At 45.7% G+C, this 72,089-nt stretch overlaps 1 protein-coding gene across 1 annotated transcript; it reads left to right on the top strand.

Moving 5' to 3' along the window:
- Positions 1-26,253: 26,253 nt before the first annotated feature.
- LOC144824593 (gamma-crystallin-1-like) lies at positions 26,254-40,850 on the top strand. Its single transcript, XM_078683646.1, has 3 exons — positions 26,254-26,274; positions 27,945-28,187; positions 40,517-40,850. Exons 1-3 carry the CDS (start codon positions 26,266-26,268, stop codon positions 40,787-40,789), a joined length of 525 nt encoding a protein of 174 aa, XP_078539772.1. The 5' UTR covers positions 26,254-26,265; the 3' UTR covers positions 40,790-40,850.
- The last annotated feature ends 31,239 nt before the right edge of the window (positions 40,851-72,089 follow it).

The raw sequence follows: 72,089 nt of genomic DNA, 5'->3' as shown, positions 1-72,089 counted from the left end.
AGAAAATAGTTTACATTTGCACATGTACCTTATTTTTAGTATTTTATTGGTCATAGGTGCTTGTTGGTTGGGCACTATTCTAGGTTAATTGTGTGCTGTAAATGTCACAGGCGGCCAGGCAGGCTCCAGCAGTCTGTTGGTAGTCTTGTACAACATATTGTGTTCAAGTCTACACACAAAAGAACAAAACATGTCAATTGTGTAAATCCAAAGGTGCTAGCCTATGAGGGTGTTTACATTGATATGGTGTTGAGAAGCACTTTGGTGGTTGTTTAATCAAAGAAATTACCTCTCAGTTTTGTGGATAATTTCACACTATTGCCAAACAATTGTTCTATCACAACTGAACAGCCATAGTGGACTATGACTCCAACTCCTATGATGGAACATCAGGATGCACCTCACTTCCAATACCAACTGTTCAGCAGAGCTCTTGCAAATGCAGTATTTTGATAATATATGTTTCCTAGCGATTTAACAGATGGCTAGTCAAATATCCCTTGGCGAACACTTTGTAGTGCTTACCATAGGTTTGAGCATGAACAGGCCTGTGGATCCCTCAACCAAAGCTCAGCTGCAGGAGTAATCTATCTGAGAGCCTGTCTCTGTTTCAGCATGCGCACTCCTTTTTCAGCCCTTCCATGGTTTGAGCTGTGTTCAGAATACTGTCTGCATGTTTGGAAAATATTTCATTGACACTTGCTAGTGGGTGGTGGAGATCCACGAACAAGAGAAATCACGATTTCGCGACTATTCACTTTAACATAATTTCATGGGTTTTTTCAATTAAAGAATCACTCAGTGTAAGTCCCTGTAAAAAAAGAACTTGTCAGATTCCATCATCACTTGTTATGGCTTGGTTAGAGCCCCAGGCACACTCCTGAGGTGTTTCCTGCCTTATGAGCGTCTCACCCTGCAAAACGCCTTTGCCTACATATTTCACATCTATTTGAGAGATGCCAGCCTGTATGCCTACAGAAACGAGAGTGAATGCTAAAGTGTGGCAAAAGATGACCATTTTAATATCATCATGTGAATTGTCAACTCCCTCCTGGTATTCCTGTCAGGAGTAGGTGTCACCTCCTCCAATCAACATGCCCTTTCTTTGGCTTTCTGACAGAAACTAACACCTCCTCACAGAAGGATGAGTGTGAATTATAAGTAAACAATGCTAGTATATCAGTAGGTTTAGCCAAGAACGTGTTTTCTATCTAATATGCTGTTTTACTTAACCCCTTAAATGCTGAGGCCCTTCCGCCCAGTGTTGAGCCCTTTTTTTGGATATTTACGGTAGCTCACTCTAAGGGCTCCATAAATGTTTTTCCACATAAAGTATCCCGGCCAAATATGAGTTCTATTTTTCTAACATACTTAGTATTCTAAAGATACCCAGGGTTTATATATTAATCTGGAGGTGACCGAGAATAGAGGCAACCTATATCTGCATTTTAAGTATTTTGAGAAAAACAGGAAAAAAGTGCTTCACAGAAAAGTGCCAGTTTTTTTACCCTACAAATTGCACCAGGGTTGCTGTGCTAAAGTCACCTTCTTCCAAAATCTCAAAAACATGCAGAGCTGAATCAAAAAAAATCAATGTATACCACAGTTTTGGCATTTTTCAAAGAGGTAGGCCATTTTCCTACCTACTTCCACTTTGTGGTAAAAACCAGTGTGAAACGCATTGGTAATCCAGGAAATCTATAGATTTCTGAAATGTAGGTAAAATTCTAAGTTCAGGAAGGAGTCATATGGATGTTCAACTAAGGGGTCCTAACGGAGTTCGGGACCGGGACCGCCCGCCATGAGGGCGGGGGTCCCGTTGGGGGTATTAGGATGTGCCCGCCACAGTGGCGGGCACATCCTATATGTTTTACATTGTGGCGGGCGGTGCTCTCTGCACCGCCTGCCACAATGCAAAACATAAGTTGATGCATTTACATATGCAAAGCGGCAGGCACCGCGCGGTGCCTGCCGCTTTGCATATGTAAATGTGGGGGGTACCATAGGTACCCCCCATGAGCCCCCACGACAGTGGCAGCAACCTGGGGGCCCTGCAGGGGGGCCCAGCAGCAATATCCGCCTGCCTTTCCGTGGCGGCATTGCCGCCGCGGAAAGGCCCCTACATTGTGCCATCGTAAAATGGCTGGCGGTGTCCTTTGGACACCGCCACCATATTAATCTATTACCGCCGCGGTCGCAAGGCGACCGCGGCGGTAAAGCGGAGGACGGTCTCTCCGTCCGCCGCTGTCCCCTCCGCCATCCTAATCTGGCGGAGGGGAAAACGAGAGTGGCTGTCGGGCGGATTGCCTTCGCCAGGGTGGCGGTGGCCACCACCACCCTGGCGGAGGCAATCCGCCCGACATCCTAATGGACCCCCATCAGTTGATTTAAAGAAATATTGAAAATGAGTGGGAAAATTTATGACAGTTTTTTATTTGTAACTTTTTGTCACAATGGCCAATACACAAAATCAATATACCATTACATCCTCTAGACCCTTCTGTTTGTGGGACTATATAGGGTTTGTAGTGTGTTCCAGAACTCGTGGTAACAAGAGCCAACAACTAAACTGCAGCTTACAATAGTTTTTCATTGTGTACTGAGTGCAGACTAATTCATATGGTGAAATATGTAGAGTGAAAAATGAATATCAAGGAAACCCATGTATTTTTCTGAAATGGGCACCAGATACGGAGTTTAGGAGCAGTGGTTATTTGCTTATCTCTGAATTTGTAGGCACCCATACTTGCATGTGATTTAGAGGCTATTTTTCAAATTGTTGTCTTTCTTAAACACTGGCTTACATTTGGAAGGCACAAATGTAGTAAAATTAAATTGGTGGTAACAAATGTTCTACTATTCTATATTTCCCCATGTCTTCTCATAAAAAGTGTACCACACGTGTGTTGGTAGTCCTCGTGCAGACAGAAAATGCAACATGGACACATGACATTTTCCACTGAAAATGTTTTTGTCTTGTTGGTAGCTGTGGATTATGCGCACTAGTCCTGCTGGCATCTAGTTTAACCTAGTAACCCTTTACATTCCTGAAACTAGACACCAAGCAGAATCTAGAGTGTCTTGACTTGCATTGCTCTCACCAGGTTTATTTATCCATAAACCTTTGCAAACCTTAAACGTTGGCTAAAAACACACATTTTCCTCAAATTTCTGTGACGCAAGCTTCTGGAATCTGAAGTGAGTTACAAATTTCCTACCACCCAGCATTCCGCCAAGTCTCACCATAAAAACAGCACCTCACTTGTGTGGGTAGGCCCTGTGTCTGCAACAGGAAAGGGCCCAAATTCGACACAGAGACATGACAAATGTTGCTCTGAAAATCTACCCTGTTTTGCAATGTGGGCAGATGTGCATTTTGGGCCCTAGACGAGTGGATAACTAGGCAAACCTGTACATTTTTGAAAAACAGACAACTAGGGGTGTCTATGGTAGGTCACACACCCCTGGACTCCCTAGCTAGCCACCTCACAAAAAAAGTGTCAGTTTTGTATGGAAACATTTGAGGTGTCAATGTTCTGTTTTTTGTCCTTTCAATGATGGGCTCCAGGGACACCCACAAAAAATGTAATAAATCAGTGATCAAGACATTTGTGCACTTTCTAGGTTTGCGTGACTTTATTGAAAAGTGAGCCGAATCAATGCATATTACCCACTCTGGTCACATCTGGGTGTTTAGTTTGCAGAGAAAAGATGTGTTCTTATCGATAGACACATTTAAGTTCAGCGGACAGTGAATTCTTCATCAGCCTGACAGAAGACTTAGGGGCCCATTAGGATGTCAGGCGGATCGCCACCGCCATGCGGGTGGCGGCAATCCGCCCAACATCCTTGTCCGCCCACCACCCGCCCGCCACCCATTTCCCCCTGCCATATTACTATGGCGGGGGGGACAGCGGCAGACGGAAAGACCGTCTGCCGCTTTCCCGCCCCAGTTGCCTTGCGACCGGGGCGGAAAAGGTTTACTATGGTGGCGGTGTCTATCAGACACCGCCAGCCATATTAGTATGGGCTTTGGGGAATGCCTTTGGGGAAAGGCAGGTGGTCTTCACTTCGGGGGCCCCCTGCGGCCCCCCATGGTGAAGGTGAGGTGGGTGGTGCACATGGTGGGTACCTGTGCAGACACAATGCGGCAGACACCGCGCGGTGCCTAACGCTTTGTGTATGCAAATGCATCACATGCATTTTTAGCATTGTTACACTCCGTTCATGCACTACATACAAGACTTTCATTCCGCCAGCCATGGGCCCATTCTAACACATCAGTGCAGTCATATTATCATACTACCACCATTTAAGGGCCCATCACATTCATACACCATAGGACATACTTCCCAATCAAATAAACCGCTCACCCAGTCAGCAGCCAACATGCATTCAAATACACCACAAGCAATCCTCTATAAACATATATGTCCAGACATGTTGATCAACTAACAGGAGGTTCGGCCCTTAAACAGTAAGGCTGGGCCCATTAATCGTAAACACCACCAAAATGACAAAACTGTTCTCTTTTTACTCCATTATTTGTGGAAGGGACACATAAACCAACTTAATGTGACACCAACATTAACTTAATTTTCTTTCATTTTTGATTTTTTGAATTTAATTACTTTCAATTTTCAATTCATATTCTTTATTCCGCATTTCAAAACACCATAAAAGTACAGTATAGAAAAGAATACAAACATTTTAAAAAGAAACATCCACTAAAATACAATGCCACCAATTTGTTAAGTCATATGTAAAAACACTATTTTCCTCTCCGCCCTACAATCTAAATAATTATGATGTCGCTCCACATTTCCTATGATAGCCCAAAATTTAACTGAGGTTCTTAAAAAGTTTATCACACAGAGTATAGTCAGGGGATCTCGTGCCATTTGTAAAAATACGAGTGCTTCTTTTATAAGTCTAAGGTTGGCCGTTTTAAACAAATCTATTAAAAACGACGCCTAGGCATTTGATAAAATGGGCATATTAATACAAAATGAAGGGTATCCTGCGGAGATCGATGATCGCAGCCGCAGGGACCCTTTGACTCAACTGACGTAGTGAAACCCGCAGGCTCAGCTAATAAATGATGAAAAAGGTTGAGCCTAAAACGTGTTAATAAAAATCTATCCTGAGGATTATGTACAAGGGCGAGGTAGGGCTCCAAACCTCTACAGGACCTCACCACAGCATGTGCCTGAACTGTCTGTTTATTTCTCACTTCCACGTCACGTGCTGTGGCGTTATATTTAGAGAGCATCTCCTTTACTCTAGCTTGGTCCTGTTTGGTAATGCATAATGGTGTTAAAAAAAGATCCACACACCCAATACTCTCCAGGCCATCCTTCACATATTTGAGCCAGGGGATGGACATTCCTTTCTCCCTCCCCATGCAGTCTATAATTATCTGTTGAGTCAGGCTGGCTTCTTGGTTGACCCAGATCTTTAACCAAGCACCAAGGGGCCTAATCCTCACCCTGTCCTTTAGGTACTCGCTGCCCAATTCCTCATGTACAATATGGGATGATACACATTGGGGGACTTTAAGGAGCCTTCTCATATATTTATTTTCCTCTATTTGTAGTTTGGGTACCTCTGCCATCCCCCATAGTTCTGACCCATATGGTACTTTCGCGCAGGTGATCGAGTTATACAAAGTCAGCATCTGCTCCGGCGACTATCGTCCCAGTCTACGACCAAAGTTCATTATAGCCCCTTAGCTTGATACTAACTTGTAACAGCGCTCCTCGATCAATGGTTTAAAACTTAAACCCCTATCAAATAAAATGCCCAAATATAAAAAGGTCTGTACCTTCGCCAGGCTTGTGGAACCTATTTTATAGTTAACATTTTTCCCTAAATGTTTGGGGCCCACCTCCATGACATATGATTTAGTCAGGTTAGCAGATAAATCTAAACTGTTCATAAACTCTACAAACCCATCTATCAGACGTTGCAGTCCCAATGGGGTGCGTGCCAGCAGGACCGCATCGTCTGCGTAGAGCAAGACAGGGACTGATATGCTTCCTATTCTTTGTGAGTCCACTTTTAAATTAGATAAAATGTTTTCTAGGCCGTTAATGTAAATGGAGAATAGGAAGTGTGCCAGAATGCATCCTTGCCTGACCCCACTGGTACACTTAAAAGACTCTGTGTGCCCTCCTTCCAGATTGTACCTCAATTTTGAAGTTGTATTCTGATGAAGGGCTCTTAAGATATTAATGAGACCAACATCAACCCCTAAATTGGACATTATGGCCCACAGCTTTTCCCTATTCACGCAATCATAGGCTGCTGCCAGATCCATGAAAGATAAGTATACCTTTTCCTTGTTAGCTACTGTGTATAGATTTAAACATTGGTCAGTCGTGGATATGCCAGCTCGGAAACCATACTGGACGTCAGTGAGGATATGGTGTTCTTCCCAGCTCATAAGACGATTCAGGATAACCCTGCCCATTACTTTTGCTGTTACATCTATCAGAGAAATAGGCCTGTAACACTGGGTGCTATCCCTACTACCCTTTTTAAAAATAGGCACTATTGTGGCTATTGACCATGAGCGGGGTAGGCCAGAAGCTATGGCCGCATTAATCATTCTAGTTAACACTATTCCCCACAATTCCACATTGCTTAAAAAGAGGTCCGATGGAATCCCATCCGGGCCTGGGGCTTTATTTTGAGTGAGGCCCTTAATGCCCCCCACAATCTCTTTTAATGTGAATACTGTCAACTCTGACCCACTCTCATTAATTTCCTCTTACTCCCCAGTTTCCGGGGTCCCTCTGTTGTAAAGACCACTGAAGTGTTCCACCCACTGCTCAGGTAGCACGTTGGACGCTAACTGAGGACTCTTTCCATCTTGGAAACAAGGTCTATTAATTATTGACCAAAAGGTGGAAAGGTCTCTTCTTTCTGCTGCCCCTCTTAAGTCTTCCCACGTTTGAGTTTAGAGCATGTTCTTCCGACGCCTTACTGCCTGTTTATAGAGTTGTCTACAGTGTATGACCCTTAAACCATCTCTAGGCTTATGTTTGAGGGCTGCTCTTAAATTCTTTTGTGCTAGGGAACACCTTCTATCAAACCATTTGAACTTAGTTGTTATTTTTCCTCTCCCTGTTTTACGCATTAGGCTATCTACTAGCCGTCCTATTTCTTTAAATGCCTCTACCAAAGGGGGCCCATTAATCTCTAGGTTTAAGCACACCTCTAGGTGCTGTTTCCCCTCTTTCAAAAGTGTTTTATAAAAATTATCTCCATCCAGTTTGGCCCATTTTAGGCGGCGCCCCTGGTCCGTGAACGTCTCCCTAACATCTCCTATTCTCCTCCTTGTTTCTCTACTAACCCGTGACACTGCCACTGTCACTGTTACAGCATTATGGTCGCTAAAACCACTACAATCCATGTTAAATCCCGCAATTCGTTGTTTTAACAAGTGGGATACAATCCCATAATCAATGTAGGAACAGTGTCCTCTTCCTTTAAAAGTAGGGTTCATCCTGCCTGTTAGGTTTAATAGATAACAGATCCATTGAATGTTCCATTCCATGGTTTTTCATCATCCTACTTAGTTCCCTTCCTGCTACCGTATGGTCGAAGTGGGCTCCCTCTTCTATGTTACAAGATTTCCAATTTTCCATAAAAGGTATCAAATTTGGGCACATGTGGCAATTAAAATCCCCTGCTATTAAAATCAATGGGGCCATGGCGTCTTTTACCCTCTCTCTCTGTGTCCATAGTCTTTCTTCCAGCTCTCCCACTCTACGTCCTCCCGCATTATAAAAATTGACTATAATTAAGTTAAGATCCTTGGTTTTGTACTGCACCGCTGGCATACAGTCTGATTTCCAATTTAGGTCCCTCCAGGTCCGTCCAGACTCAGATGGACCCATAAAAGGAGACCCCACTTAGCTCTGCCTGCCGTTGATCTATCAGCTTTATATCCGACAATATTGAAATTAGTCGGTTCAACTTCCCAGGTTTCTTGGGCACAAATTACATTGAATTTATTTACGTATTCCAGCCACTCAGTGTTTTGAAATTTGGCTGAAAGCCCCGCGTACATTCCAGGACAGTAATTCTAGAGTGCTCCAATGGCTCTTGGGGAAGGATCCATGGGTCAAAGAGGACCCATTAGATATATTAGTATTAGTGTCTGTGGCTCTAGATCGAAATACTTTACATGGTGCCACATATTTCTTATTTGGGTGTACTTGCCTTATGATCCCCCCTCCTTGTGTGCTTAGTTGTGGGTCGCTTTCCTTGACTGTCGTATCCTTGTGTAGTCAGTCTACTTCGCTGAGATGTCTACCCCAGCTCAAGGGTGCATATTTGTTGGAAAACGGAAGAGCACCTCCTCCCCTTATTTGGGCTGTCAAACTCTCTGTGCCACCTGAGTGCAGTTGACCGGGTTCTCATTCCTAGCTCTGTATGTCCATCCCCTTCCCCTATTTGGCTGCTGTGTCCACCCCCCACAGTCTTCCCGGTGCCCTCCTTTGGTCCCATTGTGTTCAGGCTTATTGAAGTAACTCAAATCTTGCGCCTCGATGTTTGATCGCATGCCTTTATGTTGGGCACTGGTAACATGCTGTACTGCCCTAGGGTCATTGAAATTCACCACAATACAGTCCCCTGCTATATTTTTCCGCTTGTGTCCCACCCAGCTCACTCTCCTTACAAACAAAACCTGACATTGAGCTTCTCGGGGCAGAGGCCTATTACAATTTAACCAGTGTATTGTTTTGTTTTCCAATTGATCATAGGATTCCGCAACTTCTATTTTAAGCTCTGGAACCCCCGTCAAGACCGCGACAAATGGTGCAGAGTCTGGTGGTTGATTTAAGTTGGACTGCAATTTCTTTGCATCGTTTCCTTCTGTCCCTTCATTACCACACCCCTCCTGTGATCTTACATCTTCAACGTTCAATCCCTTATCTTCCAGTCCCCCCCCCCTGCTTTTTCTTTCATCGGAAGTTTTGCCGCAGTGAGTAACCCAGGTGTTTCAGTAAGAATTACGTCCATTTGGCCCTCTCTTTCATCCCCCCTTCCTATACTTTTCCGATGGTCACCCCTCTTTATTTTATCATCTATACTTCCCAGGGTATCCAATAACACCTCTTCAGCCTTCCCAAGTCTGTGTTCGATCGCTTTAAGTTTGTCCTCTAGAGACTCCAAGTGAGCTATTAAAACGGCCTCCAGCTTCCTCCAAAATGGATCATTAGTTCACGCCGAGGCCACTGCCAGATCAGGGGCATTCCTCCTTCCTGTCTCCCTAGCAAATTGTCAACATTTACACTTTCCTCGGTGACAACTTCCTTCTGCGTGCCTTGTGGACAGTTTTTCGCCTTCTTCCCTTTCTGTTGGGGACCCACTCGAGTAGCTCCTCGCTTTCTTTTCACGGCAGCCCCCCTCAGACTCTCAGCTAATGGGCAGGGCTCTTCAGATGTTCCCCCCTGTGGAGATGAATTTACTTCCAAGTTCCGTGAAATTTGGGAAACTTGGACGGTCTGTGTACCTATGATCTCCTCCTGCGGGATAGTTATGATGTCACTCTGGCCTTGTTTGTCCGGCGTTCGTGCATTATCAATGGCCCCCAGGGAGGATCTTTTTGAAAATACCGGGTCCATTGAGAGGCGACGTTCTGTCAGCTCTATCTCATGTGCCAAGACTGAAGAGGCTCTTCTAATGAATTGGTCCAGAGTCCCTGCGACATACCACACTCCCGCACCTTTCCTTCCACTACCATTACGTAATGGCATGTTTACACAAGAGTTATTTCAGGTAGCAGGGCTTCAATAAAAACCAAACGAAACACAGGGGAACTGTTACAATGTCCAGGGGCTTAGAGGGAGGGCCCAGCCCAGCCTCGATCTGGCTCCAACGGGCTAAAACGGGCCCGCCCTTGGACTGGGCTTCGACCGGCGCGCATCCGCGCGTCCGCTCAGCAGAATCGGCTGCTTCCCTATGTGCTGCCAGTGCAGATTGAAGGGGCGAGGCGGTCTCCAGGCGACCCCCGCGGCTCTCTGGGCTTTGGCGTCCTCAGGCAGTGGCAGCGGTCAGTGGCAGGTACAGCGCACAATTATTTAAAAAAAAAAGTCCTGTCCGCACCGTTGGTTAACCATTGGATGAACAATAATCATGAAGATAAAGATTTAGGTTGGACAGTTATATCAAAGATGGAACATGATCCTCGAGGAGTATACCAGGAAAGAAGATTGGTCCAAAGATAAGCACTGCTAATTGTAAAATTTGATACATCAGTCGATGGCCTCAATGAATTATCTGAAATCTATAATTTATGAAACAAATTGGTGGATGCCTACTACATTACAATTTTATCGTAATTCCCTGGTCAAGCTGGAGTATGAATATAACGTGAAAGAATATTTTTCTGACACGTGGAAATAATATACAAAAGAAAGAAAAGGCTAATAGAACTATATCTCCCATAAACCTTAGCGCGCATGATTTCATCAGGAAGTTGTAAAATGGAGAGCAGTGGAGGACGGGAAAAACCAAACACGGCCGGTTGTGAAAGTGTTTCAGGAAGACCGCTGCCTCCCGCCGGAAATATAACAAAGAAATGGTAAGCACTTAGCTCTAATCAAAATGCACGCAAGTTTGTCCTATTTGTTAATACAGCAGAAATGCACTGATCACATTGAAATGCATAGAATAGTAAAGTGCTGGAAAAAAAGACTGTCTTTCTAAGCTAAGACAAGAGTTAATTGAACGCGTGAAACAGACACCATTGCGTTGACATCCAAGAAGCGCACTTAGTGAAAAGCCTTTCTTCTTCTTAATTTAGTTTCCGTCGACACAAACAATGATTTAGAGTAGCTATGATTCAAGCAACTTGGCATCATTATGTTTTTTTCTTTTAAATAGATTTCATGAGTAGAGACGGCACTACGAGCAAAAAAAGAAATACGGAAAGGTATGTCATTGTAGAGCATCCTTTTCCCAAATGTTAACATTCTTTCGTTGACAATGTGTAGAGTCGCGCTCTAGTGTTTGCGCGCTACGTCATTACGTAGCGCGCGAGGCGGCCATCTTCCGATCGCGCTGAGTAGCGCAGGTCGGCAGAAACCCCCGAGGGCACCGGACGTCCCGGCGCTCTCCTGCAGGAATTTACATAATAAATAGAGTTCCCCTTTACACCTTGGCATCCTGTCTTTTGTGGTGAGTGAAGCAGGTGGCGTTATAGTGGCGACGAGGCCGGGAGGCAGAAAAAAAAATATATATAAAGGAAGGAAGAGAGGAGAAGAACCTTGCACCTCCAGACGCTAACCACCCAGGAGGCACAGGAAGAGCCACGAGGGGCCTGCACACACAGCAGGAGGGCGTGGCAGTGGCGCAAGAGAAAATACATGAGCAGCAGAAGCTCAAAACCATAAACCAGGTACGAGGAACAGAGAGAGAAACACTGGAGAGGGGAGACAGGTACAGGCCCCACCGTGACCCCTGCAACATCGAAGGGGGAAGGATAGCAGGTAGAAACACCAGGGGAGAAGCCGGACCAGAGGAACACCAACCAAGATAGAGGCCTTGGCGGAGTCAGAGAGAGATAGAGCAAGGGGCGCAGAGGGTACCAAATTGCAGCCGGTGCCAGGAGAGGAGGCAAGCGTGCCAGACAGCCCAAGAGCCCAGGAGGCAGAACCTGTAAGACGCGCCGAAATGAGCGCACAGGCATCATAACTAACTACGCCGATTCCATTCTTACCCAAACCGGGAGAACCCCTGATGAAGTGGGAGGATTGGAGAGAGTACATAATGAACTACATTGAAGCCCTAGAAGATGAGAACGCAGAAGCTTTTCCGAGTAAAAGAAAGAAGAGAATACTCTTGCACAACTTGGGCCCGGAAGGGATTAGGGTGTTTCAGAACCTAGTACCCATGCCCAGGCAAGCAGCGGATGATGATGTGTTCGGACACGCCATAGAGGAGCTGAACAACCACTATCGACCCGCGGTGTTCATTTCTATAGGCCGATACCACTTCCAGCAGAGGAAGCAAGAAAATGGAAAATCAATCGACGAATATGTAGCTGCGTTGAAGAAACTAGCGACGACGTGCAAATTCGGTGCATTGCACGATGAGTTTATAAAGGACCAGATAGTAATGCACAGCACCAACGAAAATGTGCGAGACAAATTGTAAGCGAGTGGAGAAGCCACGCTAAAAGAGGTGATCGCCATGGTGAAAAAAGCCAAACCGACCAAAAGGTGTGCCGATGCAGCAAAGGGTAACCGATTCCGAGGCCCATGGTGAACAAGGTAGACGATGAAGAACCAGCCGGAAGGAACAAGGCCGCGTCAGCAGGAAATAGAGGGCCCAACAGATGGTCTGGGAGACAGGTGCAGCAAGGGAAACAGAACAGAGGAGGCAAGAACACGTGCTATCGGTGTGGTAGCCAGGCCCACGAGGCCTACGACAAAAGGTGCCCGGCGTTCCGGGCGAAGTGCATGTTTCTGCGGCATAGTGGGACACTATGAGAAAGTATGTCGCCGAAAGGCGAGTCGTACCACGGTGAAATATGTAGAGCAAGACCCGGAAGAGGCAGAGGATAAAGAACAAGACGAAGAGGACACCGTACTGTGTGTGGAAGACCATGTACTGGGCATAGATGGCCAGCGCTCCCGCAAGCCACAATGCGACATGGTGATCGGAGGTGTGCTGGTCAATATAGTAATAGACTCTGGCTCCCCGTATACAATCGTTCAAAGACCAGTGTGGAATGAGAAGTTTAGACCAAGCCTAGGCCCAAGGTTTAATATTGATTCCTGGCACCTTCTTTGAAGAGGGAGAAACCTCTAGAGGATTTCCTTTGAAGTACTCAGGTTTTCTGCCTCCTTGTGTGGCAGTCTGGGAGGAATACAAGAAGACCAACTGGCAACTACAACTAGTCATGTGACCCAAATACATGCTGCAGGTACTAAGTGGCTAAGGCAGGAAAATGGCCACTTTCCAAAATTTGAAATCTGACTTTACCATAAAAGAGAACTTTTCAATGTAATCCCAAAGACAGCAAATGTGAACTGTTTACCTATTCCCCATTTGGGATTTATTAGTATTAAATATAATAAGGTAACCCCAATGTTATCCTATGGGAGAGGTAGAGCTTGAAATAGTGAAAAATAATTTAAGATCTATTCACTATCAGGACATGTAAAGCTTTCACATACATGGCCACATTTCAAAATACACTACTCCCTGCCCACTGGGCCATTCAGGCCTACCCTAGGGGTGACTTATATGTATTAAAAAGGAAGACTTGGGCCTGGAAAAAGGTTTATTTAGCCACGTCGAAATGGCAGTTTAAAACTGCACACACAGGCTGCAATGGCAGGGCGGAGATCTTTCTAAAGAGCTGTTTAGGTGGGTGACACAATCAGTGCTGCTGGTCCCTCTAGTAGCATTTAATTTACAGTCCCTGGGCCCAGATAGTACCAGTTCTCTAGGGACTTATATGTAAATTAAATAGGCCAATTGGCGATAAGCCAATGTTACCATGTTTTAAGGAGTGAGCACATGCACTTTAGATCTTGCTAGCACAAGTCCTAAGGCAATACAAATTAAATGAGAATAATATGGAGGAGTAAGGCAAAGAAATTGGGGTGAAGACCACTCCAAGGCAGCCAGGTCTAACAGACATGCATGGCAGGTTGGGTCAGACTGTTCTTATGGCATCAGGACTAAGACTGCTTTACATGTGGCCTTTCACAGTCTAGTGTGGAAATTATAGGGAAACATTACGAAGTGGAATACAGTCAGTAGACAAGGAATGTGTTCTTTCACTTTCTTGATTATTGCAGTAGATGCCTGAACTGCAACGCATCTGCCCAGATGTGGCTCCTGTTCTCCCTGTGCCATAAGACTTAAGTTATACCTCATTGACGCGGCATCTGCACTACAAAACTGTCTGTAGTTGCTTGCGTTCCTGTCTAGAGGGAACCTGGCCTACCAGTTCACATTAGGCAGGTTATTTTGGAAGCAGAATCAAGACTGATATTCATGAGTCCTGTTTCTGCTTAGAGTGACTCAGAGGCCAAAAACATATGCAATGGGCTAGAACACAGCCCCATGATTGTCAGAGGGTGTGAATAATGTAAGTATTCATTCCATTTTTTTGTTATTTCTTGCAGAAGTCGTTTCAGATCATAAACATTTGAAGATATTATTTAGGCTTGTTCAAGCTCCCGACTTGGAACAATTGTGATTTGTTTGGAATGCCACGCAAAGCTTGACCTCACAAATTAGGCAAGTGCTTATCATGTTCTCCAAAAGTTATGAACTAAGGCCATCACTATTGTGGCCATATTAATCAATGTCAAGCTTAATACTCCAAAGTTTAATTGGCATGGGGAAAATTTGAGCAGACATTTTCTCAGGCTAGCTGGAAAGCCCTGCATTAAAAATGAGTTAGCATGCTCTGGTGCTCTTTGGCAGCGATTTTCAGGATACCCATTTGGATAGGAGTATTTGAAAGCCACATATTCGCAATTCCTCCACATTATGGTTAACTAAGTCGACGAAATGTGTCAAATAAAATGTAATTCTATTCATTTTAAATTTGCACCTAGAGCTTACGCAAGATAGCATCATTGGTAGTTTATTGGCAGACCTTGTCGCTTTTCAATTAATCCAACTGGTCCCTAGTCTCACACATGTGGGTGGGCATTTGCTAGATCCTATTTTTTCTAATATCGACTCTGCTAAAGTGGCGATTCCCACTTCTGTGGGTTGGTCCGACCATTTTTTGGTAGAAATGTCTTTTGTTATATCAGAGCAATTTGACAAGGCTGCTCCTTGATCTGTTTTTAAAAGCCCGTGGCGGAAATTGAGACTTGAGGACTTTCATGCTCTCCTTATTGCTGACCCTCTTAGTCTTTTTAATAATGTTGAATAAGGCTATGACATGTTCTGTGACTGGATCACCCGGGCATTGGACTCTCCAATTCCGGCGCGCTGGTGTAAGGGTCGCACCCATGATTCTAGTCCATGGGTACTCACAAACTTTCTCTCGGGGGCCAAATTTACATTGTGGTTTGGGTCCGAGGGTCGCACCGGTGGGGATGGGGTCAATGGGGGAGGGGGCGGGGCTAGAGCAACAACAAAAAACTGTGACCACGAGGTTGAACACAGGTCCCTGCAGCGGACGCCTTCGTCCACTGAGCCACCAGGGTCGGCATACACACATCTCTCTTTATCTCTCTCTCTCTCTCTCTCTCTCTCTGTCTCCCTCCCTCCATCCCTCTCTCTCCCTTTCTCCTTGTCTCCCTCTGTCTCACCCACTCTGACTCTCTCTCCCTCACTCTGACTGTCTCACTCCCTCTCTCTCCTTTCCTCTCTCCTCCCCTCTCCCTCACTCCCCTTCCTCCTCTCCCTCCCTCACTCCCCTTCTCTCTCTCCCCTTCCCTCTCCCTCCCCCCTTCCCTCTCTCACTCCCCTTTCCTCACTCCCTCCATCACTCCCCTTCCCTTACTCCCTCCCTCAATCCCCTTCCCCGCTGCCCCTTCCCTCACTCCCCTTCCCTCACTCCCCTTCCCTCACTCCCCTTCCCTCACTCCCCTACCCCGCTCCCCTTCCCTCTGTCCCTCCCCACTCCCCTTCCCTCTCTCCCCCACCCTCTCTCCCTCCCCTACCCCGCTCCCCTTCCCTCTGTCCCTCCCCACTCTCTTTCCCTCTCGCCCCGACTCCCCTTCCCTCTCTCCCTCCCCTTCCCTCTTTCCCTCTCCTCATTCCCCTTCCCTCTTTCCCTCCCCTCACTCCCCTTCCCTCACTCCCCTTCCCTCACTCCCCTTCCCTCACTCCCCTGCTCCCCTTCCCTCTGTCCCTCCCCACTCCCTTTCCCTCTCGCCCCCACTCCCCTTCCCTCTCTCTCTCCCCTTCCCCACTCCCCTTCCCTTCCCCACTCACCTTCCTCTTTCCCTCCCCTCACTCCGCTCCCCTTACTCCCCTCCCCTTACTCCCCTCACTCCCCTCCCCTCACTCACCTCCCCTCGCTCTCTCACTTCCGCCTCCCTCCCTCACTCCCTCACTTCTGCTTCCCTCCTCCGCCTCCCTCCCTCTGTCTCCATTTCTCTGTCTCCATTTCCTGGTCTCCCTCCCTCTCCCTCTGTTTCCCTCCCTCCCTCCCTCTCACTCTGTCTCCCTCTACCTCCCTCGACGTAAAGAGTTTCACTACCTTCAGAATGCTCTTGCCCCATGAACTCCTATTCAATAGGACTAATTCTTAGCAGTGGCTAATCTTGATTCACTTTACTTTCTGGAAGTAGCATCTCTTACGTGCCCTCACTCCAGACAGAGTGCCACCAACCTTGTGAACCCTGAGGTGTTCCGAGACCCTTGCCACACTATGATGCATTATATTCTAATGCTAAAATCATTGCATGTTTCTCCAAAAGCAGCATAGATAAATGCTCTTCTTCGGCACTCCCAAGCAGGATGAAGACATGCATGACCCCCACCACCATATCAGAAACTTATTTATTTATTTTATTTATTTATTCAAATTCAAACTCCAATATTCAAATTTAAACTGCCTTTGACTCGATACTGAAGGAACTAGATGTATTACATTTAGAGCAGTGCATCTCTGTGGTAAAATGTCACCTTGAGTAGACTGCTAACATGACTGTGTCTGCCAGACCGCTTCCAGCCGCACCCAAGCACTTCACACGTCTTTAGAAAGACTATTTGCATGTTAGTGGAGCTTTGTTGATTTCACCTCTTCTTAGGCCCCTGCAGCTCCGCTCTGTGGGGGCCGGGTGATTAATTCCAGTGATAGGCAGAGCGGAGCTGCAGGGGCCTAAGAAGAGGTGAAATCAACAAAGCTCCACTAACATGCAAATGGTCTTTTTTAAAGACCTGTCAAAGTGCTCGGGTGCGGCTGTGTGTGTGAGAGAGACTCTGCTGCTCTGCCTATCACTGGAATGAATCACCCGGCCCCCACAGAGCAGCAGAGTCTCTCCGAGTGTCGCTGCTGTTTGCAGACATTCTTTAAAAATGTGTTCTTTTAAAACACGGGTATGATGTCTGCGAGGTCCGCGGGCCGCCAGGGCAGGCTTGCCGGGCCGCCACTGGCCCGCGGGCCGTACTATGAGTACCCCTGTTCTAGTCCATGGTATAATGATTCTTTGTCCATGCTAAGGAAGGCATGTAAAAAACCAGAACGTCCTTGGAGGAAAGAGTATGACCCTAGATTTAAAAAAACAGTATCTGGCTGAGCTTAAATCATATCACAGAGCTGTCTGTAAAGCTTGGGCAGCCTACTACACTAATGATATTAACCTCAGCTCTAACCCTGTTAAATGTATTTTTACGATTTTAAAAGACCTTAGAGTCAGGAAAAATTCGCTGCCTGCAATTATCTCAGAATTGCAGTGTGAAGAATTGGCCTCCTTTTACGTTGAAAAGGTGCAGGCTATATATAAGTCCTTTCCTCCTACGACCTCTTCCTTTGGTCCGATTCCTTTAAGGTTAGGCCTGAGCTCTAGTCTCATGGTTATTCCTGAGATCTCTCATGAGGAACTAACTAGGTTAAGCACGAAAATCAAATCAGGCTCCCCAGCTGACCCTTTAAAGCCTGCTCTTTTTAAAGAGTCTCTTTCATTGTTTTCAGCCCCACTCTGCCAGATTATCAACTCTTCCTTTTCCTCTGCCTTGGTGCCCACTCTGTGGAAACAGGCTTGGGTGTCCCCCATCCTTAAGAAACATGCTTTGGATCAGGCTAAGCCTGAGAATTTCAGGCCCATATCTCTTCTTTCTTGGGTGGCGAAAGTGGCGGAGTCACATGTTAACACCATATTAACCAACTTTTTGCATTCCAATAACATTCTGGATGTGTTACAAAACGGTTTCCGTTCCGGACATAGTACCAAAACTGCCCTCCTGGCCATGACTGAGCATCTGCGGACCATTCTTGATGCAGGTCAGACGGCGGCACTGATCCTGCTGGATCTCAGTGCCACCTTTGACACGGTCTCACATGGCATTTTGATACAACGTCTGGAGGAGGCAGGTATTACGGGTATGGCTCTGGAATGGTTCCGATCTTTTCTGTCCGGGAGATCCTTTCGGGTCACTGCTCCACCATTTCAATCTCAGGCTCACTCTATTGAACAGGAGGTACCTCAGGGCTCTGTCCTGAGCCCCACTCTGTTCAACCTATATGTTCAGCCATTAGCTGCGGTCGCCAAGCAGTGGGATCCTGCCATCGTCTCATATGCGGATGACACGCAGCTGGTGGTGGCTCTGACAGAAGGGTCCACTATGCATGCCTCTAGATTTAGAAATGGCTTGACGGCAGTGTCCGAATGGATGACTTCTAACTACTTACAGCTAAATGCAAGCAAAACTGAGGTTCTGATAGTTGGTAAGAATGCTAGCCTGTGGGGTGAACATTGGTGGCCGAGGGCGTTAGGTAAGACCCCTGAACCTAAGGTGGAGGTTAAGAACTTGGGGGTGTGGATGGACTCTTCCCTCAGCTTTCAGTCTCACACAAAAAAAGTTTCCAATACAATATTTTGGTTTATTACGGGGGCTCAAACTTCTCTTAAAGTTCTTTGAGCCCGCAACTCGTCAGCTGATTGTCCAGTCAAAGATTTTATCTCGACTGGACTACGTTAGCTCCCTGTTTTTGGGGGCCAATCAAGCCGAGATTTCTCGATTGCAACGTACTCAAAACATGGCGGCCCGAATTCTGTTAGGGCTCCTCGGTGCTGCTCTTCCTCCGAGACTATTCGGAAACTCCATTGGCTGCCTATGGCGGAGCGTATTATGTTTTAAACCTTGTGTCTTTCATTTAAGATACTAAAACTTGCTTCTCCTAGCCTGCTTTGCAGCATGTTACTTATGTTCCATCCCGAGCGCTGCGCTTCTCTGGGCAGCATTTAGTTATAGTTCCCCGCGTAAAGCGTTGTAGAGCAGGGGGGCGCTCCTTCCGCTATCTAGCGGCCAAATTATGGAACTCTCTGCTACTTGAGATCCGTGGCGTGAAGGGCCTGCTGGACTTCAGGAGTGCGATTAAAACCTATCTTTTTCCATCACAATAGTTCTGTCGTTGGCTCGTATCTGAATCCCTTGCTGTGGTTTCAGGATAGGTCTGTGTGAGTAAAAGCACCGGGACACCACACCCCTTTGCTGGGGCAGCTGAGCGCTATACAAGCTCATATAACATAACATAACATTTTGAACATAGATTTGTTTTAAAAAGCTGACTAATGCTAATTTGCCCAATGTAATGACTCCTTATTGTAGAAATTGGGGAACGAGTTGTAACAGTCTGCTAATGTTTGGTCTTTTTAGGTGGGGGGAAATAGAAGTTACAATTTGATTATGATTTAAATTAGGTGCTGCTTCTATTAATGTAGGCGGATGACGCCATTCTGTATTTGTCTCCTGACAAATTTAATCTGCAACAAACTATGGCAGAATTCAGGAAATTCGAACAAATAGGGGAATATAAAATTATTCCAAGTAAAACCGAAATTATAATTTTAAATACCGGGTCTGAGTTTCTGCCAGAAAATTTGAAACAGGCTTTAAATATCGATCCCATACTGTATTTAGGGATTTTTGTTACAGAACAATACAGGCAGCTAGTTAAGTTAAACTACGAAGCCACTGGTATGAAGATCCAGAAATTACTTGAAAAATGGACCAATCTTCCTTTAACTTTAATAGATCGCGTGGCACTTATTAAGATGTTTATTCTACCTCTGTTGATATTTCTTTTTTCTAATATTACGATTAAGGTGAATGTCAGCTTTTTTAAAGGGATCGACTCAATGATTAGATCATTCATTTGGAATAAAAAGGCAGCTAGAGTTAAGTTTTCGATTTTGCAATTAGAAACTCAGTTAGATGGCTTAACACTTCCAAATATATATTATAAATCATCATTTCTGGACTCTATAGCGTGTTTACTATCTAAACCGAAACAGGTCGATCTTTTTTTATTAATAAAATGCTTCAAGAAGCCGGAACTCAAGTTCCCACATTCTTAAAAACATCAAAACTCTCAAAGAAAACAAGATATAAAACGTTATTGGATTTTTTCAAATAGACTTCATACTGTTTTTAAACAAAATGTTTTTTCAGTTTTTTTTTCCTTAAAAGTAATCGAGTGTAGAGATTTGGGTTTCCATATTCATTCTACTCAGCTGAAAATGTGGAACGATTCTGGTTTGGGGGCAGTCAACCAGTTTGTTATACAGGGGAGGATGATTACTTGGGAAGAAGTGCAGGCCAGATGTCATGACCGCAACAAACCTTCTTTTTTTAAATGTATTCAAATTATTCATTCAAAAATATATATAATCTCATATTCAATAGGTCTCCTGTAAAAATAGCCACTGCCCTGTATATTTCTAAGTTGAGTCGAGTGGGTAATTGGTATCGCTTAATGAGCACTCAAGACAAATCCCCTCTGGTTTTAAAATTTTGGAAAAAGTTTCATTTCAACCTCAATGTGTTTTTTCTTTTCATGAATGGCAAAAAATATAAACTACAGGAAATAAGATATTGAGAGCTGAAAACTATAAAAGAATGGCATTTCTTGACAACTGGATGGCATATTATATCCCCGAAGGCACTAAATAAAATCCATGCAGTGGTGGAAAATAGCTTCTTTCGTTGTGGAAGGGGGATGGAAGCGTTTTTTTTTCTTGCCCTAAGTTGATAGTATTTTGGGAGAAAATATTTGAATATTTTAGGAGGGCGATTAAAAAATGTATAAACCTACAGAAGAAGCTGTTTTGTTTGGGCTAACTAATAGGGAGATTACACTTTCGAAAACTGAGGGGAAATAGGGGTGAGGGCGATGAAAATGTTTGCGCGGATATGGGTACATTTTGTAGATTGTTAATTTCATGATCGATTTTGCTTTATAAGTCCTGTCCATTGAAGAACATTATTTTGTATTTTTGACCTGTTTCTTATTATTTGTAATGTGCAAATACCGTTTGTTTCTTGGTAGCTCTGCTCAATAAAAAAAAAAAAAGACTTGCTAGTGTTTCCCTGTTCGTGAAGAAACATTTCACGTTACATACAGCCTGATTCATGAAGCGAAATAGCGCCCGCAATGGCAGCGAAAACGCAATTGCGGGTGCAAAACACGGAATCGGCATTCATGTACGAAATAGCGAAATCGCTAAAAAATAATAGCGAGCGGAATAGCGATTACGCTGTAAAAGTCGCAGACTCCGGGAAGTCGAGCATTAGCGAAAATGAAATAGCGACCAACCACGGAATCTGCGAATTGAATAGCGAAACGCAATACTGTCTCAATCGGCATTCATGAAAGAAATACATTAGCGAAAAATCGCTAAATCGCACATTAGCGCGGCGCAATTTAAGGACAACTCAAAGCAGGTGGTAACCATAAAAGCCATGATTAACCAAATTTTGAAAAACTGTTAGCCAATCACCAACAGGTCCAGGCCTGACCAATCACACATAAGGACATTCAGCAGCAGCAATAGGCGTTCCACAATGCCTGGGATGTACATGGTGGTGAGGCGGCGAAGGCTACAGCGAGCAGCACGGAGGAGACGCATGAGGCAGGCACGGATTTACCGGCAGCGGGTCACCTTGCTGGGGCAAACCAGAGAACAGATTTATGCCAAATACAGGCTGAATGGGGAAATGATCACCTGGCTGATACAAGAACTCGACCCCATCATGCAGCACCCAACAAGGCGAAACAATTCTGTGCCCACACATGTGCAGGTATTGTGCAGCCTGCACCTCCTGGCATCCGGCAGTTTCCAGGGCATAGTAGCCGCTGCTGGGGGGATTTCCCAGCCCACCATGTCACGCTGCCTCCACACTTTTGTTGACGCCATGCTCACCCAGCTCCACCAGCACATCACATTTCCCACCAGCCAACAGGATTTGGACCTCACAAAACTACAATTTTATAATGTTGCCCATTTTCCCCATGTCCTTGGCTGCATAGACTGTACCCACGTCGCCATCTGCCCACCAGCTGGCACGGAGTATATGTACCGCAACAGGAAGTCGTACCACTCCCTCAACATACAGATGGTCTGCAATGCCAAGACCATCATCACTGACATTGTGGCCCAGTACCCAGGGAGTACCCATGACTCCTTTATCTTCAGGCACAGCGGACTCCACACACGACTGATCAGGGGAGAGTTTGGGGAAGGACACCTACTTGGTAAGTACACTTTGTCGACAATGTCACATTGCTATGAAGTAACTGCGCTGCACAGGCAATCAACATCTGCTCCTCTCATTCAGGTGACAGTGGCTACGCCCTACGGGAATACCTCCTGACCCCTTACCTCAACCCTGCCACACCTCAGCAACGCCGCTACAATGTTGCGCACATCCGGACAAGGAACTGTATTGAAAGGACATTTGGCCTGCTCAAGAGCAGGTTCCGTATACTGCACAAGACAGGTGGGGCCATGTATTACAGTCCTGCAGCGTGCTGCCGCATTGTGGCTGTCTGTGCAATGCTTCATAACATTGCAACCAAGCGCCGGATACCAGTTGACATCTCAGGCAGTGAATCTGAGGGGGACGACCGGCCACCAGCACATGCGCAACATGCACGCGGGGAGAACCCAGCTGAAGGCCACAGACGTCGCAACCACATCACAGCTAACAATTTCTAGCCCACCCCCTTCCCCCACCCCACATATCACAATTGCATGCAAACTGTAATGATTACACAAGGCGTATGTGTGCACCAAAATAAATGTATTTGTTTGAATCACAAAAAAATAAATGGGTGTTCGTAATAACTATATACAAAAAGCAGTATTCATGCATACTGCATGGGACGCTCCATTGCAGGCTTAAGTTCAGCCTGCGCCTGTGTCCCTGTCACAATGTCATTGCCGTCTCCGGCGCACAAGTTCCTGGCGCCTGGGAGCCTCTTCCTCTTCCTGGGCAGCTGGAGGTGGGGCAGCCCTTGTGCTGCGCCTAGGTGGGGGGGCCTGCGTGGCAGAGTGGCTGCTGACACTAGAGGCACCCTCACTAGCATCATCACCCCCCACAATTGCCGGAATCACAGGTGCGTGCAGTGCGGTGACCGCGGTTGTCAAGTGCTCCAGCACCCGGGTGATATCTTCGCAGCACTGGACGAGTTGGTGCTGCTGGGTTAAGGAGCGGCGCGCAAGCAGGGTGGTGGCATTTGCCGAGGCATAATTTGAGCGGCTGTAGGTGGACAGCCGGCTCAGCAACTGGTGGTGGCGCCTGCTAGCAACACTTCGGTGCTTCACCAGCGCAGCAGTGTTGTGTTCCATAGCCGTCGTCATGCGGTCAATGGCCGCCGTCATGCGGTCCACCCTGTCGCCCACTCCCGCAACATTGCGGCCGATCTTCTGCAGCTGGAGCTGGATGGCTCCCTGCTGCTGCGACTGGCGATGGTGTAAACGCAGCATGCGCCGCTCCACACTCATGCATGCGTGGAAGTGGCCATTGCCCCTCCTGGTGGTCGGCCGCTGTGTAGCCGATGTGGCTGGCCCAGATGGTGGTGGACGAGCTGCAGGTCTTGCAGCAGCTGGTGTTGCAGGTGCGGCAGGTGTGGTGGGTGGCCTGGCCTTGGCAGCCGGTGGGCGTGAGGCGGATGCAGCAGGCAAGGTGGGTGGCCTGGCCTTGGCAGCCGGTGGGCCTGATGCGGATGCTGCAGGCAAGGTGGGTGGCCTGGCCTTGGCAGCCGGTGGGCCTGATGCGGATGCTGCAGGCAAGGTGGGTGGCCTGGCCTTGGCAGCCGGTGGGCCTGATGCGGATGCAGCAGGCAAGGTGGGTGGCCTGGCTGCTGGTGTTGGCGCTGGCGCAGGGGCTGGTGGCTGGGTGGCAGGTAGGGATTCCTCCTCCTGGGCCTCCTCGTCGATCAGCAGCCTCTCACTGTCGCTGCTATCTCCTGCACCTGTGAGGGTAAGTGGATACTCATTAGGTGCATGTGACTGACAGACGTGCAGATGTTACATGCATGCTGGGTGTCATTCCCTGGGTGGCTGTGTATTTGCGCACTTTGGAACTTTTCGGGCCGCATTGTGGTAGTACTACATTGTGGACATACTACGTCTCCCACAATGCTTCAGGGCATTTCCTGATGCACGGCATGACTAAGGGCCAATGAGTGAGCCTATTTGGTCATGGGCGGTCATAGGGACAGGGTCGCAGTCGCATGCCACTTACCTTGGGTGTCTTGGGTGGGGCGGGAGGAGTCCAGAGGGGTGACGCCAACACACGCCTCCCTCTCCAACGTGTCCTCTACCCGGTCCTCCAGGGGGGTGTTGGGTGGGACAGTCGGGCCACCTCCTCCGGTGCCTGATGCCTCACCAAGGCGCTCCGCAACCCTCTCCTTGGCACGCCCTCGGAGGTCGTACCACCGCTTTTTTAATTCCTCAAGGGACCTGTCCGCAACTCCCACAGAGTTCACACTTGCGGCAATCCCCACCCAGATCCTCCTCTTCTCCTGCTCCGGGACCCTCCGGGAGTTTGCACCAAACAGCTGGTCGTGGTTGGCCACCACACCCTCTATGAGGTTCTCCAGCTCCTGTTCCGAAAATTTCAATTTGCGCTTTCGGCCAGCGCTGTTGCTGGGTCCGGCCTGCGGGTCCTCTGCCATAGCGGTCGCTATTTCGGCGGGGTCGGGATGCGCAAACGGCGGGTTGGTGGCAGCTTTTCCGTCGTGGACAGTCGACTGTTAGCGTCACTGTGGTGTTTGGGGGTGGGATTTGGCTGCTTCCTGGTTGTGATGTCATCACGGTGCTCGGAATGCGTCTTCCCGTTTTCCTGATCCCGCGAGAATGCGACTCGCAATCCCGTGCAATCGGGATTGCGAGCGCAATCTCGTGCGATCGGGATTGCGAGTCGCAATCCCGATCGCAGGTAGCCGGAAATAGCGATTATTCTGCGTTTTTGGTGGGTCGCTAACGGCTTTAGCGCCCGCATGCGAGTCGCTGTTTTTTCTCAGAAAAGTACATGAATGCCGTTTTGCGTTTCCTCAATAGCGAGTCGCTATTGATCGCTATTAGGGACACGCAAAACGGCCCGTACATGAATCAGGCTGATAGTTCCTTCAGTACTTGCATGAGGGCCGCAATGTTCTTTTCCTTTTTGTTTGACCAGTTTGGGGTGCAGTTGTGACAGTTAACACTTTTAAATCATTTTTGCATATTTTATTTTAACCGTCCATTTTTTTTATCTGTTATGAATTTCATTTAGTGTAGTTTTCTCCTATTTTTCCTTTCTGGTCTTCCTTTTTTAAAAGTATGTAATTTGACAGTAAACAAATATGTAGATTTATATTAAAAATAAGATGCATTCCATATATACAAAGACTGCCACGGTCAGTCTCATCTTCCCTTAGGGTGTACCCACAGAACTAAGAAATAGAAATGCCAGACGTAGGGTAACCCTTGATAATACAAGCGTTCTATACCGGTTTACATCAGTACTCCTTGATAATGTAGTATGAGCCAAGAAAGACAGCCATTCAGTACCTTTCCATCTTCAGTACTCGAAAATGGAAGAAGCGGCTAACGGCAGCTGGCGCTATTGATCTGAAGCGGGATCCAGATGACATTGTACCAGGAATGCAATAATAATGATATTAATAATAATTAAAGATGTGCTGATGACGATAAAAACAGTACATTTATATATATTGCAAATGTAAAATAATTTGACAAATTCTGATAAAAATACACTATTTAGCTATAAACATATTGTTGTTTAAAGTCTTTAAAAGTTTCCTAAACATCGCTTTCCTCGCAATCAAGTGCATAGTATGAGCATCTTCCAAAAATCACAAAAACAGGGATGTGAGAAGTGCCAGAATTCGCAGGATCCCAAATTCAGGGACCGACAGAAACCCCAGATCAGTGACCAGCCCCGTTTTCTCTGGACCGCTCACTAAGCTCTCGTGTTTGATTCGGGATTTCTGCTCTGGTGTCATGTAGAGGCCTGGCGCTCGTCATGTGTTGGCAAAGAGCCCATTCTTTGCCACAAAAAAGCATTATGTGCTCATATCCTGTGCAGCGTGCTTTGCTAAGTCCTGACACTGCAGTGACCTTTGACCCACAGAAAGCAGAGCCCTGCAAAAGAGTGGATATTCCCTGCCACAATAGCGCGTGCGAGAGCTGTGCATTCATTTTCCTGGGCAGAGAAGCCCTCTGTTGAGCTTGCACTTCTAGCAGCAGACAATGTATATAAGGGCTGTGTGGAAAGCATCCAGGCACCACGACCACTCTGAGCTCAGCCAACATGGGAAAGGTAAGGTTTGCGCACTTTTACAACCCTAGCTCCATCTACAAATGCAGAAAACGGCATTTTACACAAATTCGGATTCAGCAGAACTTGAAATACAAAACTCAAAACTGAGAAATTAAGTTCGGATTTATTGAAGTCTTCACTGCCTCTGCTGCATCGACGTCACAGAAAATGTATAGAGTATGCAAAACAGACGTTTTTGCACGTAGTTGTGTCATCGTGACAGATATACCACATATTCTGCAATCACGTTATTGGTCGCTCGTACGCTGAACGATGCACGTGATGCTGATGATAAGTATTTAACTGCAATGCGATTGGGCTCTTTATTGGGATTCTTTGCAGGAACAGGTTGAATTTTTCAAAAACATTACTCTTTTTAAAAAGTTTTTTCAAGAGTTGGTAGAGGTCTCCTTGAAACTGACCACTCCCAAACATTTGTTTTAATGTTGAAAAGGGTGACGGGGTCCCAATGGAATCCTTAGCCCTATGCGATTGGGTGATCACCTCCTTTGGGGTGTCGATAACCTATCAATAGATCGTAACAGACATTGCAGCCGCATACCATTGATACATTGCTTTCTAGATTACAATTAGAAAGAAAGTCCTCAGACACACAACTTCCAATTGAAGTTCGATATGTATTCCTAAATCCATTTTGCGATTTTGTAGGCACTTACTGAACCTCTATATGGGCTTAGGACAAAATGCAAATCTATTTTACTATGGAAAACCCTCTGAGCACAGAGTGTGCAGCCACTAAATGGCTTTGTACATCTGGGTCCAAGTTCCTTTATTGTGTCCCAGCAATTGAACTAAGTCAAAAGCTCCAGCATTCTCTATAGTGAGAAATGCATCCATTGCACATCGAGCTGCAAAGCTGCGGCCAGCTACAAGATGAATTAAATCAAGAACTGGCGAGTATTTCCTTATGGCTATTCTGACTTTATAGTTGCTGTCACATATATTACTCCGACCACTACTGCAACTACTACTACTAATAATAATAATAATCATAATAACAGAAAATAATAATGATAACAATAATGCTTAACACAGGTACAAGGCAGCAGCTGCTGAGATCAATACGTTTGTGAATAGCTGTGATGGCTGAAGCCATTCATTCTACAGCTCTAGGTCTCCAGCCATCAGACAGGGTCTTAGCTCCAGTCTTTACTTTACTGTGTCCCCGGCCACCCTGGCTTGAGGGAATGTTTTAATACATCACTGTGTCACGCCAGAGACCTGGTAGCTTCATGGAAGGTCAGAATCTAATCAACAAAACAGGAATAAAATGAAAGCAGTGACCTTGCGTTTGAGCCCGATGTACGTTGCATCGAGTCAGGGTCATTGTTGAGTCTTCACAATAATTCCTGGACTTAAAAACGTGCTTTATAAAGGAGATTGTGATTTCTATATTTTACGTTGTGTCTCTATTGAGAGAGTTAGCCCATCAAAAAGGCAGCAAGACTCTGCTTTTTTGGATGGCCACAATAGGGAATGACGACTGAACCAAAGCTAGTAACCTTGACCGTCCCTAAGTGAAATGCCTACAATTAAAAAGAGTGTACGTAGACTCAAAATATACACTGAGTGTTCTGGTGAATGTGTATTTGTGTGTGTGATTGTTTTATGCGTCTAGTATTTCAATTGTCTCTAATTTTACTTAATAGATCACCTTCTACGAGAATCGGAACTTCCAGGGCCGCTCTCATGAGTGCAGCGCCGACTGTCCCGACCTCTACTCTCACTTCAACCGCTGCAACTCCATCCGGGTGCACAACGGGCCCTGGATGCTGTACGAGCGGCCCAACTACATGGGGAACCAGTACTTCCTAAAGAAGGGAGAATATCCGGACTACCACAACTGGATGGGCTACAGCGACGCCATCCGATCCTGCCGCAAGATCCCAGAGGTAGGACTTGCTTTATTGATTTTGCTCAAGAGATCTTCTGATTCTAGCAACGCCCCCACTCCCCACACACACATTCATGTCATTGGTTAGCCAACTCTACCTAAGAGGGGGGTGTGCATAAGCAGTTGTCATGATCCACTAGCCCTGTGCAAATGTACTTTTTCCTACACGGAAGGGGAACAGCTATGGCCCCACCCAACCCATGGCATCAGAGTATTTTTAATTTTTTTATATTCTTTCCTTTTCTTTCAATACAGGGGAAAGGACACCCTTTCGGAAACAGCCCTCTACATTTTTGCAACAAGGGGTGGTGATGGACAGAGTCTCTGAATTAAGCAGAGTACTCTCACCCAGTCAAGAGATCAGGGCTAGATCCAACACCGTTTTTTAGCTCATTGCACCATCCCAGTTTCAGAACCTGGCTGTATGCAAATTAGTCTGTCCCTGGCCCAGTGCATCATGGGAACAGGGCAGACCAGACTACAAAAGCCAATTCTTACACTGGGAAGGAAACAAGCTTCCGGGGACCGGTTTCTGGCATTACAGCCGTCTTCGGCCCGGCTTGCTTGAATCCTGATGGTGCAATGAGCAAGGGACTCACATCTGAGTATACCCTTCCACGCTTAGGGTGGACAAAATTATTTACAACAAGGGGTGGTGATGGACAGAGTCTCTGAATTAAGCAGAGTACTCTCACCCAGTCAAGAGATCAGGGCTAGATCCAACACCGTTTTTTAGCTCATTGCACCATCCCAGTTTCAGAACCTGGCTGTATGCAAATTAGTCTGTCCCTGGCCCAGTGCATCATGGGAACAGGGCAGACCAGACTACAAAAGCCAATTCTTACACTGGGAAGGAAACAAGCTTCCGGGGACCGGTTTCTGGCATTACAGCCGTCTTCGGCCCGGCTTGCTTGAATCCTGATGGTGCAATGAGCAAGGGACTCACATCTGAGTATACCCTTCCACGCTTAGGGTGGACAAAATTATTTACAACAAGGGGTGGTGATGGACAGAGTCTCTGAATTAAGCAGAGTACTCTCACCCAGTCAAGAGATCAGGGCTAGATCCAACACCGTTTTTTAGCTCATTGCACCATCCCAGTTTCAGAACCTGGCTGTATGCAAATTAGTCTGTCCCTGGCCCAGTGCATCATGGGAACAGGGCAGACCAGACTACAAAAGCCAATTCTTACACTGGGAAGGAAACAAGCTTCCGGGGACCGGTTTCTGGCATTACAGCCGTCTTCGGCCCGGCTTGCTTGAATCCTGATGGTGCAATGAGCAAGGGACTCACATCTGAGTATACCCTTCCACGCTTAGGGTGGACAAAATTATTTACAACAAGGGGTGGTGATGGACAGAGTCTCTGAATTAAGCAGAGTACTCTCACCCAGTCAAGAGATCAGGGCTAGATCCAACACCGTTTTTTAGCTCATTGCACCATCCCAGTTTCAGAACCTGGCTGTATGCAAATTAGTCTGTCCCTGGCCCAGTGCATCATGGGAACAGGGCAGACCAGACTACAAAAGCCAATTCTTACACTGGGAAGGAAACAAGCTTCCGGGGACCGGTTTCTGGCATTACAGCCGTCTTCGGCCCGGCTTGCTTGAATCCTGATGGTGCAATGAGCAAGGGACTCACATCTGAGTATACCCTTCCACGCTTAGGGTGGACAAAATTATTTACAACAAGGGGTGGTGATGGACAGAGTCTCTGAATTAAGCAGAGTACTCTCACCCAGTCAAGAGATCAGGGCTAGATCCAACACCGTTTTTTAGCTCATTGCACCATCCCAGTTTCAGAACCTGGCTGTATGCAAATTAGTCTGTCCCTGGCCCAGTGCATCATGGGAACAGGGCAGACCAGACTACAAAAGCCAATTCTTACACTGGGAAGGAAACAAGCTTCCGGGGACCGGTTTCTGGCATTACAGCCGTCTTCGGCCCGGCTTGCTTGAATCCTGATGGTGCAATGAGCAAGGGACTCACATCTGAGTATACCCTTCCACGCTTAGGGTGGACAAAATTATTTACAACAAGGGGTGGTGATGGACAGAGTCTCTGAATTAAGCAGAGTACTCTCACCCAGTCAAGAGATCAGGGCTAGATCCAACACCGTTTTTTAGCTCATTGCACCATCCCAGTTTCAGAACCTGGCTGTATGCAAATTAGTCTGTCCCTGGCCCAGTGCATCATGGGAACAGGGCAGACCAGACTACAAAAGCCAATTCTTACACTGGGAAGGAAACAAGCTTCCGGGGACCGGTTTCTGGCATTACAGCCGTCTTCGGCCCGGCTTGCTTGAATCCTGATGGTGCAATGAGCAAGGGACTCACATCTGAGTATACCCTTCCACGCTTAGGGTGGACAAAATTATTTACAACAAGGGGTGGTGATGGACAGAGTCTCTGAATTAAGCAGAGTACTCTCACCCAGTCAAGAGATCAGGGCTAGATCCAACACCGTTTTTTAGCTCATTGCACCATCCCAGTTTCAGAACCTGGCTGTATGCAAATTAGTCTGTCCCTGGCCCAGTGCATCATGGGAACAGGGCAGACCAGACTACAAAAGCCAATTCTTACACTGGGAAGGAAACAAGCTTCCGGGGACCGGTTTCTGGCATTACAGCCGTCTTCGGCCCGGCTTGCTTGAATCCTGATGGTGCAATGAGCAAGGGACTCACATCTGAGTATACCCTTCCACGCTTAGGGTGGACAAAATTATTTACAACAAGGGGTGGTGATGGACAGAGTCTCTGAATTAAGCAGAGTACTCTCACCCAGTCAAGAGATCAGGGCTAGATCCAACACCGTTTTTTAGCTCATTGCACCATCCCAGTTTCAGAACCTGGCTGTATGCAAATTAGTCTGTCCCTGGCCCAGTGCATCATGGGAACAGGGCAGACCAGACTACAAAAGCCAATTCTTACACTGGGAAGGAAACAAGCTTCCGGGGACCGGTTTCTGGCATTACAGCCGTCTTCGGCCCGGCTTGCTTGAATCCTGATGGTGCAATGAGCAAGGGACTCACATCTGAGTATACCCTTCCACGCTTAGGGTGGACAAAATTATTTACAACAAGGGGTGGTGATGGACAGAGTCTCTGAATTAAGCAGAGTACTCTCACCCAGTCAAGAGATCAGGGCTAGATCCAACACCGTTTTTTAGCTCATTGCACCATCCCAGTTTCAGAACCTGGCTGTATGCAAATTAGTCTGTCCCTGGCCCAGTGCATCATGGGAACAGGGCAGACCAGACTACAAAAGCCAATTCTTACACTGGGAAGGAAACAAGCTTCCGGGGACCGGTTTCTGGCATTACAGCCGTCTTCGGCCCGGCTTGCTTGAATCCTGATGGTGCAATGAGCAAGGGACTCACATCTGAGTATACCCTTCCACGCTTAGGGTGGACAAAATTATTTACAACAAGGGGTGGTGATGGACAGAGTCTCTGAATTAAGCAGAGTACTCTCACCCAGTCAAGAGATCAGGGCTAGATCCAACACCGTTTTTTAGCTCATTGCACCATCCCAGTTTCAGAACCTGGCTGTATGCAAATTAGTCTGTCCCTGGCCCAGTGCATCATGGGAACAGGGCAGACCAGACTACAAAAGCCAATTCTTACACTGGGAAGGAAACAAGCTTCCGGGGACCGGTTTCTGGCATTACAGCCGTCTTCGGCCCGGCTTGCTTGAATCCTGATGGTGCAATGAGCAAGGGACTCACATCTGAGTATACCCTTCCACGCTTAGGGTGGACAAAATTATTTACAACAAGGGGTGGTGATGGACAGAGTCTCTGAATTAAGCAGAGTACTCTCACCCAGTCAAGAGATCAGGGCTAGATCCAACACCGTTTTTTAGCTCATTGCACCATCCCAGTTTCAGAACCTGGCTGTATGCAAATTAGTCTGTCCCTGGCCCAGTGCATCATGGGAACAGGGCAGACCAGACTACAAAAGCCAATTCTTACACTGGGAAGGAAACAAGCTTCCGGGGACCGGTTTCTGGCATTACAGCCGTCTTCGGCCCGGCTTGCTTGAATCCTGATGGTGCAATGAGCAAGGGACATTTTTGCATCTTTTAAATGAGTACTAGCTGCTACTCTGGAACGCCATAACAAACTAGGAAAAATTGTCTTACTACTGGGGGTACAATGTGAGAACTATCACTGTATTGTGTGCATTTTCCTTGACAATAGTAAGAAAGTATGGGCCTAATTTATAGGAATAAGTGTGCTGTTTGTCTCAATGTGCTATTGCTAGTCCTGTATGAATTCATTTAGCAGTTTCTGGAGCTTGGAAGTGGCTACCTGGAGTTCGGGGTGTTTACAAACTAAAGTGTTCAAAAACATCTTAAATGTTCCTGGCTACAACTAAAACTGGTGAATCACTCTAAGTCCCTGAATCTCTGATAGAGGAAGAGAATACTAATGGCTTCCACATGTGACACGAAAGAGAGGGCAGGCAAGAGAAAGGTGAAAGGGGAGTACTGCCTCCTCTCCAGCTTACCAGCCTCTACGAGGTATTAGTATTTCAGTCAGTGTTGATATATCTGGCAGGATGATGCATTTGAAATGCCTGGCAGAGCTAAGTCAAAGTGAGTCATCTGTCAGATATGCATAAACCGTGAGTGGTTTTTCCACAGCATTGTGTATTTTTTAACCTTTTTGAGTCATTGGTCCATAGGAGAATAGGGAAACCTTTTCAAGTTGGTGTCTCTATCTGGCCTGTGATTTGCTCTGACCCAGCGCTACTGTTCTGTCTGAAACAGTAACCTGTTTGAAGGTTATATAGTTCTTCCAAGGACCATGAGTTGTGAGATCATTTTTGTCATGCTTATTTCACAAGTAACTGACTGCTTAACCAAACCTGAAAAAAAATTAGGCAAACTGTCCATTCATCTAAAGTAGGGGATACAAATTCCTTCTCTTTCTTGCAACAAAAATCCTTAACCACCACAATTGCTGAGGGCAACCACAGATATGGTTCCATAAATATTATCAGGCAATTCAGAACCACAAGGAAAAAGAACACCATTCATGATCATTGCACTTTTCATGAAATTACCTTATCTACTTTATTCAATGCATATGACCAGAAGGGTATGAGTATTTGACAATCCTAGATAATATGACTCAACGACTACTCAATAGTTTTACAAGTCAAGCTTAAATTACTATTCGATAAAACAGAACCCATCGTCAGGGTGAAGCCAGTTAAGAAATCAGACCATTTCCTGGTAGGTAAGTTCTGGTAGGACTGATGCAGACAGCCACAGCCTGACATGTGACTCACTTTCACCCATCTGTCTTTAAAGCCAGCAACATCTTAAAAGATATCCTACAAGCTCTTGCCCCTAAAAGGTTGGTGCTATTAATTGCTACGTTTATGTCCTCTTCACTATCTTTATGGGGCCGAGAACATGACAGTCCTCCACACGCTAAGGGTTGGCAAACCTTCTGGTGTATACACAAGAGGGTTTCACATTACAGCCCCCCCTCCTCCACCACCACCTTGGGCTGCTGGGGAAAAACTACCCCAGTATCCTGAGACTGTTCTTTGTGAATTTATCACTCTTGAAAGTAAAAGTAGAAGGAGCCCTTTGGCTTCTTCTCCCTCCAATGGGTTCAGTTTTCCAGGCCCAGCTCAACCCCCTTAGCATGGATAACAAAGGTAGCAGTAACATTAGAGAGGAGAGAATAACCCCTTTTAGATGGTATCCCTCCATAGTGGATCTGTGCTTGAGGATAATCACAGGCAGGTGGTCCCCGAGTACAGATTTGTGTGCACAACTTCAATACGTTGAAAGGGGGAAGCAGCACCTGGGGTATAGAGAATTGCTACACCCAACTCGACATGGTCCCAAATAATCTTTGTCTATATGTGCATATTGGAGATGTACCCACAGCATCCCAGATCCAGAGAATTACTGAATTTCAATGAAAAAATCTTAGATGTTTCCATGTTGTAATTTGGGGCCTTTCCTGTTCAAGGCGCTACGCTCACCCACACAAGTGGTTTACTCTTTTTATTGTGAGAAGTTTGTAAACTTCAATAGAAGTACATTTGTTATTTTCTATTGATTTCTGTACATTGTTTGCTTTTAAATGTGTTAGTGTGCACAAAAGAACACAATTTGTAAAACTCACTTGAAGCACCTGATAGAAAGATTAACCTCAAAGTGAGAGTGATATGAAATCTAAAATGAGATTTAAAATTTGTATGCACATTTCAACGATGCATACCTTTCTTCATACCCATTTTTTATTTGTTAGGTTTTACCTTTGGAATCGGGTCACTCATTACTTTTTTCGGTATAAAAGAATACCATAAAAGCACAAGTAAAAAACATCAAAGTTAAAAAACAAAACCAGATCAACAATCGAAAATTCTACATAACACATATTCGATACATCAATAGTCAGGTACCCCTCCCCTCAACCAATTTATTCATAAAACCATAAAAAGAATAACATCACAGCCAACCTATGTTCTCCCAATAGCCCTTGTTGCTCTAAGTCTGACCACTGCCCTTAAAAAATGTACAGTACAAAATGTGTTAGGCTTTACGTTTTGAATTGAGTGATAGTAGAAACACAATGAAAAATAATCATATGTCACATTCTCGTTAGATGGCTCTGGGGATTAGAGTTTATGGACAACCAAAAAGCACTTTATATCTCTGTAACTGGAAGAGTCTGATAGATATAACAGTATATTACTTTTGTAGATCAGCCTTCATGCAAAAAATTGAAGATGAAAATATAGGCACTTATTTTTGTTTTTTTATTTACTGTCACAATTCTTTTTTTTAAAGATTAGTTTTTTTCGGGAAAACCTCACAAATGACGCCTATCAGAATTTGGATTGGTTTACTACTTTTCAGAATTGTATAACCCTCCAGTTTCACACATGGGTTTCACACCGCTTCCTCCCTCAAAGGACAATCAGGGATGTTTAGTGAATTTTGAATATGCCCCCTTGGAATAACACTTTTCATATCCTTTGCGTTATGACTGTTAACTAGAAGCTATCCAGAGGCAAATATCTCTGTAACTCTGAGTTACATCAATGATTCACAGAGAAAGGTTTGACGTATGTTGAAAAGTGGGTTTTTAGTAGATGTAAGTGTACACCTACCACTGGCAATAAGTCCACTAGCACAGTACTGGGTCCTAAAAAGGGTCTCTTTGAATTAGTCCATTGCTCAAACCTTGGTAAATGACACCGAGCAATAAGGCTTAACATAGGAGACAGGCATGTAAAGCATTTAAAAACACCAATACAGTAAATAAGTGGGACACAACATGCAATAAACATCCCACACCATTTTATAACAATATTAAATATTTGTAAGTTTAAAATGACACCAAAATGACCGAAATTCAACATAGGGAACACTTTCTAGTGCTTAGAAACCAATAGAATAAAATCTGGACATCTAGTCTTGTGTGACTGGGACAATGTCAAAGTATGAGTCCATCTGCAATAGAGCCCTGCTCAGATACCCCATGCAGTGGGCCTCGGTTAAAGTTTTACCTTTGCACTTAGAAACTTTTTTGGAGCTTCTTCCGCCAAGGGCCCCTCCACCAGTCCAGATTTGGTGAGAATTCACCCCCTTGACTTTCAGGGAGCTCCCAGTCAAACTCTGGAAGTCAGATCTCCGGAGCTCTTTAGTGGGATGAACCTGGAATCTGGGCCTGGTCGCAGTTGAAGGTGGCCGGCTTGGCTCTTGCAGTCAAGTCGGTCATCTTGAGGAGCATTTTCTAAAAAGTTTCCCAAACTTTCCCAAACTTCTGGAAATCCTTCCAGAAGGTCTCCTGGGGGTTCAAAGTGTCCAAAATACAAATCCAGTGGTCTGGAATCTCTTAGATGGTCCGGAGGAGGACTCGGGCTGAAGAAAAGTCGGATAAGCTCTGTTAACCTGTAGCTGGAGGGAGGTCACTCCTTATTCCTTCTTGAAGCAAGGCAAATTCCTCAGAGATGTAGTCCCAGATAGTGCAGCAGGTGCAGTCTTCACCAGGCATGACTCTAAGTGCAGATCCGGATTCCAGCAGGACTATCCCCCTTCATCATGTGGTTTCAGACAGCAGTAGTGAGAGGCTATGCAGCTGTCACATATTTATTCATTGGTCTCTGGCGACTAGCAGTGTGCAGGACAACACCCCAAAGCATAAAACCTTCCTCCAAAGTGTGGCATAGAATTGTCCCAGAAAGCATTATTCCTCCAAAATCCATGGTGGCTGACACCTCAGCAGAGCAGCAGGAGCTACCTAAACCAACTCCCAGTGTTGCTCATTTGCACAGCTCTCCTCCCCCTGACATCTGCAAATTCCTGCCTTAAGCCTCCACAACTGGCACCTAGGGTGGACTTGGCTGACAGGCTGGCCTGTTCTGCTCTCCTTTGAAGCTCATGCCTAATGGCCCATCCCCTGCTCTGGCATTCCTGTGCCCCAAAGAGCTCTCTTCATCAGATAGCCACTTCCTGGCCAGACCTCTTATCACCTAATCAAGGCAGCTTGTGTAATCCCCTCAGGGCTCATCAATCAGGAAAGAGTGCTAGAGGCTAGATTTTGGCTTATAGAAAAGAAGTTTCAAAAACTTCCTTACTGTACAAGTTAGCATACATTTACCAATGGCAAATGATTGGATTTATCAATACCATTCTATTCAGTCCTTGAATGTTATTTCACATACTTTCCTAGCTATAGTTATGCGCCCATAACATATTGTCATGGCAGCCTTTGAGGCCCACTATCTACAATGAGAAAAACAAAATGTTCAATTTCTTCCTCACCAGGGTTTATAAAACCTCTATTACATAGATCCTGCTCATAACTACAGGGCACCCTACCCCTGGGGCACCTAGGGGAGACCTGAGGGGGTCTAATATGTACAAATGATGTAGATTAACACGTCACAGTGCCCACAGCACTATATTCGACTTTGTAGTGAATTTCCTACACTGCAAAGTGGAGGACCCTGCCTATAGGGACCCTGCTTATAGGTACATGCCCCCACACCCCTGGGACACCCAGGAGAGGCCTGGGGGGTACCCTCAATTTAATAATAAGGTTGATTATCACGGTTAAAGTGCCCCTACCACCAAAGTCGAGTTTTCATCTAATTTATTTTTAAAAGTAGAGCTGCAACACCAGGCTGCTTTTAAAATGACCTCAGAATCTCAGTGCACACACACAAGTGCAACAAAGGCTGCTGGCCTCTAGTCGGCCCTGCCCTAATAAATACTAGGGACTTATAGGTAGTTTCTATCTCCTTGTCCAATTATTTACTAGGGATTTATAAGTGTACCTCAATGTATGTGTTTTTGTTTAACATAGCCCTGGCCCTAGGCCAGGCTAGCAGATCCCAGGACACAGTCAGAGTCAGCTATCATCAGTGCCAGTAAGTCCACAAAAAATGAGGGGTGAACAGGCAAAAAGTGTGACTCGAACAGCGTGAAACTCAATAGATACCAGCCATAACACATTAATGTTAAACAATGTGATAAAAACCATGGTGAGCGCTATTAGCTGAACTGACACTAAGGTTTGGAATAGCTTGAAGTGAGCATTATTGACCTGGCGGCCGTTTGCATGAATTCATGCATTGTTGGCACCAATGAGATTTTTGATGATCATTACACTAAACAATTTGATGATATTCCACTGTTTGCATCTGTATTAAAACAATGTGCATGCATTCGAATTATTAACATTGCCTGGTTTTGCCTCTACTGGACTCCGGTAGTACTCGGGGCTCTCCTCCGCCTCCGGAGAGCCCCCACCATGGAGCGAAGTCTCTGTCGACTCGCAGGTGCTGGGCCAGCGCAGGGTAGGCTCCTGCCTGGCTTCTGGGTCACTCCTTCCCCCTCCAGGCCGCCGCAGGCAGCGTGGCGGCCCTTGACAAGACCTCGGGTCGCTGCGGTGATTGCGCTGACAGTTTCAGTGGGCGGAGACGTGCGGGGTGGCCTCCTGCTTGTTTCAGTAAAGTGCGGGGTAGGCTCCCGCTCGAGTGCTAAGCGTCCCGAAGTGGCACACACGCGGGGTAGGCTCCCGCTAATTTCAATAAGCACCACGTTGCGGGGTGGGCACCCGCTTTCATCTAAACCAGCACGAGTGCGCAATCACGTGGCAGGCAGGCAGGGGGGATTCCCACAAGCTGGGATTTCCTCATGGTACTTCGGCAGCACATCGCTGCAGGGACGCACACGCTCCCCACCTCCTGGGCAGTCAGCTCCTCTTCTCCTGGGCAATCGGCCTATAGCGCTGCCCTCACCAAGTGCTAGGTAGCAGGGAGCATAGGCGTTTAACACTCTCAAGGCGCTAGAGTGCAGGCAGGAAAGCACGGACAGCTCCAGTTTAGCGATCCTTTCTACTCCAGGCGCTAGTCAGCAGGCAGAGCACGGTTGCAGCACCAACGAGGTGCTAGGTAGGAGAGCGTCAGGCCCTACTGGGAAAGATCAGCGATCAGTAGGCACTCATCAGTACAGGGCCGCAGTTCTTAGGCACAGTCATCCCCCATAAAGTGGGACTCCTCCTGGGTCAGCAGTGTTCACTCCAATAAGGGGGCTCTCACTAGCCATGTGGACAGCAGAGGGGGAACAGATGGGCACGGGGGCCAGCACACAGTCTCTGGTGGCGGTACCTCCTGGCAGTACGTCCCCTCACATTCAAGTCCACGCTCAGTCTGAGCACATGGCATCCCAGCTCCGCTATTTATACGCCCATCACCACACCTACCAGACAGTGCCAGAAGCCTGGGGAAGGTTCCCTGGTGAACCGGTCCCAACTGGTTTAGGGGAAGGTGTAGAGCACCTTGGGTTTCAGGCTTCCCTCCAAAAGCTGGAGTTGCTGGGAAACAAACAACTAGACTGGTTACCCACCTCAGTCAGGCGCCACAACACACAGCCAGGGCATCCATTTTAAAATTAGCATTTCTGCACAACAGCACAAATAAATCTGCGCACGCCATTGCACACCAGGCGTTGTCTCACACATGGTAAAAGGCTAGGGGGAAAAGCAAAACATTTTAGGGAAAAAGGGCCAAGTCCAATACACATCATATCTTTATTCTACAGACATTAATTCTACAGACATATGTTTTCAACACTCTTACATTATTCATGTAGGCATGGACAAATGACCAGGGAGTCAAGACATATCTTTAATTTAAATTCTCATTATTCCTATCCTTTCAGACTTCGAAATTTGTAACAAATATACATTGTTGGTTCTTGATGTGAAACTAGGTTGTATAGTTGCTTATTATTTGTGAGAAAGTTAGTAAAGTGTATACCAGCCATGTGAAGATCAAGAAACTATACTCTAGAGTCCCTGCACCCACCCCAGAGTATCTTCAGAATATGTATCTGTACCGATGAATATCTCCTGCCACAAAGGAGACAATTCTGGGAGATTGATACATTTGATAGTCAAATGGCAACGTGCGTAACAAACCCCCCCCAAGCACATTTAAAACCACTTTCCACTTGGTCTAAATGAAACCTACTGATAAACCAGTTGCATACACAGTTTGGATACAGTGATCAAAAGAAACATAAAATGTACCAATTACAAAGCTCCCTCTGATATGAGGCTTCATTTTCATAGATTTGTGATTGGTGCCTCTGTAGTCCTTATAGTATGAGAGTGTAGAACCCTTTGGTGAAAGGCCTACTATATATGTTAAAGGCTTAACAAATGTTGCGTGAAGACCGTTTTCATTATGAGCTAAACTAATGTAACTAACCTGCTCCTTGCTTTTAGCATGTTCACCATCAGTACCTTAACCCTGCTTACCCATTACTATTATCATTCTCATTTACACATTTAGAGAAGTCGTGGTCACAATGACTTATATTCTTTTATATATTTCCTAGAAATTATACTTGACCTCTTTGAAGAAAAGTGCGGTCTAGACACATCAACAATTTGCCTTCTTCAACAATTAACTTCAATTTTGGCTTGTAGAACCCAAGGCTATCTCTCCAATCTGTGGCTACTCTTTGTTACCTTGTCTTCCTGGCCTGTCCCTAATAATAGAAGCATTCACTACATTGACTCCGAGGCATACTGAGTGGTGACTGATCAAAGACAAGCTTCTATTCAGGGTCAACACTACCTTTCACTTTTGTATCAGCAGATTCTGCATTTGACAGTTTGATGGATGGTTATTTAATACACTTTAAACTCGACTTAACGTTGATTATACTTGATTGACAATAGCTATTTATTTCAAGATAAAATTTGCTGAAGTCAATTCTATTTCTCAATGAAAAAATTAGGCGATAGATTCATGCTTTTTTCCCTTATCCTTTTGCTTTTACAGCACAATGGCTCCTTCAAGCTAAAGATTTATGAAAGTGGAGACCTTGGTGGGCATATGAAGGATTTCACAGAGGACTGCCCTCAACTCAGAGATAATTTCCGCTTCCACAATATCCAGTCCTGCAACGTGCTTGACGGCCATTGGATCTTCTATGAAGAACCACACTACAGAGGTCGTCAATACTACCTAAGGCCTGGGGAATACAGGCGATACACTGACTGGGGTGCAAGAAACCCCACCGTTGGATCTTTCAAACGGGTTAACTCTGTCTAAAATAAAAGTTATGATTCTGCTTTAATTCCCTACAAAAGTTTCAATAAAGTCTTGAAAGCTGCACGTGTATTTGTTTTTTCAATGTTTTGATCATCGTTTCCCCACTCTATACATTTATCAAGCTGAAATATTTCACAAAATACTGACTAGGCCATTCTTGTATCGCCCATCAATATGAATTAACATAGTTCTGACATCTGCACAATGAAAGTCAAGCTGAAGTGAATGGTTTATAGGCAGAAATAAGTAGTATTCTATCTTCACATGGAGTATAGCAGATATGGAAGTATGGTTTATCAGGCCATCTAGCCTCTCAGTATTGTTTTCCACCATACCCTTTCGATCCCTCCCAGCACTCATCTGCTTCTGTAAGACCTTATAGACCTCTCATTCAGATGGGAAGTAGCTACAGGCTGCGTAGAAGCACCCTATATGTTACAAATCAAATTTAAAAAAAACACAATGTAGTAGTTCGAAATATAGATATTTGTGCCATTTTTCTCTGCAATATAGGGCCAGATGTACAACAGATTTTTGCATGTGCAAACCAGTTTTAGAGCCGTTTGCTCATGCTAAAAAACAGTGAGCCATGACTAACCCTATTTTGCGAGTCACAAACAATTTGCGACTCGCAAAATAGGGTTTAGCGACTCGCTATTAGGAAGGGGTGATCCCTTCCTAATAGTGACTCCAAAAGCCATGTAAAAATGTTTTGCAACTGCAATTGTGGTCGCAAAACACTCGCAGTTTACCACCCTTTCCCTTTGGAAATGCATGCGCAAACCTTTTTTAAGGGCAGGCAGTGGTCCTTTGGACCACTGCCTGCCCTTAAAAAATGAAAAGTGACAGTTTTATTTTTTAAATACGTCCTGTTTTCCTTTAAGGAAAACAAGCTGCATTAAAAAAAAAAACTTCTTTATTTAAAAGCAGTCCCAGCCATGGAGGTCTGCTGACCCCAGCAGGCCACCATCCCTGGGAGTGCTAGCCATTCCCAATAGGGTCTCAAATTGCGAAAGCCTCATTAATATTCTTGAGGCAGGCAATTTGCGGCCCCATTGGGAATCGCTAACAGTGTCTCAAACACTACATCTGGCCCTTAGTTTCTTTTTGCTTTCTAACTCTTGTCCTGCTTGTTTGATTATTAATTACAGTTACTTTTTGCCCCTCTGAAGAATCGGACCATATTGATTCATCACTTAGTGAATTTCTTTTTATTTGAAACCGTGAGCCGGATTCATAAATGAAAAAAGTAATACCACGCAGTTGCCAACTGGTGCTTCCAGATCCAAGTTTCCAAGCACAATCCTGGAAATACCAAGTAAAATCTACCCTGTGGTCCCGTTTTCTCTACGTGCAATTGATTATAAACAGAAGCGTACAGTTATGCACGGTGGAACTGCAACCAGATAAGCAATAGATTTTTTTTTTCTTTTCTTTTTTTTCTCCACAAGGAAAACAATTTCCTCCTAGAGCAAGCCCTCTCGCACTATGCCCCTTGAAAAGTTGAAAGTGATCTATTCCTCATTCCCATCCTGAAGGGGAGTTAATGCAACCTTTAATGGAGTAAACAGCAAGTTATTTTCCAGGTTGAAAAGGGTTGGATCAGAGTTTTTGAATGCCAAAAAGTCATAAGTTTGCTGGCATTCACAAACATTCAAGGCAGATCCTGCCATGATCCAGCCACTCCACACCCTGATATTTCTCTGTAATTGTGGCAGAGGATTCTGCACTAGAGATTTATTACAATAAAATTGCTTTGTGTTTCTGGCCCACTTTATTTATTTATTGTCTTTTATGAAGCGCAAACTTGACCACCAAGGTATCAGAGCACTGTACATAGAGAACTGTTGAGATTTGCAGTACAGTCATTCACTCATTTCTAATGATAGCGTGTACTTGGCAGTCGGAGAGCAAGGTACAACACCATGGGATGCAATTAGTAATATTAAAGTCAATAATATACAATATTAAACAGGGTGAAAGACAGTTTCAAAAGAGTTCCTTTATGGCACATGTTTTTGTAGCACTAGGGATTTAACTTCTTTCTTGAAGAGCCTGAGTGAGGTAATTGCTCTCGTTGAGGGGGGTAGGGAGTTCCACATTTTTGGAGCAGATACGGTGAAAGTGTGATTTGCTTTGTTTTTTAAATTGGGCTGGTTTTAGTGTGAGGGATTTAGCACTTCAAAGAAGAACAGGGTTTAGCATCAAAAGTTAATGCCACTTCAAGGAAGGCGCAAACAGGAGAAATGTTTTTATTTTTCCTTTGTTTTCCGACTTTTCAAGCGTACTGCACTATGCAGCACACATACAAAGTGAGAAAAGCTTTTAAACTTGTCTAGGCATGGTATTTTGTACAGGAACAGTATCCTTCCTGTACAAAACCTATGCTAGACTTACACACACAACCTAACGCTTTGCGCTAAGGTGTGTGCGTGGTGCTCGGCAGCTGAAATGAACGTCTGTGCTAGTGAGAGGGGTGGGGAGACCCATATCTCTGAAGATATGATGCTCTCCTGCTCCCTGTCACACAACGCAGCAGAGGTTCTTTTGGTGCTGCACTGCGTTGCATGTATTTTTTAAAAATCTGCCCCGTATTTTGTGTGTAAGATATCTCCCATTTATTTAGCCATTTCCTCAAAGCTGGAAATCCATGACAAGCTCACAAAGATTGTGAAGTTTCAAATACATGTTCTCAAAGTTCTAACTGTCCAAATCTTTGTAAATATGCACACCTTGGACAATGGTACGTTGTAAAATGCTAATTTATAAATCTGAGAGTTGGTACTGGTGGAGTTGTAAACAAAACAAATCACGACGAAAGAAAGAAAGGAGTGCAGTGGGGGGAAAGAATCAGAGTGGTTAATAGGAAGATTTTGTATGAAGAATAGTAATGCCTGCCTCAGCCCTTTCATGGGGAGATCAGTGGTGAAACATGTTTATATTTAAATGTGAGGGAGAGGTTTGATACATGATTTATACAAAATGTGCTCTCTGAATGTCAGCATCATCTGATAAGTGATCAAGCAAATGTATGCAGACGTTCCAACAGCAATGGACCAAGTGCTTTTACCTATTGATATAAATCCTTGCCAGAGATATTAAACTCAAAGTCACTACCACTAAAGTATTCATATTTTTACATCTGAATAGAGACTTCACTTAAAGAGCTCAACAATTAGACACATTTCAGAGCTATCTGCAGCTAATCCTGTCAACCCTAGGTGGTATCTATGATGATTCTCAAACATAATAAAATACTTATTATTGTATGCCTTTTAGAAATGTCTTTCTTAAATGTAGTATGAGGTATCCCAATGTTCCAGATCAAACATGAGGAGTCCAATATTGAGGTGAGGCTGAAGTTTATTACCTGTCTGGCAGATTCGCAATACTTAGGCAACTGCTGTTATCCTGAATTTCAGAATCCCAGCACACTCACACAGCAGTGACACACTAGGCACACAACAAAGGAGACTCCACACAAGGTTATATACAAATATCCTTTGTATTATCCATAAAACACATTCAATCACAATCACATATAGCACTGTGCCTCTAGGCACTTGTCATGACGTCACAGGAATTACGTAAATCACTTGCCAATAGGGCCACTGTCATTAACATGATAGAACTCATAATAAAAGCTGACCAGTAACTAATGGTTGGAACAGTCCTTAGCATAACATATTATCCACAGTGCAAGATCGTAACAACCTCTATTGGGCACATATTAGAAATAACCAGCAACATTAGCTGTGCACTATAGGACACCACATACATGTACGCCTCTGCATAAATTGCACAGTATGACACAATATCACATCAGGCAGTAGGCGTAAACATCATCACTGAACATATTCAGCCATACGCAAAAATGCAGTATGAAACCTTCTGCATGCACACCAGCAATGAACATAGTCAGCAGTATGCAAAAAAATCCGTAGCCACAATGTCTCCAGAAAGCATATACACTCCCATAACATTTTGTATAATTTGGGGAAAAAAGATGTTTAATTACATGCTTGTGCATAATTAATGAAGGTATAACATTCAATTGTATGTGTGTTTTCAGAACCTAATTACTTCAGGAGAAAGTCTTTACTCTTATATTTGTGACTTCTTAGCAATGGGATCACGGGAAGTTGAGCATCAAAGCACAAATTCAAGCCCTTGGAGAAATATTCTGCAAGATGATAAAAGTTCCTTCTCCTTTCCTTGGCAATGATGACACCACTTCAGGCCTACCCAGCAAACAGCACACTGGCAGAGGGACAGTCCAAACTCCTGCAGCTTCCTTCGTTTTTCTCCTTGGCAAAGGTTTGTCTTGTTGTTACAGCAGTTATCTAAAGTCCTGGGGTCTGGGCCCCAATATTTATATTGCAAATTACTTTGTCCTCTGAGGGCAGAGGGTCCTGTACCTAGTCCAAACCAGTTCTGGGTGCATTCTGTCAGTGCACACCTGCTTCCTTTGTCAGTATGGGCCAGGGTCCTCAGACACACCACAGGAGGTGGAGCCAGCATTGTGGAAGGCAGGCACTTTCCTATTCAGGCCCAGGTGCTACTCCTCCCACCACTCTACATGCAGATAGGTCTTATCAGCCGTGTGCTGACTCACCCTGTCTCCTGGAGCCCCCCAGCCCCTGCCAATCACAAAACCAGACAAGCAATACACAAGCTAGCAGAGGCAGGCTGGATGGTTAGGCAAGAAAATACCTACTTTCTAAAAGTGGTATTTTCAAACACAGAATGTTAAAACCAACTTCACTAAAAGATGTATGTTATCATTCTGAGAAAAACCAAAGGTGATGATGGACGGAGCGTTGACAATACAAACACTCACCCCCAGTCAACTGATCTGGGTTTAATCCATCACCGTTCTTTAGCTCACTCCGCCACCCCAGTTCAGACATGGCCATATGCAAATCAGTCTGACCCTGTGCCTCATGGGAACAGTCCAGCCCGAACTGCCAAGCCATGTCTTCCCTGGACCGGAATCAAGCTTCCCAGGACCGGTTTCTGGCATTACAGCCGTCTTCAGCCGGGCTTGCTTGACTCCAGTGGCAAAGTGAGCAAGGGACTCACGTCTGAGCATACCCTGCCAACTTAGGGCGAACAAAGAAAAACCAAAGGTGATGATGGATGGAGCGTTGACAATACAAACACTCACCCCAGTCAACTGATCTGGGTTTAATCCATCACCGTTCTTTATCTCACTCCGCCACCCCAGTTCAGACATGGCCATATGCAAATCAGTCTGACCCTGTGCCTCATGGGAACAGTCCAGCCCGAACTGCCAAGCCATGTCTTCCCTGGACCGGAATCAAGCTTCCCAGGACCGGTTTCTGGCATTACAGCCGTCTTCAGCCAGGCTTGCTTGACTCCAGTGGCAAAGTGAGCAAGGGACTCACGTCTGAGCATACCCTGCCAACTTAGGGCGAACAAAGAAAAACCAAAGGTGATGATGGACGGAGCGTTGACAATAAGGCGGAGTGAGCTAAAAAATGGTGATGGATTAATCCCAGATCAGTTGACTGGGGGTGAGTGTTTGTATTGTCAACGCTCCGTCCATCATCACCTTTGGTTTTTCTTTGTTATCATTCTGAGTTCAGGCATACTAAACTCGAATTTCTTCCATGTTCCCTGGGTCAGTTAGGATTATAAGATGTTATAATCAAACTGCCCATTCTGGCGTATAGGGACAGGTAGCCTTGCAACAATGAAAAACGAAATAGGTTGTAATTCACTATCAGGTCATGCCACACACATCAGGGCATGCCCTAACCTTTACATACAATGCACCCTGCCATAGGGCCTACCTTAGGGGTGTCTGATCTGTAGAAAAGGTAAGGTTTAGGGACTGGCAAGTGGGTGCACTTGCCAAGTCGACATGGCAGTCACAGGTTCTGCAATGGCAGGCCTGAGACCCAGTTTACAATCTGCTTCTGTGGGTGACACATTCAGTGCTGTAAGCCCACCAGCAGCATTTGATTTACAGGCCCTGGGCACACATGGTGCACTGTACCAGGGTCTGACAAGTGAATCAAATAAGCCAATCATGGAGTAACTAATCAATACATGGATTTTCAAAGGGAGCACTTGCACTGCAGCACTGAATAGCAGTGGCACAGTGTTCAAAGCCATCAAGGTTTATGTCACTAAGCCAAGCATTGTCCATTGTTTTCTGGCAAATGACAGTGATCATGTCTTGGTTGAGTTGAGCTTCAGGTATGCACTGGACATCCAGGTCTGAATGATGTGCAGGCAGGGGTTGAGGTGTTGGATGTCTAATGGGGTGACTTTCAAGTAGATTTGTGTATAATACAAATACTGGTGAGTCTTGAGGCTATCTGGGAGTAGAGCATCAAGCTGCTCCATGTAGAGTCTGAAGATGATAGGGGACAGAATGGAACCCTGGGTGTCTCCAAAGGAGGTGATGTAGATCTTTTGGGACCTGAAGGTGAAAGTGAACAAACTGATGATGATAGAAAATGTAGAAGTAGAGTATTGCCAGTAAATCCAATTTGAGACTCCAGGGTGTGTTTGAAAGTGGGATGGTTGACTGTGTTGAAGACATCTGAGAGCTCCAGCAGTATGAGTAGGCAGGAGTCATCTTTATCTGTGGTCAGGAGGACATCATCAACAATGTGTAAGGCGATGGTTAGCATCAATGTGATCTTGGCATTGATCGTAGACTGCTTTTTAAATGATTTTGCCGAAAAAGTATGTGACTGATTGGCCAGTAGCTGGCAAGGTCAGCAATGTCTAATGTAGGCTACCTTAGGAGTGGGAGGATCAGGACTATCTTGAGAGATTCTGGGTAGACGCCTCAAATGATGGAGGTATGTTGGGGTGAGACAGTTTCTGAAGAGAGGATTAAGGACCAGGATGGAGCATCATCTTCAGTGGATTTGTAGGAATTGAGCATGTCAATGAGATCTGCAAAAGATACTGCTGAAGGCTAACCATTGCTTGATTCTATGGGGAAGTGTAGTTGTAAGAATTGAAACAGGCTTGATGTGCTTGATGTACTGTCAGATCTTCTGATGTCATGATTGTGCTGTGAGATCTTTTCACTGAAGAAGAAGTTGATTTCATTGTATTTTTCTATGAAGTAAGGAATAGATGGGTCTTGCAGTGGGTCGTACTATCCCTGAACTCTAAAAAACCCTTACTACCAAACACACCCTCAATTACATTATACTTACTTACACCATCCCAATGTAACCACCAGTGGTGCAAAGCAACACAATATAATAACTACTGCGAAGGTATCACATTTTTGCGATTCGGAGGTAACAGGAGTATACCATAGTAGGTAGGTATGGAAGATCACGTATGTTCAGTTAGACATGGTAGGTAGGTTAGGTTAGATTTCATAGGTTGGGTAACTATAGTAACTTCTCTTGGTGTTGTGAGAGGTGGCTTCAAGTTCCTTAGGCTATATTGCAGTAGGCTGGTATATTTACCAATGTCCGCAGGCCATAATCTCTATCTCTGTGGTATTGAGAATTAGATTGTTACTCATCATCTACTTATTTATGGCGTGTTAGACTGTCCGCCCTAGGGTGGTCTTTCCCTATTTTTTCGCCCTTGCCTTGTTTTTTCCAGCACCTTTTTGTTGGACCTAGGTCTCCGGGTGCCTTACCATTGCTAATCAGTGCTAAGGCGTAGGTGCTCTCTCCTACCAACATGCCTGGCACAGGCCCCTGCTACTGTGGAGTGGTCTTTTTAGTAGCACCCTAGTAGCCAGGAGCTGGCTGGGACCCTAAGATACTGTTGCAACACCAGCCTGCCTTCTCTACCCATAGCTAGACTGGGGAAGCTCCTGGAACCTTCCGGAATAGGGGAGGGGTCTTCTTTTGCTGCCTCAGAGAGTGGTCCTCTGACCTAGGAATACTTAAGGAAAGGAGGGAAATTTTTTAGTCAGTTGGGGCATCACTGACCTGGGGGAACCTACGCAGGAGTCTTAGGCGGTAGGGCCTAGGGGGGAACCTATACCACTGGGAGTGACTGGGCCTAGGCACTGCCTTCCAAGTTGAGTAAGGGACTCTAACCAAACCCACTGATCTGGCCCAGCGTGAGGGGAACCCAGGGACCCACCTGCAGTGAGCTACAGGAACCAGCCAGTCCTCCAGCCACCAACTCAACCCCCCTATTGCCTACTCCCCAACAAGAAACTGCTTCAGAAGGGCGCAGGAACCATCAAGCACCAAGAAGAACACCAATCAGCAAGAGGGACTGCTGGGGATCAACCAGGTACCAGCGCTCTCCCAATCACGTGCTCCCCTGCTCAGCCTGTGCCCCCCTGTACTGCCCTGCCACAGATGAGCTGCCTGAACTGCCTAATTTGCCAAGACTGCCTGAACTGTCTAAACTAATTGTACTGCCCCTCCAGCGCTCCCCCTGCTGCGCCCCTGAGAAGCACTGGAACCCTTAGATCTGCCTAAGCGCTGTAACATCGAAGTGCTGCTGCAATCACCGCCGCAGCCCCGGTCATCTGTGTGGCCCCGAAGCGCTTCATCACTGAGAGCGCTGCCGACATCACCGCCGCAACCCTGGTCCCATGGTGGTGCGGGATAAGTGCTGTGCCCCGAGAAACTGTGTTTGCCCCCAAAGCGCGTCTGCATCTCAGCGCTGCTGTGCCAGTGCAGCGCCCGTCGGAGAATTCACTGCTGAAGCCCTCTGGGTCCCACCGTCACCGCAGCAGGCCTGGAGAGATCCCCGCTGCTGCCTGCGTCGTTCTGGCGGCCCTTGGAGCGCAGGGGTAGGCCGCACTAGGCCCCCCGAAGCCCGACACCATCCCCACGTGACGGGGCGTCTGCCGCGTCACCGGCCACGCCCCCGCATAACGCCGCGCAGCCATTGGTCCCGGCTGGCACGCCCCCATTGGCTGCCCCGCTATTGGCCGCTGTGGCCGGGCCCCTCCTCGCCTGATTGGTTCCCGGGTCGCAGATGTCACGGAAGGCCCGGGAACAGTAAACAACACTGCTGGAGGGGTCAGAGGAGCGCGCGATCTGCTGCAGCCTGGCATTACCAGCAAGGGGGGCTCCCGAGAGAGCACGAGCCCCTCCTCCGGCCCACGACTTCCCTACCAGCAGAAACCGCCGCAAGGGCTTCGGCGGGAGCCGAAGAGACAGGTAATTCCCCCGGGGAGGAGGGCGGAAGGCCAGAGAGGAGATCAGGGCCCCCGAGTAGTGGAGAGGGAGCCCCGTGGCCGCCCCTCTCCGTGAGAGGAACTGTAGTTGGGCCCTGTTGGCCCTGATTAACTGTGAAGGCCCCCCTCTAGCTGAAGTGAGGGTGAGAAGTGTCTACAGCCTACCAGCCCCCTGAACTGGGCCAGGACATTGCTGAGGCCCTCAGTAACTTTTGTTTGGTGAAGTTCACCCCTGACTAGGGGAATCGTTAATGCTGGCAGTCACACTGTTATATTGACTGGATGTAGACCAATGCTGAGTTTATGTTCCTAAGAGGTTCTTATGATAATTGCCCTTGAGACCTGGTTAAGGAAATGTTCACACTGCTTCTTTATTGAGATGCTGATTGAGTCCTTGAGTTACTTCTGCCTAATGAAATGTTTACTCCTACCTAATGAAATGGTGAATGAATGCCTACAGTTACCTAATGAAATGTTCACTTTGCTCCTTTAATGAGATATGGTCTAATGAGTTAATGCTACATTGATTAATCGATTACCCTGAATGACTTGTTAACCCTGAATTTAATCTACATAAAAGTGTATTGATTTTAATAGACCAGCTGGTGTTGTGTCAGTAATTGTGTGTGTTTCCTGTCTCAGTGAGTGTGTGTGCTGTATGGTCACTTCACACCTAAGCTTTCGGGTGCCTACCTGCTTGTGCCAAGCTACCCCGTGGAACTGGTGACCCCAGTTCTCACATGGCGCAAAGATAGTCTTCACATTTTGAAATGTAGAGGTCTTCTGGATGTCAATTTAAAAAATGATTTTGGTGTCCACTGCTGCTATTCATTACAGGTGAGTTTGAATGGTTTTTGTAGAAGACATTACAGGAGTCTGCACAAGGCGCTGTCTCTCTCAAAGGGCTTCGCTGCTGTTGCTTCACTTTCCTGATACGGCACCATACAAGCACAGTGGGTCTGGTTTGCTAAAGCTTTGCACCAACACAAACCAGCGCAATGTGGCAGAGGGGAGTTTACCATCCATCACAACATGTTAGTGGTGCTTTATGTTAAGGGTGCATTACTAAGCTTAAGCAATGTAAATATCCATAGCACAATGCCTAATCTACTAAAATAGCGGCCTACCATCTTTGAATCGAAAAAAACCACATCCTTGAAACAGTCATTAACAAGAGGAAAAGTGGGTATTTCTCAAAAGGAAAAATACACATTGAATGTATTCTGCAATGCAGAGGGGTATACTCCCATGCTAATCCTTTGCTAGACAGTTTACACTGAACTTTGCACCATGGTGGGAGTCTGTACATCGTGCAAGGCAGCCTGTTTTTTCTCAAGCAGACCAGTCTTTTAAATATGGTAAATCTGAACTACCCTGTGCTTCTGATAAGATACAATAATTACTTGTTTCATGTGCATTAGAGGGTCCATGAACGTCTGTCACCATGCCATCACACAAATAAGCACCTGTGTTTTACATATAAGATTTCCGATGGTCAGGTGGTGAAGATTTTGAAGTCTACAATTATCTTAAGAAAGGTTCTGAAATTGCATGAATGCCCTCCCCTCACACCTCTTTATCTCAGGTTCACCTTCAACCCCAAAAAACACGAGATAAAGTGCCTTAATGCTTTTTTAGATCTTGTCTAAGACTGTATGCATGGGCTGTCACTTGCAGGAGATAAAGTATACAACAAGAAGCTTGAAGCCTGTCCATTGCTTTCCATTCGTTGGCTTCATTTTCACTCTTACTTTCTGCCTCCTAATTGGCCTGCATGTGCTAACTTTACCTTCTCTTCTTTGGTGTAGAGTGTGGACTAAGTACTGATTGCGTCATCTTGAATAGTGTCCTTCCACTGCTTAAACTGCGACTGAGGTACTATTTTATTTGTTCTTCCCCACTTGTTGCTTTTTTTTCTTTTTCCTCCATGGTTCAGATGGACCACCTCAACAGTTTCTGATTTGTGTCCCTCATTTGCAAGATCTATTTCAGGGGTCTGTGGTCTGTCTGAACTTGGAAGTGAGCCCCAAACAGGTGTGGCCCCAGCTTCCTGTGTGTCCAAACCATGGCAAAGGCTTCCCTCTAAATAGCACTCTGCTCTATTCCCTGGTAAGTATCCCCCTACTAATGACAGGTGCAGGTGATATAGGCCCTGCTCATTCAACTGTGATAATATAACCCCAATGCCATGCTCTGAAGCATCATTCTATGCAATGAACTCTTTGGAGTCAATTCAGGGGCCTTGAGTACATGTAATGTACACATTACCTGTGTCTGGGTGTCAAATGCATTCTGGCAAGGCATCTGTCCAGATCATCTTCTTGGGCTGCTTCTTAGAAGGTAGTTTGGTTAAGCTGCAGCAATGGTGCCATAGCCCTTAACAAACCCTCTGTAATATCCAGTTAATCTCAGGAAGGCCCTCACTTCTGTCTGTGTTCTAGGGGGTTCCCAGGCCAGGATGGGTTGAACGTTGCTCCCACCCACCTGGTGTACCAGACACATCACAGTTCCCTGCCCTTTCTGGCACTTACAGCCATGATAGTGCCTGAAGTACCTCCTAGAGGTGGTACAGGCGATCTTTCCAGCTGGAGCTGTAGACAACTATGTCATACTGATAGGCAGCACAGAAGGCCTCCTTCCCAACCAGGACCTTCTTCACCAACCTCTAGAAGGTATCATGGGCATTCTTTAATCCAAAAGGAATCCCCCTGAAGAGATAGTTGCCTTCTGGGGTTGAGAATACAGACCTCTCTTTACCTCCCTCAGACACTGCCAGTACCCTGATGGGAGATCAACGGTACTGAGGTACTTGGCAGCACCCAGTCTTTCTATGAGCACATCAGCTCTGGGGATGGGATGAGCACCAGTTTTTATGACTCAGTTGAGTACCCTATAGTCAACACACAACCTATGTTTTGGGGAAGTGCCTGCTGTGGCGATTTTGGGTACCAGAACTACTAGGCTGAACCAGGCCCAATAACCCCTAATGCTGGAATTTTTTTTAAATTTCTCCTTAACACTAGCCCTTATCTTATTGGACAACCTGTACATTTTATTCTTCACAGGAATACTGTCTCAAGTATCTATATCATGGGTACACAAGTGTTGACCTCAGGAGTAAGGAGAAACGGAGAGGCACACAGCCCCAACAACTGGCAATTACCCTCTGCTGTTCTGGGGTCAGGGAAGGAGAGAGGTTGACACCCTCCACTGACCCTTCATTCTCCTTAGAAAATTGGAGGTCAGGAAGTGGTGCACTCTCCCCATCCACCCTCTTGTCTGTCACAAGGCGCATGGTCACCTCAGACCTCTCTTAGTGGTGCTTAAGGTAATTGACATGAGAACCCTTTGGGGATTTCTGGGGGTAATGGGATCCACCAAGTATGTGACCCCCTTCCTCTCCTTCACCTCAGAGAGCCCTGACCAATAGTCTTGTATGGCCCTGGGATCGATGGGCTCCATCACTGTTGCTTTCTGGCCAGGTTGAAACTCTACCAGAGTAGCCTTCTGGTTGTACCAGTTTCATGACCTCCTAGTCGTCTCTTTAATTCTCTAAAGCCTTTTTTCAGAGCTTCTGGGTCTGGGCCTGGGGGTCAGCATGTAGCTGACTATATCTTGGGGTTGGGGTTCTTGGTAGCTCGCTCCCAGCCCTCCTTAACCAGACTGATAGGTTCCCTAACAGGTTGACCACAGAGGAGCTCAAAGGAGCTAAACCACACTCCTTTCTGTGCTACCGACTGTAATCAAAAAGCAGGTGTGGTAAGACGATGTCTCAGTCCTGCCTCATGGGGTTAGGCAGGCCCATAATCATTTCCTTGTGGGTCTTGTTAAACCTTTCAATGAGCCCATTGGTTTGAGGGTGATATGATGTAGGTTAATCCACACCCATCACATGTGGACTTTATATAGTGTGACATCACTTCTTTGGGGGACCATACTTAGGCGGAAATCCCCACCAGGGACCTAGCTACTGCAGGCGCAGCCAGAGTTCTCAAAGGTATGGCTTCTGCCTCTGAGTATCTGGTGGCATGGTCCATCAAGAAGGGGAGACATCTGTTGCCTAAAGCAGCTTAGGGGTGCAAGTGCTCAACACATGTAATTGTAAATGCATTTACATAGCGCTTGCTACCCCTGATGAGGTGTTGTAACGCTTTTTTGCCAATTAGCACACTACTCCTAAACCCATAACGCTTTAGGGTTGAATTAGTATAGTGAAATACGAAAGTAAATTGAGTGGTGGATATGTTAGTAAGTTATCTGGATTGAGAAGGATAGTGGGAGGGATAGAAGAGGGAAAAACTTTTGCCTTCATATACCGCTTGGTACTAGTGATGATGTACGTAGCATGGTACTCCGGAGCCCATAAAGTATTAGTGGTGAATTAGTGTAGTAAATAGGAAATTAATTTGAGTGGTGGACATGCTAGTCTGTGATTTGCATTGAAAAGGGTAGTGAAGGGATGGAAGAGGGAAGGATTTAGAAATCTTGATTGACAATATCGATACCCACTCTATACAAGGAGGTGCTAACAATAGTTAAGGTAACCAGGAGAGTCTTGAGGTAGTTGCCTGTTTTCCCACTGCCTGGCAGGTGGGACATGACCAACAGAATGCATCTGAGGCTGACTTCCTCCGGGCCAATGAAAGTGGGTGACAAGCCTAACAAAGGTCTTGTCCTACCCAGATTCCTGTCAGGGGTATGCCATGAGCCAACACCAGTCGGTAAGCCCTGTAGCACCGGGGGACCACCAACACTATACCTGCCCCAGGCTCCTGAACCTTAGGCTCACTGTACAGGAGGTAATTCTCCCATTATATGATCTCCAGTGGTGTCACCAATGGCCGGGGCCTGAGCTTGCTATCTCAAGTCATTTAGGGTTGGGCACCGTTTCTGTGCCATAATGAATTCCTATCTGGTGGGCCCACTTTCAACTTGCCATCCAGCAAGCTCAGACAGGTCTCCCAGGACAGCAATGTTCTCCCCAGTAGGCTCAGGGAGTCCTGCTCAGATGCGCCATCAGCCTGGAGCATGGGAATTTTGGGTCTGGCTTCCCATGCCCCCTGCCCTTCCCTTTCTTTGTAGCTGCCTGGGCCATTTTTACAGGCTCCATGCTTCTTCGGCTCCATCCTGGGGAGCCATGGTCCTGATCATCATGAAGAGACCCACTCAGGTAAGCCTAACATTTCCAGGTGTGACCTGAGCTCCACTTCCATCCAGTGTGCTCCAGATCATTATCTAACAGGCATGGCAGAGATCACAGCTAACTTAAGAGAACTTGAGACCCCCCTCACTCAAAGGGAACTAGAGCCACTCAATAGTGACTATGCTGGTTATCTGCTACCAAAATCTGATGAAGTTTATTGGGGATGCTTTGCTCTGAGGACACCAAATGAAACCTGACAGTGGTCATGATGGCCTCTATGTGCCTCCGAGTGTCCGCCCTGAGCCCCTTGATCTTGACTCACTACCTATACTTAGAAGTATTAGAAGGCATGTGAGCTTTTGGGACCATCTCTTTGTCACACAGGGACACCAGGGTAACCTCAGCTCTTTTCCCCACACTAACTGGGACACTCTCCTCCCGAAGCACTACACTAGCAAACTCTGGGATCTGCCCACAGGTCGTGGGCTGTGCACTCTTGGGACACTTGACATCCCTCTTCACAAGCCCAAACTTGAGACACTCCAGGCAACTGGGGACATATTTGCTGGGCTGCTTATCCCAGCAGCTGTTGCTCTTTTGGTCAGGTTGGGGCCGTTCCCCTGAGAACTGATGTGGGGGCCTTGAGAGAATGCAGTGTTGTCATTTTTCTCTCCCCCCTTCATGGACCCAGAGGTCCACCTCCTTATCAAGCTCCCTGGGGTCAGAGAGCATACAATCAACTAGATGTTGGTGCAGCTCTGTGAAAAGATATTGAGCATGTGCGTTCTTAGGATCTGATTGTACAGCCCAATATGATCATTAATGTTTCTGTCCCCCAGCACATCCACTGAGGGCCTTGCTGGAATATTTTAAGAAATCAACCCAAAACTGGTTTGGGGGGTTTGTGGCTGTCCCAAAACCTAAAGCGATACCTTTCAGAGGCCTTATTATGAATGCAGCCCATTTTCCTGGTTTGCACTGGGCACACCTTTGAAAATGTGCGCCCGGCGCAATCCTGGAAAATGCACCACATTTTGGTGAATGCGCTGCCCCAGGGAAGCCGTAAGTTCGCACTGCCCTTGGCAGTGCATTCATTAAAAAAATGGAGCAGCTTCTTTAAAGTCGTTCCATGTTTTCACAGCGCAGGCAGTAGACTACCTGCACTTTTAAAGAGAATTAGAGATCCCCTTGCAGGCGGGTGCAGTCAGTGGCTGCACCTGCCTGCAAGGAGATGTCTTGGGGGGTGCATGGGACCTCTTTCCCCCCCGCCAGAGGGTTGCAATCAGGGGGTGCCTCCTGAGAGCTTCTTTGCCTTTGAACCTGCATCTGTAATAAGGTATGGGCGCAGAGGCACAGGGATTCCCTCATTGGCAAGGGGCCAGTAGCCCCATGCAAATGAGGGAACGTCTCTTGAGGAAGCTCTGGTGCTGTATGTGCACCAGCGCTTTCAGTGTTATAGAAGGAGATGCATAAGCATCTGCAGCCCTTTCTGTAATACTAAAGTGACCCGGGGGCACACAAAGTGGGATCAAATGCCCGTTGCACCCCAGGGGCACTTCCATAATACAATCCCAAGGGGTCAACCCAATTTTAGCAAGTAAAATGACCTTCATGGGAGCATACAATTGTTTCCCTCAATTGGTGATAACTTTAGTATCCTCTGTAAGTTCCTAGTAATTAGTACCCCTGGTACCTAGGGCCTGAAGTACGAAATAGGTCCCTAATGGGGTTGCGGCACGAATTGTACTACCCTAAGTGACCTCTCGCCCAGGTCATGCAAACTGACACTCCATCCTGTGTGTCTTGGTACAGACAAAAGCGAAAACATGATATGGCACACAGTCAATGTGTCCTGCCTGCCGACACTGCATGCAGCATAAGTCACCCCTGCAGCAGAACCTACCGCCCTAACGCAGGCTGCACAATACGACATGTGAGGGAATAACTACATGAGCAGATATGCCCCCGTACTGGTCAGTTCCATTACTGCCAGTGCAAATGATGAGGGAAGTCATTTTAAAATCTTCTGCTGGACATAGGTGAAAATGAGTTCCCCAGATACATGTTGGCTTCACTGAAAATTGGGATGTTTGGTATCAGACATCTCATATTAATAAACCCACATCAATGCCAGTGTTGACTTTAGTAATACATGCACCCTGAGGGCACCTTAGAGGTGCCCCCTGAAAACCGACCAGTTAGTGGTGTGCTGACTAACTGTTTTTCCCCAGATTGCCACCAGGTACGGGTTTCTAACACCTAGCGGACCTTTGCTCTCCGGGGGCCATAAAACAAGCCAGCTCGGGCAGAGGGTGTTTTGCACCCCCATCCACAGGATGACCTGCGGATTAGCATTCCAAGGGCAGGGAGCTTCAAAGAGGTTCAGCTCATTTGGTATGGGAATCTGGCTTCTCTCACAGGAGAGGAAACTGACCCCCTTTGCCCAGAGCCCTTTTGCACCTGGACAGGTGGGAACATTAGCTAGGCAGGACAGGCATGTTTACCCTCAGTTGAGCACCACCCCTTTACTGGGCTACCTGATGTGGATGAAACTTTACAGAAGTCACCATCTTAGTGATGGCATCTTTAGGACCTCTGGCACAGGAGTTATGCCCCTTTCCCTGGGAAGTGGTCATATAGGGGGTGTAGTTACCCCATGGGTAAGTAGCCTATTGGCTACTAGCCTATGCTCCCCTAACCCCCTAAATTTAGCATTTTGTTGAGCCCTGGCATGACTAACTTAGATCCTGCTGACAAAAAGAAGACGGGCTGAAGAGCAGCAAAAGATCAAGAACTGCAGAAGAAGCAACTGACTTGGCACCGGCCCTGCCAGCCAGTTGACCTATTCTCAACAATTAACCCAAAGTAATTTGGCCCTGCAAGCTGCTGATCCTCCATAGCCAGGGAGGACTGCCAGTACATCTCCAAATATTCAGGAACTGCCCTGGAACAGGAGTGCGCTTCCCTTCATCTTGCAGGAACCCTAAAGTAGGCTGTGAGACTCCAGGACCCCAAAAACTCAATGCCGCAAAGCTGATGTGGGCCAATGGTGCCAGCATAGTCCCCGGCCCGCCAGATAGAAAACCTACCTTGGGGTTGCCCACTGTGGACTTCTCACCACGTCCTGCACTTTCTGTTCACAGTCCCCATATACATCGACTGCTTCTGGTGACGAAAATCTGATGCCTAAGGACACCTCTGCACCTGTCGTTCCTGGCCCGGGGAGAAGAGGACTGAAGGTATCTCCAAGTACTATGAAACTGGTGCCCACTTGTTGGTTCAGCCCGACTGGTCCCCCAGTTCGAGCTTGCAGCTGCTATTCTGATGGACCAATCTCCATAGACTTTAAAGGGGCAACCGACACTGTAAGGCACCTCTGCACCGGCTGCAACAATGCTACCCAAAGTGAACTGTCTGTGCTGCTTGGGTACTTGCCCCATACTCACTTTAGATCCTGGATATTGGTCCCGTAAGTCACTGTTGAGTGTCCGTATGCAATACATGTTTTTCCTCCAAAGGTTAACCTTACCACGAAGTGCCTAAATTACGGTGTAAAGTATCAAAGTCACCTGACACTGAAAAACACACCTGTACTCTCGGATGACCCACTGTCTCCTGAGGTGGCCTGTCGGTGTTGCCTGCGACACTGCCCAATACTCATTTTAAGACCCAGGGAAGGGTCCCGTAAGTCATTGTTAAGTGACCATATGCAGCCTATGTTTTCTTCCTAAGTTAACATTGTCTCAAAGTGCTTCAATTTTGGTTTAAAGTATCAAAAACGTGTTTTCTTTAAATCTGCTATTTTAAAAAGTACTCACCTGATTTTACTGACTTTGGAGCCTAAAGTTATATAAATATAATTGTTGTTTTAAAAAATTGGTGTGTATATCCATATTGAGTCCTGTGTATCATTTATTGGCTGTGGGTGTGAGGCGGATGTATAACACTTCTCTCTGATAAGCCTGAGGCTGCTCAACCACACTACCCACCTAGAAGAACACCTTGGGATTTAGAGCAAGCCCCTGTCTTCTAGTAAGGGAATAGCTGGACTTTTTGCATGGTATGCCTTTTTTGGTATACCATATAAAGAGCGGGCTTCCTACAGCTACTTCATATGCTAAAAAACATTTATCCAAACCATCACATAGCTTGGCACCAGGTCTTGTGGTATGCCAACTCTCACCTCTCCAGGGGACATTTAGGTTATGCCCCCACCATTGTTGTTGGAATCTTTTTGTTTCTCTCTTAGATCCAGCTCTTCGAGACTTAGCTCATGGGCCATTCTCCTATCCTGCAAGGCCAACTTATTTTCCTCAAGGGCCCAGGTGGCCTCCTCTTGCCACCCTCCTCTTTCTCTGCTGTATGCAGCAAATGGTGGGCGTCTTCATTGGTCCTGAAAGTCTTCTGAAGCTCCTCCTTTTTGGAGTTCTTTTTTGCTAGAAGCTCCCTCTCCTTGCATCATCCACTGAGCTCAGCTGCAATGTAGCTTTCCAGATTGCTGAGCTCATACTCCATATTTACAGGTACAATCACAAGCACAGAAAGGAAGAATGGGAGTGAATTTAGAAAAAAACAAAATGGCCAATTAATGTGAATTTAAAAAGAGGGAGAATCTGGTATCAAAATATTTATATGGAAGTTTAATCTTACACTAATCATTTCTTGGTGCTGCACAAGCACAAGTACTGGATCCCACCACGGAGGACCAATGTGAGAAACTGAGTTGTTGTTTGAAAGGGTTGCAACCCTAATGAAGGAATAGCCACACTCTTTATCAGGACGAAGCACAAAAAGTCACTAAATCAATCTGTGCCTCGCCCTCTGGTAGCTTGGCACAAATGCAGTCTTAACCCCTTGTATGCGTCGGACGCCACCCAGCCGTCCTACGCCGCAGTAGGCATGTGCGTCGGACAGCCAGGAGCTGTCCGATCTGCGCACGCGTGGAAATTCGCCACACCACGGCAAAATTCAAACTGCTCCCAAAGGGTTAATCGGGCTTAATGTAGAGGCAATGTGTAAAGTATTTATGCAGCAATTAAATAAAAAATAATGTGAAATCATAACGCAAGAAAAATCCTAAACTAAAATAGAAAAATAGGGTACATTTTAATAAATTTGTTGACACCAAAACAGCAGAAGTCCAATTTGTTAAGTTTTTAAGAGAGAAATAATGCCTAAAAGATTAAAGCACCAACTGTTGACATCTAGTCTCGCAAGACTGGGTCAAAGTCAAATATGGCCAGCCACGATGGTGCGCATTTCAGATATGCAAAGTGTATTAGGCCATATCTCCACTCGCCTTCAGACTTAGACGAAATTTCAAAGTAAATTGTCTGAAAAGGTAAATTTCAGTGGGGAAAGGCAGCTGGCAGTGTGATGAGGTGGCATCCCCACTGAATGAAGTTGTGGTGAAGATTTCTAACTATGGACTTAGTATCTATTTTCGAAGATGAACATTTGTTGTCGTAAGAAGCTGCAGGGTGTAGCGATCGAGGGCTCTATTAGGCCAGATAACCCATATGCGAAGAGTTGCTGAACAGGATTTGCTGTTGCAGGGAAGAACATAGTGGAAGCTGCCCCAAAGTCAAGCCAACCAGAGATGCATCTTTGTGCAGATCAGCAAGCTGGTAGGTCTCGGTCTCCCCTAGATTATCAGAGTACATTTTGGCAGAGAATTTACCGAGTCCCAAGTTTTGATTTGAGCTATCTAAGCACTTTTAGCACCACTTTCAAAGATCAAGGACTGTAGGAACACAACTTGGAGGGTCAGGACTCATGCAGTCACTGGATCCAGTTGTGGGTTCAAGATGGTTGGAGCCTTTTCTGTCTCTGAGGTTCTGATCAAGAGGCCAGACAACTAGACTTTGGAGTCACTCTGAAAGTCTTGACTTTAACAGAAAAGGTGGTGTCCAGCAGCAGGGCAGGCATCAGACAGTAGGGCATTCCTCTGAAGTGCACAGCAGGCCATAGTCCGCAGGTCAGTCCTCTAGGAGTCTTACGCTGGTCCAGAAGTAGACTGAAGAGTGGGTCTGAGTGTCCTATTTTTTTTACATGGTTCCTCATTTGAAGTGGAAAAAACGTCTGGAGTTTTCCCCTTACAGAAGTGTCTGGAATTTCCTGCCTCCCTGACCTGGTCGAAGGCACAATAGGCTACTGTGAAGTCCTCTGTGCGTGAGCTGAAGTAGAGGCTTTGAAATACAATTGGGGCTCTGCACTAGTCAGTCCCCCCCATGCTTCCAACATCAAGGCTTTCTACTGTGTGGCTATCGATGAATACGCAAAGGCCAACAACACCAACCATGTGCCCAAGAAACAGACTACAGGCGCCAAATTGTTAGGATAAGAACATTTCATCTTTCTAAATATGCCATTTTCTGAATTGTGACTTAAAATCAGATTTTACCGTTAAAGAGGATTTTAAATTATAATTCCTCAGACACCAAAATGACATTTCTTCCTGCTCCCAAACAAAAGGCATCCCTTAATAAATGTAATGAGGTAATCCAATGTTGACCCAAGGGAGAGGTAGGCCTCATAGTAGTGAAAAACAAATTTATGAGGACAATACATGTCTAACTTTTTAAATACATGCCCAACTTTTTAAATACAATACACCCTGCCTTATGGGCTGTTTAGGGCCTGCCCTGGGGGTGACTTTTATGTATTAAAAAAGGATGAAGGGCCTACGCGCTTGTGTAGAGTTCTAGAACACACTGCTGCGTTTGGTGGCAGGACAAGTAGCAGTAGCGAAAATGGTGGAACTGCCTTGATTGCTTTACATTTTCACAGCACTACTTATAGTGATATCCTGTACGATCTTCTATGAACTTGAATTATTATTGATTAGTCTTATATGAGGAACGGGTGAATGCAGAGTGGCCTTCCCTAAATTACAAATCCCCAACTACTAAGAGAGGATAAGCAGCTCCAGATTTGGAGGCCTATTATTTAGTGACACAGTTGCAGTGGTCTGTCCAGTGGATCCACTCACTGACATTTCCAGAGGAGGCAAATATGGAGTTGTTAACAGATTTAGATGTTCTGTATAGAATCCTCTTAGCTCCCAGGAGACCTGTGCAAGAGATACTCACTGTGTTGAGGGTTGTGCAACACTGCTGGCATTGTGTGCTCCAGCAAACCCATATTCAGGTGCCCCATGCCCCAGACATCGCTCTGAGAAGTTTGGAGCAAATTCATCCGGACGGAGGATTGAGGAGTCTAGCAGAATGGTCTAACCATGGGGTGCATAGAATAGGGGATATTTATAGAAATGGGAACTATAATCATTCAATAATGTTTCTTTTGAGATCCTGAGAGGGCAAATTCTCTTACATCACTGGTAGTAGCCAGGGTGTGTCTGCACTAGGGTATGGATGCAGATGAACCTCAATAGCACAGTGCTTGTCAGGTGCTGTGCACTACATTGGGCCAGGCACTACGGAATGATATAGTAACACCCCTACTAGGTCTTAGAGAGAAGTGGAATTTGGAACAGCCCATTTCCGCGGTGGAATGGGCTAAAATCTTTGTGTGTTCGAATACTGTATGTAGGAATGCTAGATTTAAGTTGATAAACTTCTTATACCTGCATAGGGCTTATCTGGCTCCGGAGAAAAATATCTCAGATTTTTCATGATACTGTCATGGGTTGCCCTAGATAGAGTGAACAAGGAGTGGAGCTGCTTCCCATGATGTGGTCATATCCACCATTGGTGGGATTTTGCAGGAAGGTAGTGTCTTGTATTAATGAGATGATTCAGAGAATGATTAAATATGTGCCTTTGGTCTGTCTTCTAGGGGGAGGGTCCTACAGCTGGAAGGTGGAAAAACACTACAGGGTTTAGTGACTTGGCCTTGTTACTTGCCAGATTGGAGATAACTATGCAATGGAAGGTGGTTAGGCCCCGCAGGGTTGAGAAATGGAAGGAGTTGTTGATTCAGTGGGCGGGTACGAGAGCGCAGAGTTGCATGGAGAAGTGAGAAAAGGGAGAGTATCAATTGATAGGGTACGAGCATGGGATAATTTATTAAATTGTGTAAAAGATCCTGATATGGTGGAGGAATTGGAGGAAGAAAGTGTGTAAAACGAAATAAGTAACTTAGCCAGGAATAGAGTATACGTAGTTGAAGATATGAAAAGTACTTTGCACACGAGGACCTGGGAGTGGAGGCTATGGCGGTAATGCAGTGATATATGATGGGATGGGGACTGGACTTTTGGGGAGGGAGGGTTAAGGGTAAATGTTTGTTTAACGTTTTGTGACTTCGATAAAATAATATTTATTAAAAAGGGAGTTTTAGGTTTGGCAAAGGAGTTATTTTGACAAGTCAAATTGGCAGTTCAAAACTCCATACAGACTGCAATGGCAGACCTGAGACAAGTTTTTAGGTGCTGTTTAAGCGGATGGCACAGTACATGCTGCAGGCCCATTCAGTAGCCGCGGTGTCAGCCCTGGGTATTTATAAGTAAATTAAAAATACCAAATGTTACCATGTTTTAAGGCACAACTACGTGTCCTAACACCAACAAAAATAAATTCAGTAAATATAGGAGAGTAGTAGGCAAACATATTGAGGGGGGACCACCCTAAGGCTGACTGGTCTAACAAAGATGCTTTTTCCCGTGCTGCTTCTTCCATTCCACCCTCCAGCTGTCTATGTTGCTTCTTCCCCCTCCCATCCCCACTGTCCATGTTCCTTTTACTCCTCCCAAGCTCACCCTGGCCTTCGTTGTCTGTCTTGTTTCTTCCCCCACCCCTCCTTGTCTGTGTTGCTTCTTCCTCTCCCAGCCCCTAGTGTCCGTTTTACCACTTCTTCACCCACCCCATCTCCCATTGTTAGTGTTTCTTCTTCCCTTTCAAATGCCCCTTTTCTCTGTTGCTTCTTCACTTTCCCCTCCCATTGCCCTGTTTCTTCTTCAATCCCGCCCCCACCCTCCCGTTGTTTGTGTGGCCACCACAAGAAAAAAATGCGCTATGACTTGGCCAGCATTGGCCTCATAATAACACCTTGTTTTTAACATAAATGGAATACGCATGCACATATGTTATGTTAGAAATTTGTAAAGCACCTGGTTACTCCAATGGACTGTCCCCACTCCTGTCTCCTTTATATCAATCAGAAGTATACCACTACCACAAGCAAGCCATAGTCATTAAATGACCAAAGATTGCCTGAAAACCAGGTTTTCAAATTCCTACGAAACAGCACAAAAGCATTATCAAAATCATCCACAATTTGGCAACAAGGAATGAAGAAAAAGTGAAAATTCCTTTTATATTTCGCAATGTGAAATGACTGTTTCTTATGCTGAGTATATTTTATTCATTGTTTCATCTTTTAGAGTATAAACTTGAAGTAAAGTATCTTCACTGGGTAAATGCAGCCAATATTGTTTTCTTGCCTAATGATCATAGTTTTCATGTTATTTCATTTGATTTTAAGCCTAAACTAAAAGAAAACACACATTGGCAAAGCGATTGGGTCTCGTCTAGTGTTAGCCATGTCACAGCACTTTTTTTTTACCTCTCCCATTGCCCGTGCCCTCCCACCGTCCCTCTTGTTGTTCGTGCTGCCCCTTTCCTCCTGCCCTCCCTCATATTGCCCGTGATGACCACAGCACAAGGTAGTCATGTTTGAAGTTGAGGGAAGTCAGCTCTTTTGGAGGCTGTATTAGATAGGGGCCTCACTGTTTTTCAGGTACTCCTGCACTGGAGGGATGAGGAATCATTTTTTAATAGAAGGGGGCCTCACTGTTTTTTTAAGGTGCTCCTGCGCTGGAGGGTTAAGGAATAATTTGGTAATAGAAAGGGGCCTCGCTGGTTATCGGTTGCTCAGCTTGTAGGACATTGTCACCTTTGCCATGTGCCCTTCCCAAGAACAATATCCCCCACTTACATTCCTTCTGTATTTCATGAAAACGCATGCCCGCAAATGTGGATTACAGCTCGCGAATGTGGGCAACGCCCATGTGAATGTGGGCCATGCCCCGCAACTGTGGGCCACGCCCTGCGAATGTGGACCACTTTTTTCGTCAGTGCCCGGGCCAAATTGTGATCCCAATCCGACCCTGGTGGTACCCTAAAAGAATGAGTACAGTCCGTCATCTTTATACATGGATGATATTTGTTTCCTCATTGGTTAGGAACGTTGTCACTCAGTGTACTACAAATGAAAGGAAAACATCGCCATGATTCGAGGAAAAGTCTGGTTTCCAAATATGAAAAGTAGGGAGTGCCTTGGTGCATATTCTTTGTATTGCGACTTATATAGCGCACGTATCACCCAAAGGTATCAAGGTGCTTGCTTAGGGAACCCGTCCTGGTATTCCCCTGTGAGATACCCCGGCAGGGTATCTACAAGGTGAAAGCCAGGCATCCCGCCGCGAGGGGCAGTAGTGGAGATTAAGCAAGTTATTGCCCAGAGTCTGACCCCATGTGTCAAGTAGGCACCGGAGCGAGAATTGTCGAGTTGGCACCGGAGCGAGAATTGTCGAGTCCGTGGAATTTTTGAGCCCGAGACCCGCCGAGGCGGGGAATCGAACCCTGGTCCACGGCCGATCTCAGCTTCCGGGTCTGCCGCCTCTAACCACTGAGCCACGCTTCTCCACTTTAATACAGTTTAATTTAAACGCTTAACTATCTTTATGAGCTGCTTGAAATATTACTTTTTTCAACAAAGTGTGTTATTTTATATTTTAGGAGAATAAAAATATTTTGGTAAACGTAATGTCTACGCCGTTAAAATTAATTGTACAGGAAACATAGCAAGACTGAAATGTGGCCCTGCCTGCAACTACCATTGCTTTTAGGAAAGTATATTGCTAATGCGTAAACCCCATATCACGGCAAATTAGGCAGCGGATGCCAGGAACAGCAGGCAAAAAAAATATTATTATGAACCTTTGCAACTCTGCAATTTATATTTGTCATTTCCTAATTGCTAATTGTCTGCCTTTCACCTGGATTTCCTACACGAGTCAGCAGATGTAATACGTGACACATTTCATCTGCTAAACGTCAACGCCCAGTGGTGCTTAGCTGCACGGGCTTTCTTCATGTTCATACACTGCAATGAACTTTAACCTTTCTTTACCTCTAAACAAAGGCAATACTAGCTGGACAAAAAGGTGACCTCCCACTCAACAATAAAGAATCAGTAGTGTGATGCAGTTTTATCTGAGAATAGTGGAAGCGCTCCTTTTGTTGAGGTCACAGACTAGCTCCAGCACCAGCCTGCTGTATATAAGGACTGTAGGCCCAGATCACACAGGCATCCGTCTCTATAGAGCAACCAACCTGGGAAAGGTAAGAGCACATTTTCATTAACAATATTTGACAACAAAACCAGCCCCGCATTTCCACTGCGAATGAATGTAAATGTTGTCAACGGGGCGGGTGAAAGCATCGCATGTCAGGTGTTTTCGGCACTTTCAGCATGCTACTGATGGTACATTAGGTTCTGAAACCGAGGTACTAGCGCAGAGGAGCCTAGTATTTGAATGTGCATGTATCACGAAAAACAAACCAGTTATGAAGGTATCACCTGATGTGGCTTCTGCTAATCCACGCATCACTTATATGTTTAGACTAAGTTTTAAATGTTGAATATGGAGGAGTCAAAAATGTTGTGTTTAGGAGACCACAAATGTAAAGCCCCGCTTATTGTACGCATTCAATAATGAGGAGTTAATTATCAGTTACCAGAGCTCGACAACTGGTACACAAGTCACTCTCTTTAAACCCATCAGTTTCTGTGAAGACGTCCCCTGTCTCATTTGACACACTTTTAGGCGTCCGATTGTCACGAATTCCTTAATTGAAGCAAGGAATGGGATTTGACTCCCCCTAGACGAGTATTTATCTCTCACCTTTTGGAGCAAGGTTATTTCTGATATTCCGCCTCCTAGGAAATATACCCAATGGACTACAGGAGGAGCTAACATCTGAAAATAGCATTATCCCTCCATAGTATTTGCCATAGTTGTCTCATCCTTTGGTATGTTTTGCCAGCATCAGCAAAACCAATAGGTCTGTCTTTAACGTGGTAAACAATGCATGCACACAGCCTGCGTTCTCAACTGTGCCTGGATGTGTTAGAGTCAAACCTATTTGCATTTACAATGCTTGGTTCTTGTGACTGTGATTGAAAAGCTAAGATTAGGGATGTTGTAATCCAGGCAATTTAACAAGCTATAACGGAGGGGTCCGTGTTTCTAGCATTCATGGATCTCTCCTCGGCTTTTGATTTGGTCAACAGGACAAAGTTGTGGGCCATCCTGTTGGAGATGGGTGATGACGAGGCATTGGTCACCTTTATGGCCACTCTGCACCAAGAGCTCTTTGCAGCCGTACGTGTAACGAATGAGGGTAGGCGTACCCCCCTCTTTAAATCATTAAAAGGGGTACGGCAAGGCTGTATATTAGCCCCCTTGCTCTTCACCATTTATATCAACGGCCTGGGCGCACACCTAGGGGAGCAGGAAGCCGACGTCCCGCATGCAGGAGCCGTTAAAATCCTGGCGCTCCTGTATGCGGATGACGCCGTACTGATCGCTCGCACGGGTGTTGGCCTCCAGCACCTTTTGAATGCCTTTGGCTCGTTTATGGAGCGATTGGATCTTAAGGTAAACGTAAACAAGTCACATACAATGGTGGTGGGCCGTGAGTGTAGTAAGAAGAGAAGTAAAACATTCACATGTAGGGGGGACACGGTTTCCAGGGTATCTACATTTCCCTATCTAGGCGTATTGTTTGATCAGAAAGGGACCTGGGGCCCGCAGGTAAGAGCAAAGAGGTTGGCTGTCATTAGATCATCATCAGCACTCCTGGGCTTTGCTGGTAGGCTAGGGGCTAGGCCTATGGAAGCTCTGTTAAAAATCTATAAGAGTAAATCTGTGGCCATTGCGCTATATGGTTCCGCATTGTGGGGTTATGTAAACTTGGAAACAATCCAGAGAGCAGAGAATAGATTCATCAGAACCTTGCTTCCTGTACCACAGTCGACCCCAACCTACTCCATCCATAAAGAAGTGGGCCTACATTTCTTGTCTGACATGCTGAGCATGGCCCCTCTGATCTTTTGGTTAAAAACCTGGATGAACGAAGAACTCCCATTAAATCATAAGATCATGTTTGACGTTCTGTCCCTGGACAAATCTAATAAGATCCCCTGATTGGCCTAGGTTATAGACCATATATAGTTAGGAATTTGCATTTACAAAACCTTGAAAATTCACTGAAAAAACCATAGGTTAGAGACCATATATAGTTAGCTGGACATTTTATTGACATAAAACCAATGAAATTCCATATATAGTTAGTTGCACTAACTATATATCACGCACCCGCAATCCACTGCTGATGATGTCACATATGACATCATTCATGACATGGTCAGTGACATCACTGATGACATCACTGATGACATCTCAAATGACATCACTGATGACATCTCAAATGACATCACTGATGACATCATCTAGTGTCTGTGTGTTTTTGTAAAGTTTAAATATGTTTTACATATTGAAGAATGAGTGGATGTATGGAAGACTGAGTGTGTGTGTGGCTGGCTGGGAGGTGTGTGACTCTGTGCATATCAATGTGTACTTGTATCAGTGATTGTATAAGAGAGTAAGTATGTGTTAGTATATGTGTGAAAAGTATGGTGTTCTGTGTTTAACTGTATAGATGAGGAAATCGAAGTGTGATTGATTCTTCACAGGACTGACTAGGTGTATGAGTGCATATGATAGTGTTGTAATAATGAGTGACTGTATGTATGAGTGATTGTATGGGTGAATGAGTGAATGTGTGTGTAGACGTAGGAATCAGTGAGTGCGTATGTAGTAACTGGTATTGGTGTGTCATGATGTCATCAGTGATGTCATTTGAGATGTCATCAGTGATGTCATTTGAGATGTCATCAGTGATGTCATCAGTGATGTCACTGAAGTATGGTGTTCTGTGTTTAACTGTATAGATGAGGAAATGGAAGTGTGATTGATTCTTTACAGGACTGACTAGGTGTGTGAGTAACTCCATGGATGAGTGGCAGTGTGTGAGTGTCTGCATAGGTGTATGAGTGCATATGATAGTGTTGTAATAATGAGTGACTGTATGTATGAGTGATTGTATGGGTGAATGAGTGAATGTGTGTGTAGACGTAGGAATCAGTGAGTGCGTATGTAGTAACTGGTATTGGTGTGTCATGATGTCATCAGTGATGTCATTTGAGATGTCATCAGTGATGTCATCAGTGATGTCATTTGAGATGTCATCAGTGATGTCATCAGTGATGTCACTGACCATGTCATGAATGATGTAATATGTGACATCATCAGCAGTGGATTGCGGGTGCGCGATATATAGTTAGTGCAACTAACTATATATGGAATTTCATTGGTTTTATGTCAATAAAATGTCCAGCTAACTATATATGGTCTCTAACCTATGGTTTTTTCAGTGAATTTTCAAGGTTTTGTAAATGCAAATTCCTAACTATATATGGTCTATAACCTATGGTTTTTTCAGTGAATTTCATTGTTTTTTTAAAAGCTAATATCTATAGCTGTAAAATATATTCTTTATTACGTGACGTATCACGTAGCCACGTGAGACGCCTCATGACGCGTCGCATAACCGTGAAGTATCGGCTCTGCAGCGCAAACAAAACCCGTAACGTAAGCGTGCCGGAGCACGCTTACAGATATATATTTTTTTTTTAACCTTAATTAGACAAAATCCACACGTGCACATATCTTGAGGCCTTGCAAAGGCACATCAAACAAACAGTCCCTACAATTTTGCCAAGTTTGCTGGAAATCTATTCCCTTAATTTTTTTTTTACTGTTTCTCTTGGTTTTCCCCTTGTTACGCTTACCGGGACGCTACCCGGTACGCGAACCGGACGCTCCAAAAACACAAGATGGCGGACTCCCGTTACGCTGCCGGTTAGCTGCCCGGTTCGCGTACCGGGAAGCGCCTCTACCGCGAAAAATCGCGGGGGACTTTAATATCCCCCTCATCAATCCTAGGGGGTCAGGAGGGGTTTACCTTGCCCCCTTTCCTTCATTTCCCCCTTCTTTTTTCACCACATCTTGTCTCTCGAACCTACCGAGAGACAAGATGGCGGCCGCTCCGGACTGTTTACAATGTTGACAGCTACGCTGCCGGTTAGCTGCCCGGTTAGCTGCCCGGTGAGCTGCCCGGTTCGCATACCGGGACGCGCCTCTACGGCGTAAAATCGCAAAAAATTTTTTTTTTATTTTTTGCCCCGAACGGCACTTTAATATCCCCCTCATCAATCCTAGGGGGTCAGGAGTGGTCTACCTTGCCCCCTTTCCTTCATTTCCCCCTTCGTTTTTCACCACATCTTGTCTCTCGATCGTACCGAGAGACAAGATGGCGGCCGCTCCGGACTGTTTAGAATGTTGACAGACACCGGAGAGCCAATCAGCTTCACTTCGCGAAGTTCCATTACGCGTCAGGTACGCGAACCGGGGCGCTAACCGGAGCGCTGTCACAGATATATATATTTTATTAAACGTTAATTTCTCAAAATCCACTGGAGCACATATATTGAGACATAGCAAAGGCACGTCGGGCAAACCATATCTACAATTTTGCCAAGTTTCATGTAAATCTATTCAGCCGTTCGAGCTAAAAGTGAGTCCAACCGCCCTATGGAAAAATTAATGGGAAAAACGTGTTTTGGGACCCCCCTTTTTTCTCGGCCCCCCCTTGACGAAACCCCCCCAAATTTTCAGGGGCTGCTCAGAAACAATATATGCCATTTTCCTGAAAATTTCAGCCAATTCCGTCCACAAACGCCAAAGTTATTAGACATAGAATTTTCAGAAATCCCATAGAGAAAAAATCCTAACTATATATACCCACTGGCTATCGCCAGTAGGTAATATACATATATAAACATATATAATCTGCATATCTATATAAATATAAATGCATGCATACATATACATATATGCATACATATGCATGTTATTTACATGAAAGTTTTAAAAACACTAATAAAAGCAAAGCTAAAAAGCCACCCAATTACAAACAGAATGGCTTTAACTTAAACGAGGGCGAGATCTATTGTATTTTCAATGCTTGTTTACTTTGGTTCTATCAAGAAGGCATTCAGATGTGTCACACATTTGCCATAAATTCTGAATGTTAGCACTCTAGTTGCTCATTAGATCACTGTAGTAAAGCTAGTGCTCACCAGGGAAGTCTGCTGGTAATCATGGTTTGCAGCCATTTTCCCGCATTTTTTATCCCGCAGACTTTCAGTCCGCATACCATTATCCCGCAAGGTCATTGACCTCGCATACCATTATGCCGCATTTTTTCAAAACGCATGTGCATTTATCGTGCATGCCTTTACAAAGAATTACGTTTTAAAGGCATGTATGGTAAATGCATTTGCGTTGTGAAAACCACGATGACGGTAGGTTGTGTAGTGTAGTGTAGTGTTGTGTAGTGTAGTGTTGTGTTAGTGTAGTGTAGAGTTGTGGTGGTTGTTTAGTGTAGGGTCATGCTGGGGGTAGTGTTTTAGGGTTTAGGGTTGTGCTGTAGTGTTTGCGTAGTGTAGGGTCATGCTGGGGGTAGTGTTTTAGGGTTTAGGGTAGTGTTGTAGTGTTTGCGTAGTGTAGGGTCATGCTGGGGGTAGTGTTTTAGGGTTTAGGGTTGTGTTGTAGTGTTTGCGTAGTGTAGGGTCATGCTGGGGCTAGTGTTTTAGGGTTTAGGGTAGTGTTGTAGTGTTTGCGTAGTGTAGGGTCATGCTGGGTGTAGTGTTTTAGGGTTTAGGATAGTGTTGTAGTGTTTGCGTAGTGTAGGGTCATGCTGGGGGTAGTGTTTTAGGGTTTTGGGTAGTGTTGTAGTGTTTGCGTAGTGTAGGGTCATGCTGGGGTGTAGTATTTTAGGGTTTAGGGTAGTTTGCGTAGTGTAGGGTCATGCTGGGGGTAGTGTTTTAGGGTTTTGGGTAGTGTTGTAGTG

Source organism: Lissotriton helveticus, chromosome 3_1 (genome assembly GCF_964261635.1).
Source record: "Lissotriton helveticus chromosome 3_1, aLisHel1.1, whole genome shotgun sequence".
NCBI classification, from domain to species: domain Eukaryota; kingdom Metazoa; phylum Chordata; class Amphibia; order Caudata; family Salamandridae; genus Lissotriton; species Lissotriton helveticus.
Note: the sequence above shows the minus strand (reverse complement) of the source record. Positions and strands in the feature narration are given on the sequence as shown.

Bases quoted from the DNA above. Each gene is read 5' to 3' on its own strand.
- LOC144824593 (XM_078683646.1), top strand. The intron at 28,188-40,516 runs GTAGGACTTGCT...TTGCTTTTACAG, and splicing joins CCTGCCGCAAGATCCCAGAG to CACAATGGCTCCTTCAAGCT.